Source organism: Psittacula echo (genome assembly GCF_963264785.1).
Source record: "Psittacula echo genome assembly, chromosome: 1".
NCBI lineage: Eukaryota > Metazoa > Chordata > Aves > Psittaciformes > Psittacidae > Psittacula > Psittacula echo.
This window is the reverse complement of record NC_137735.1, coordinates 145944108-146016196: the sequence shown is the minus strand read 5'-3', so window position 1 is coordinate 146016196 and position 72089 is coordinate 145944108. Positions and strand designations below refer to the sequence as shown.

Here is a 72089-nt window from a genome sequence, read left to right as displayed (position 1 = left end):
AATATTCAATTCATGTTCAATTACAATACATTCAAAATCACAAACAGTATGTGTTTCATGGTTAGAAATTAAACATTTATCATCTCTTGCTTTATCTACATCTGTCTCTTTTTCTGCGTTAGGTCTCAGAAGTTGTTGAAAGCTTTCCTGCAGCCTGAAATGATGGAGAGCCTCATATAAAGGACACCCCAATTTTACACCCAAGGAATATTGCTTAATAGGTATTAATCTGAAATAATATATTGTACGGTAAAGCATTTAACAGCCAGCCAGCCTTCTAACACCCAGAGAGCATTTAGTTTTTGTCCGAACAATATCACCTAATGTCACCGCACATGCTACAATGGAAACTTTAAGACAAATACAAAGTTTTGGTATCTGTGTTACCCATATGTATCCCATAGCATCTGGTATGGTGTTTGCCACTCTTCTAGTGTCTTGTTGCTCATCTCTGAATATAAGAGCGCGTCCACTTGTTCATAATTCACCCTTCCTTTCTATCTGGAACGCTCCTACAGAGCTTTGTACTGGAAGGACTGGAGTACAGCTGGACATGAATTTTTTTTCCTTCATTGGAAGCACACTGAAGACATCCACTGGGCAAAACATCACTCTTTTCTATCCAGACAGGCTTGGCTACTATCCTTACAAAAATGAAGTCACAGGAGAGGCGTTAAATGGAGGACTCCCTCAACTCTCACTGCTGGAGAATCATTTAAAGAAAGCCAAAGAAGACATCCAGTTCTATATTCCTTCAGATGAACAGTTTGGATTGGCTGTCATTGACTGGGAAAACTGGAGACCTGTATGGATAAGAAACTGGGGATCAAAAGACATTTATAGACAGGAATCCATAGAACTGGTTCAGCAGAGAGACCTCAGTCTATCAGAAGCCGAAGCCAGGATTATAGCCAAAATGGAATTTGAAGCTGCAGCAAAATCGATTATGTTGGAATCTTTAAAGCTGGGCATAGAAATGAAGCCAAATCGTCTGTGGGGATATTACCTTTATCCAGACTGTTATAACTATGATTACAAACAAAATCCACATAATTACACAGGGACCTGTTTAGATATTGAAATAGAAAGAAACAATGAACTTAATTGGTTGTGGGAGAAAAGCACAGCACTTTATCCATCTATCTATCTAGAGACAGCCTTAAGATCTTCCAGAAATGCCCAGCTTTTTGTTCGTAACAGAGTTCAAGAAGCCATTAGAATTTCTTATGTCTCTAATGCTACTCATCCTCTTCCAGTTTTTGTATATACACGTCCAGTGTTCACAGATGTCTATGAGGAATATCTCTCCCAGGTGAGTGGAGATAGACCTTAAATAAGGGTTAAAAGACAGTGAGAAAATTCTGTCCCTAGTTGTACTCAAGTAGCTTTCTAAATAGTATTTCAGCATCTCATGGGTTAGCCAAGGTTAGGCTCTGATTAAGGTCTAATCATCTTATTGCAGTTATGGCTATACTTTCCTCTTCATATTTTTATACACACCCACCCTATCAGAGATGCCACCGATTTCGGGAATCTCTTCCTGGTCATCCAGATCATGAGGAAAGGGAAGTTAGATGTTGTAGTAATGGTGAATTCGTTGTGTCTGTTGTCATCTCACATTCTACATCCAGCATCACCAGGCATTGTCCCCAGTTCTGTGGATACTTTCAGGGAGCAAGGGGTGTTGTCAGGGTCCCTACTGGGTTCCTAACCAATCACTTAAATTCTGTAATCCTTACATTCTTCCTTTTCATGTGCTGTGTTTTCCCCGTGTTCTTTTTCTACCCATAGTCCTCTCCCAGGCCAGATGAGCTTTAAGATTTTGTTAGAGCTGGGTTAATAGCTGACCCTAAAAGGAGATATGAGCAGAAACAAATTTCCCAGATTAATCTCTGTAAAAGGCCAGAGCCATCCTCTGGAGAAAGTTGATTGCTGTTGATGCAAGCTCTTTCTCTTGCTACTTTTCTGCTGTAGCACTTTCTGGTACCTGAAATGAAGTTTAAAAAAACCACACACACACAAAGAAACAAACCCCAAACCAAACCAACCAACCAACCAAAACAGCTGTGCTGTCCAGCCTTTGCTTCAGGCAGCATTACTGAAACCAGCTACTACCAACTCTGTGCAGTGTCAAGGCAATGCAGCAAAACATAATTTAAAATGGTTGGAGGAGTGTATGTCATATGCCTAACCACCATCTCAGTTTTACAGCCTTGTTTTTCTAACCAGATGACATACATAAATTGGATATAGTTGGCAACATTTTCTGGCGTCACCTGTGCAACCCAATCCCAGAATAAAACAGTGTAATTGAGAGCAGAATGTTCATATAGTGTATAATTACTTGCTGTCCTCAGAATAGTTATTTTGGATATGTAATTTACTATACACATTATACCCTTTGCCCTTGTACAAACAATCATACTGATGTAAGTAAGCTATAACATGTTTCCCCTCAGGATGACCTGGTAAATACCATCGGAGAATCTGCTGCACTGGGTGCTTCTGGAATTGTGATCTGGGGTGATATGAATTTAACACAAAATAAGGTATGCCAGATTAATTATTACATGACATTTTTAAAGAGCTATAAAGTGAAAAGGATATAAAGCATTATGATTACTTACATGAGATCTTCTACATTTATAATAATGACTATATTGCCAGCAGTCTTATCGAGTCAAAAAAGCAAGCACATTTGAGGCTTATGAAGATTGTCAGTGACCACACAGAGTAAGAGTTAAGTTTTTCAAAGTATTGGTGTTGGATCTGAGCAATTGAACAAGCTGCCATGGTAACTGTAGGCAAGTTTGCACTTCTTAATTTAAGGAAAGAATTCCTATATTTTCATTACATTGCAGTCTTGAGGTACAGAAAAAAATTACTTGTGCTTGCCCAAAACAATTTTTAAAAGACTCTTCTACTTTTTAAAGTAGTTCAGTTAGCAATAATATTTAAAGCACTAGGAGTCAGTCTGCGAAATTTCAGCTTTAGCCTGTTGTGTATGTTGGAAGTAGTACTTTGATTAATTTCATAGTAAGAAGGATCTGGGTCAGAAAAGAGAAAAAAATCTAGTTTGTTTTAGGAAGGGAAAATACATAGTTTGAGAAACATTGTTACAAGGATGTTCAAATAAATCTTTTGAACTAGCTCATTCATACCCAGGCAAACTAGATATAATAAACTTCTGCATGGTGAGACTCTTCTGGAGTCTTCTACAAGCAAAGAACTGAAACTCAAAAGCATTGCTGGGCCTCCTATCACAGAAAGCATAGCCAAATAAACTTCCCAGTTGTTAGGGTCAAACTCCCAAAAGCATCCAATCTTGACTTTATTGTATGTGCCTGCCTTTGAGAAAGGATATCAGTTGCACTTGAAGGTTTTTTTTGCCCATTAGTGCAATATCAGACCACAGATAAGCAACAACTTTCATTGCTTGAATTTTGAGATTCATGTGAGGAAACAGAACTTTCCACAGCCCCATCAGACTATGTATTTGTGCACTAACCACACCTTTTTTTTTACAGCTATCACAGTCAGTAGCCTTTCAGCAATGAACTATTACTGTGAGCCTCCCTTCTACAAGAATAGCATCAACCAAAATTTCTAGGCAGGGTTTTTATCTATGCCTAAAAGAAAAACAAAAAACCTATCTATACCTCAGATTCACCAAAGTGATCTCCACAGGTGTAAATATTAGCTGCATCTATATGTGGTATTAGGCAAATGCCCTAAGAAGACAGTGTCAGAAACAAAGAGTTTCCAAAGTCTCTGATGATTAAACTGTGCCAAGCATACACAGAATATATGTCAGCTTTGTGATCAATTCAAATGCTCAATTCTCTTAGCATACATTCAGTTTGACCATCCTCCCAAAATCCTTTCCATCCAAAAATGCTGTGAAAGCTCCCTTCTTCTGCAGCCTAGCTATTCAGGTCAGGGCAAAACTGAAGAGTCTCATAGAGATGATTTGATAGAAAAATTATTTGTTCAGGCTGAAGAAGTGAGATTTTCTTCCAAGACCACTTCAAACCATTCAAGACCATAAAAACCAACTTCGATCCTCCATGTAACTTCTTTAAATGCATCTGATTCAAGAAGCTCCATGAAATATACAGATAAAATGGAAGCCTAAAGTCGTCGGCTTTCTGATATGTTTTTCATCACATCTCCAGCAACTACCCGCATAATTCACTGTGATCCTTGAACTGTGTAACAATTTCTCAGATAAACTTGCTTCCAACAACTAGTTGGAACTGTTATCTATTATCAAAACCTCAGAAGAAACATTCATAGATATCCACTACAGTACAGTGGTTTTAGAATAACAGCATTTTAATGGTTTACGTACTAAACTATGCAGATATGATATTCTTTTCACAGAACACGTGCAGAACTCTGGACAACTACCTCAGGAGGACCTTGACCCCATACCTAATCAATGTCACCATGGCAGCCAGAATCTGTAGCCAGGTGTTATGCCAAGACTCTGGCGCCTGTGCACGGAAAAAATGGAATTCCAGTGACTATCTTCACTTAAACCCAAAGAATATTGTCATTCAAATAGCAAAGGATGGAAAATACACTCTACAAGGGCAGCCAACATTCCAGGATCTGCAAACATTCATAGAAAAATTTGATTGCCACTGTTATGCAGGGCAGCGTTGTGAACCCAGAGCTGATATAAATGACATCCCTTACCTCCATGTTTGCATTTCAGAAGATATTTGCATTCAGATATCCTCAAATGCACTTTCTAATATAGAAGACTCTGAAGAAAAGATCCTGTCTAATAGAACTGTATTTTCGTTACCCTCTCAGAGTAAGGTGACATTATCTACACATCCTGAAACAGAAAATTTCCAATCTACCTTTGGAAATAATATACTCAATATAACAATTCCAAAACCTAGCACTGTCACAGCTGCAACTAGATATGATTTAGAAGCAAATGATACCTGTACTTCCAGTAGTTCTTCATCCTATAAGATAACCATGTTTAATCTGTTGAGTTTAATTCTAATTTTGAGAACATTAATACAAATGTGCTACGAAAGTGAGAACATTCTTTTCTCTGGCTGTGTTTGAAATTCTGAAGGTTTTATTTACGAAGAAAAACCATTCCTGAAAGGGATATGGTCTTATCTGTATCAGGTAACTTTTTCTATTGCATAGGTGACACTTCAGCTTGAATGTATTTCTTCAGTTTAGTTCTATAAACTACTATTTGTGCCAAAGGTATACTGATCTGTAAATATGGATTACACCAAAGAAAGATCCAGAATAAGGAACTTTTTTTACAGTTAACGTTTTTAAAAGTTATCTTGAAAAAAAGAAAATTGTTGATAATGCTGCTTTGTATGCTTCAAGTTAAACAGTTAAATACATCTTAACCTGGATTTCATTGAGTCTCAGGAATCAATAGGTTTGATGCTCTATGCAGGAATTAATTTTATTCCATATGAAAATTAGCTCTGAAAAATATCTGACTTAACTTTAGATCTGTGGGACTTTGCAGCATAAAATTTATCTGATAAATGTAACATTTCTCCACTTTTCACAATACCTACAGGGACACTGTGGTTTTTCTTTTAATTAAATATATTTGTAACTCTTCTAAAGGTTCTGACTTTAATGTAAATATTCACTTCAAATATTACAGCTTCATTATTTAGAATACGAGCTGTAGCAGTTTATCCTTCTTTCTTTCCTCTTCTCCCAAGCCCTCCCCTCCTTATCTCAGATGTCCCATCCTTGTCTTTCACTTGTTTTGTCTGGCCAACACTCACAACTTCATCTGATCTGCCTTTGCATTTCTTATGGGCACTGGTCACTAGCTCTGGTTTCGCCATCCATCCAGTCCTAGCAACAGGATAGAGCTGACTATGTCATTTGGACAAAAGCCTGTGACCATACGACTCTCCTGAGCAGTTTCTTTGGTGGGAACCAGTTTGTCCCTCAGGAAAACCCATCAGTGAGACCACAAGATGAGTGACACTGAGGGTCTGGACTACCTTTCTTCACCTCCAATGCCTGTGATACCTAACCTCAGGGCAAACTTTTTAATGCAGCCTGCTGACAGCTCTAAGGCTATCTGCGTAATGTTATTCCGTTGCCAAAAGCAGTGTGAAAGTAGTAGAGATACCTCAGAACAAAACCACTCCCAGTATCATATCAGGAGTCTATTTATGATGTATGTATAGCATTTAGAAGCAATTAACAGTTTAAGCATTTAAGCATTTAGAAGCAATTAACTGCAGTTTATTTGATAAAATAACCTTTTCAAATTATTGTGGCAGATACTTAATAGGCTGTTGGACTTCTGATGGGTGAAGAGCGGCTGCTAGCATGGATACATTAAAAAGTCTCCCCAGAGTTAGACATGATCCTCATAAATAAATCACGACCTCCCACAGATGCAACCTGCCTCACTAATGGAAATGCCTAGGGTTTCAATATATAGTAGCCCTTTATTTATGAAAAGTTCATGCCTCAATCTAGCAAAAAGCACATATTCATTGTCTTTGAATTTTCAGGTTGTCAGTCATAACTGATATGCAGAAAAATAGATGAAGCCTTTAGATTTAACATGGAGAAATAATGTTACATGGCTTTTGGCAGCAAGTTATCAAGAGGGAGTGATAATTTTGTCATCACAGTTATGGTGTTGAGTCAAAGCTATTTCTGCCATTAATATTCCAAGTAGAAGCATGGATAGAAAATACATATGTAGCAGACTGTCTGATGCAAAAAAAAACAGCTGGTTTTTTATGTAAAAACATATTTCTTTCTCACTGCAACTTTGATATTGGTTATTTGATCTTGGGCAAACAAAAGCCATGGTATCATAATTACTGTACCTGAGGTCCCTCCCCTTTCACACCACAGTTGTAATAACTAGGTTATCAAAGGGTTTCTAAAAATTGGAAACATTAAAAAGAAAAAAAAGCAGGAATGAGAAGTTGAAATCACAGAAGAGTTGAGACAGAGCCAGGACCTTCCAGTGGATGCAGAGGAAGTGAACCCCCGAAGCAAAAGAGTGAAGCAGTGGGGAATGTGGACTAGACCAGTCTCTTCCCATTCAACAGTTTTCATCTACCTGGCATTCAATACGGTCAGCCTTTCCCTGAGGCCCACTGTAAAGGTAAAGGAACACAGTAACTGATATTGTTAGATTACACCTATCCATCTGATCCCATATCTTTTTTCTTGAGAGCAGCCAAGACCAGCAAAGGGATATGAAAGGAAAGCAGACTATTGCAATAAAATGCCTACAGAAATGTGTCTTCATATAAACAGCTGTCTGTCTTATGCTCCAATGCGCAATCTTTTACTAACCACCTTTCAAATGCTCATTTGGGATATTTATGTTACCTACATATATCTTCAATTCATGCTTTAAATCCTACGAACTTCTTGCCATAATGAGAATCAGGCTAGCTATGTGCTGTGTAAAATTACAGTATTTTCCAAATATATTATTTTCTTCTGTATTATATTTGTCTTGTCTATATTCTATGCTAGAGTCACATGGAGTCAGAGAGCCTCCATGGAGTCAGGAAGAAGTAAAGAACAAAAAGGGGTGCTATGCCCTGCATTGCTGGTGACTCTGTTAGGTTCAAAGCCAATCTTGTATTCTCCCGAAGCAGACTCTACCGCCCCCAAATATTCCCCTTCCATTCACCGCACCTCCTGTAATCATTAGTTGTCTCTATAGCCCTGTAGTTTCAGTTTCTTATGTTGTATTTTTCAAAAGATTAAATACTAAAGAAACATTCATTTCACTTTTGATTGCCATTCATTATTTTGTATATCTCCCTTCTAGTAAGCTTTCAGGCTGGCAGTACTTAGGGACTGGGAAATGCTAAATGGGTTTTGATGAAATGGTCTAAAAGAAAGTTGTTTGAATACCTCCAGTGCGTTCCTCCAACATCTAAAAGTTCTGCTAAAATTTTAACTGAAATTCCGGCTCTCTATCTGAAGAATCTGGATCTGGTTTATTGTGTTGCTTACTCTGGGGCATCCGAAGCTATTGCAATTTTTAAGAGAGGTGCCTGTTGGCACAGAATCTGAACAGAAGCGAAATCATAGTTTAGTCCTTGCCTTACAGTTTCTTGTTTCTCTGTATTACAAATAGCAACATGGAGAGATGGACTGAGACGCAGGCCAGTAAGACCACTTTGTAGACAGCCTAGTATGTGACTAGCATCCCAAGGAGCCCAGCTAAATTTGCTTTAATCCCTGCATCACAATATATACATATATATCAGCAACGAATTGTGTGGAAGATTTCCAACCTGTGCAATATGCACTAGACATCTCCCAGACACAGATTAGATTTGTGCATCTATCTACCCATCACTTTTCAATACAAACAAGACAGTGAAGACAGTACATAATTTTAAAATATATTCACTTATGGAGCATTGATGACCTTTTTAAGAAGACAACTAAATTCTGTCCTTGAAGCACACACTTAAAACTTACTTGAAAGGTTTTTCAGTGTGCTTGTGCAAGGCCCTTTGCACTGAAAGATACCTATTCTGTCAAAGCAAAACAGCCTGCAAAATTAGGGGCTGAGATTTCAAGACAGAGTTATGAGTTTCATTCCAAAGAATAACAAAGATAAAAAACAATGTTTATTGCATGGCTTAAAAAAATATTATTGCCTCATTTAGCAATTACTTCATCTTTCTTGAAGAAATCTCTTTTTTGTTTTTCTTTTTTTGGCAGTTTTTTTCCTGTCCTACTGAAAACCATTGTATAGGTGGCTGGAAGCAGATTGGTCTAACTTCAGCCCTTAACACTTCTAAATGTTTTTGGATGTGTGGCTATCCCAGACCTTTCTGTCTGTTTTTCTGGAAACTTCAATTAAATTTAACCAGGCACCATGGTATTTTTCTTTATGATGACAGTCATGTAAGCAAACAGCATTCAAGATCAATCCTCAGTTTTTGTGTATACCAGTCAAGGATCAGGGTCTGCAGAGAATAGTTCTTTGGTGCAGGTGTTCTGAATCTTTTGCAGTGGCTTCTCGCTGCCAGTAGTACTCAGGACTGCAAAATCTTCTTGCATTTGTTGTGCCCTTGTTACATACAAGAAAGTAACGGGCAAGTAGGTAAAGGGCACCAATCAATATTATCATCTTTAAAGGAACAACACTATATTTCATTATATTCACTAATGTGTTACCACCATCTTGGTGTATTGATTATAGTTCTCCTTGGCTAGTAGTAATCAGATGACATTTTCAGTGTATGCTTGTATAACCCTTAGCTTGTAACTGATAAGGTATTTATTAATTAGTAATCAGACACAAACTGACAGTATGAAAATTAATGTGAATCGCTACGTTACATATTCAGCCAACATTTTATTTCTCTGCACATGATTCCAGAGCATTGTGTTCCATGCCATATTTATGTGGACATCAGATAATATGCAGGCACCCCTCTCTGCCTTTGTTTTCATCTCAAAAAATATATTTATTCAACAGCACTTCAAGATCCCTCAGAAGAAATATACCATATGTTGGCAGGGTACTTCTGGCACACGCTGCTCCCTCAGGCTACTAGCAGATTGAGGCAAGATGGTAGGTTGCCAGTGTCAAGCGATGATTTCCTAAGGCAGGGACCTAATAACCACCATTTAAAGGGAGGCTAAGGGCACCCTACAGTCTCATAATGACAATATTGTTAATGTCACAACAAAGTATCTCACCGCTAGGACTGCTAGTAATTAAGGGCACTGGAGTAGACTCAGGCTGTCTCAAAATCCTATGCATTGTTTCAGTACGTGCTGCATATACCAAATTTAGGTATCCAAAACACAGAGTTCTTAAGTTACAATCTTGAATCTTGCCCACTGTACCACTGTAACAATCCTTACAGAAATCCTTTTTCATCTCTTCCCTCACTAGAGCACGACGAAACGAATATAGATACTAAGGAGTCTCTGACGCTCCAGCCAGCAGAGGGCACTGACGACACAGGCAGACACTGGCTGGCGGGTACATTGCATTGCTTTCACTGTAAAGTTCAATACAATCTTTTATTCTCTTTGCAAAGCACCTGCTTGACTCTGGCCTACAAACAGAAAAGACAACTAGTCTCTCACTAATGCAGTGCCTCATTAGCAGAAAAGATGTGTGGCTTATTCTACAGGTTTTTTTCCTCAAACATCTGGTGTATCAGGACCGAAAATACCAGAGAGGGGCATCGCCTCTTTTCATGATCTCCACTCGGGGGATTTCATTCAGCCGAAGGCTTCTTCTTGTTAAGATCTGTCACTGAAATACACACTTAAACTACAGATAATGTGATCTGATCTCTTTCGTACCACTCTGAACTAGAGATGTGGGTCCCAAACATCTTGTTTCTCCCCAAATGTGGAAATATCTGGATATGCAGTGTTGGTTCGGTCAAGTTTTGCTGACCATGTACTGCATCAACACCATCGTCATGCAATGGAGTAAGCTGCTTTACTATCACTTCATCCACAAAGCGCTCAAAAGACTCAATGACCCCAAAACACTGCCGAACTGATCCTAAAGTGTGTAAATCTCTATAGACAAGACAGGAAAGTGAAATATTTGATCAATGGTCAAATGTTTCCCAGAGAGATTAAGTGGCTTGTCTACAGTCACACTGGATAGTGAATTGTGGCCTTCTGTGCTCTAGCTCAGGCTTTTAGCTACAAGAACATACATCCTCTGAGCTGCTAATGGTAGCAAGGTAGCAATACTGTATTTTTACATACAATATTATCAAACTGCCTTCAAAGTAAAGAATTATCCTTCATAATAATTTAGTTTTGCAAAGGATATATCAGATTTTAGATCAATTTAACAGATCTTTTAACTTGGACAAACCCTCCAAGACTTGTTCATATATTATATTTTGACCTCCTAGACATTGTAAAAGACTTCTGTCAGTGTACAGCTGAATTAATGGTTTAGATTTATCAGCCCATCTTCTGCTGGATATGATAGAAATGTATTTTTTCAGAATATGTTACTGTACCTGCAATATATTGTTTCTTAAAGTTCCCACCACTATGAGCCTTAAGCACTATTGAAGAATTAAAAATTCTTCAAAAAAGTCTTGCAAAAACAGAGACTGCTCAATTTCATGCAAGTTTTCCCCCGTTCAGTAATCTGAGCAACTTGATTCCCAGAAACCACTCTCACAAATGGACTGTATTCTGCACATTGCCAGCTGGGTGATATGTGGAGCTGGGAGAAATTCTTTTATTTTTCAGTTTTTTAAGGCACTCAGAAATACTTCATCTATTCACTGAAAACCTGTAATTGCTTTGGCTGAAACAAGTTTTTAAAAATAACAAGATTGACAGCAGAAAAACAACAGTGTTTCGCCTGTGAATTATTTTCTGGTCCTTTTACCCATGCAACCAGAATAATTAATTTCCTCAATGTCAACCTTTTGACCCATGTCTCCAGTGATCCCCCAGTTATATTTACCATAAACAGTAACTGGTGGGTAAACTTGTGACCAGTGCATGAGGATGTATGTATGTACTGAATGGCCATCTGGCTGCTACCAAGAGGCAAGTAAAACAGCAGAGTTCTGTTACACTCTCTCTCAATGCAGGATCTGATCAGGTTCTTTTTTCATCATGCCACCCATTTTCAAGAATCTTTGGGAGCTGTACCACGCTTTGAAACTGCTGAAGACACCCATCACTGCCTCAGTTTTAACAAAGGCATCCAAAATTCTGACTCTAACCAAATTACCAATGCTAGGGTATAGCATTAGGACAAAAGGACTACCTGTGTCAAGAGCAGAATCTTATGAAACCAAGGGAAAAAACCCAACCACCCAATTCCTTTTGTTTGTTTGGGCCTGACCACTTAAATACGTCTGCTTTCCTCCAAACTTTGTATTAGGAGAAGCAATGAAAAATAACTCCCTTACATTATCCTTGGGTAGCAGGGCCAGCTCCAGTGTCCAATTTCCTTCTGGAAATGTTCAATTAAATTTACAAGAGTAAATAAATGAGTATCTATATAAAAAAATAAAAATCTTAGCATTACACTATGAGTCATTTTTACTCTATCTACAACCAGAGCATGAAAAAGCATAAAGTTGTTCACCTTTGCAGCTAGCTCAGAACCAATTGCTTTTGACAGTAAAGTCACAAGAGCTTCCAGTTTTTGTGGCCTGACTGACGTAACCAATGAGGTTTAACACAAATTGCATTTTCCAAAATGCTGAATTATGCCTCTAAAACGGGCATGAAAAACTAATTCAAAATGGTTTGATGAATTTGCTCTGTTTCAATAGTACAAGTATCCATGCTAAATTTTTTAAGTGCCTTGTTTATACCTCTATGAAAGTCCTTCATCAAGCAATACCACCAGCATCGTAATCTTCAAGGGCATTATGTATAATTTCAGTGATGGATCCAGGTTAAGTGCTAGCTCTGCAGTTACAGGGAAACACAGCCTTTCTCTTAATGATGTGTGGCAAGACTGTATGCTAAATGTTCTTTATCCAATATGGGTAGAAGATTCCTGGTGAAGTGGCATGTCCTGTCATTGCTCACTATACAAAACCACTGTCACAACCATCTCTTGTTGAGGCAAGGAAGCATGCTAATACAGATTCACCAAAAATTGTTGAAAAAGAACCCAAATAAAACTGCAGTAAACCTTGGATGGAACATTTCTCCTATGAGGAAAGGCTGAGACAGTTGGGGTTGTTCAGCCTGGAGAAGACTACAGGGAGATCCTATTGTGACTTTTCACTTCTTAAAAGTGGCCTATTAGAAAGATGGGGAAAGACTTCTTAGCAGGGTCTGTTGCAATAGCATGAGGGGCATGATTTTAAACTAGAAGAGAGGAGATTCAGGCTGGAAGTGAGAAGAAATTTTTTACAGTGAAGGTGATAAAACACTGGAGCAGGTTGCCCAAAGAGAGGATGGATGCACCATCCCTGGAGACATTCAAGGCCAGGCTGGATGTGGTTCTGGACAACCTGGTCTAGTGCAAGACGTCCCTGCGCATTGCAGGTGGTTGGACTAGATGAGCTTTGAACTCCCTTCTAACCCAAACGACTCTGTGATTCTATGATGACCTGTCCCTACACGATAAAACAATTCAAGAGTATCATAAGAAGAGTGGAGGTCCACGAGTGTGAGAACTGCCACCACTACAGGTGAAGGACCTACAGCATCGATGCTGTTAAGAAGATAAGTCCACCAACTCTCATAAGCCAGTGGTGTACATGTGGTCCTGGCCCACCCCTTGCGTGCAGGGTGCTGGACGGACAGCCCACAGCTGCAGACCTATGCCGGGCCACCGCGTCTTGCCACACTCCCGCCAGGGACCAGCTATTCACCTCACACCGCGCTGCCCTCAGTCGCGCTGCCGGAAGCCACCCTGCTGCTGCTTCCCGAGGACTGCGGTGCCTCCATGGTACCACCTCAGGCCCGTAGGACGCCTCACCGCCCGCAATTCCATGCCGGAGCTGCCCCGCCCGTGTGCCCCCCCTTCCCTCACTGCGGACACCGCCCCGCCGCACCCGACCCCGGCCACCTCACGGCCCTGCCTCACGCTCCCCGCCCCCGGCCGGGCCAAACCCCTCCCCCGTCTGCAGCAAGTGGCAGCGGGAAGGGCGGTGGCGCCATCACGTGAGGGCTCTGCCTGCTGACGGTCCTCGCGCAGCCTCGCAGCCGTCGACCCCGGCCCGGTCCCCAGCTCCGCCGCGCCGCGCCTCGCCTCGCCCCGCGCTCCCATGCCCAGCAGTGAGGCGGTGCCGCTGGGGCTGGGCGCCTGCCGCAGGTCGGGGGCCCTGGGCGGGATGCTGGCGCTAGTGGCGCGGGTGCTGGAGTGGCTGCGGTCGCTGTTCTGGAAGGAGGAGATGGAGCTCACCCTGGTGGGGCTGCAGTACTCGGGCAAGACCACGCTGCTCACCGTGCTGGCGGTACGCGGCCCCCGGGCGCAGGGGCACGACGGGGGGCGCGCAGGGCGGCGGCCCGCGACAGGGAAGCGGTGGCCGCGGGCGGTGAGGCGGCGGCCCGGCGGTGTGGCCTGGCTGGAGGGGGCCGCCCGCCCCGCCTCGCTTCGCCTCCGACAGCAACAAGTGCGGGTTTGCCTCCGCCGCGATGCTGCCGCCTGTCGTGAGGCCCCGCGGTGCGCTGCGGGGAGGGGGGCGGCGGGCGTGAGGCAGCTCCCGCGTCGCTGGCAGCCTCGGGAATTTCACAGCAGGATCAGGTGCATGTGAAATGGGAGAGGGAGGGAGAAAGAAAATGTCTCCTCTGCTGACCACAGAGTGTGCCCCGTTCTGGGCATGGACTCTTGCCTGTGACTGAATTGGCTTTTCACGGCCAATGTATCCCAGAGTAACTCAGAATGTATCGTGCATCCTCCAAGGCCACAACTCCGTTGTCAACTGAATTCTCCGCTCCCATCAGTTGCATCAATATTAATGCCTCACACAATTCCTTGATAGCTCTTTCTGAGCATTCCATGTCTGATTTTGGCATTCCCTTCCCACAGTGGTGATGGCCTTGCAGCCTTGTTCCCCTGTAATGCTGATGCCATGGCGTTTTCCACTTAGTTGCCATCTTTGTTTCTCATCTTTGGTTACTGTGCTCTCTGACCTTCCTTTAGCTCTATCCTGAAGATTTACTTTCCATCGGAAAGTGGAAACAGCTATATATGTTAAGTATGGCTCCTACTGGTCAGGAAGCTTCGCACCTACTCTAGCTGCACATCTTGTCCGGTGAGATGTATTGCAGCTTCACCTGCCATGAGATAAAGGTTTCCAGATGTTCTTTAGCCCTTATCCTGAAAAGTTGCTAGATCACGGATCAGACCAAACTGGGATGTGTATGACCTAAAGCCAAAGAGATTGAGCCAATGATGACATGAGTATATGGCATTTGTTGTTTGCTTTTGCATACGATTCTGAGTTAAGGGAAAAACCAAAGGTTGGAACTCAGTGCGAATGAAAAGGTAGAGACAGAGTAGGAGATAAAGAAGTGGAGTAGGGAAAGTGTACAGTGAAAGTATGTTTTTGGGAGCTTCAGCAGTCAATAAGCAGAAAACACTTGGATCTCATATGTTAGTGTGTTAGGCACTCGGCACAGGCCTTAGCACTCTTTTTGCCCATTGGAAGTGTTCATCTCTGAAGGGCGGGCTTTGCTGAGGAAGGGGGAAAAGGCGTGATAAGTTACATTGCTTCTTGGATTGATTTCATAAACGGAGCAAAGAAGAACACAGCACTTCAGAGACCTTGGTTACAGTTGTGTGTGGTGTTAGATTTTGTGCCCGTAACTGCTTGTCCACTCGCTTCTGCCAGACCATCAGTGGGATGGCATCGTATGTTTGTGTTTCTCTCATGCTAATACCTTGAATAGCAGAGCACTGCTGTCACTACAGGTCTGATTTTGCCAGTATATATATTAAGAGTATTCTGCAAGACATCCATGCTCTGTAACGTCTGGAGTGTCACAGACTGCAGGTTTTGTAGCTTTTGTATTTTTCGGTCTGAAGATGACACACCATGATAATCAACAAAGAAAGGTGGTTAAAGAATTTGTGAGTAAACAGTTTAAGATAAAGCAATGGCTAATAGATTACACTTGAATACAGTTTTATGGGGATGGCAAATAGATTGGGAATTCTGTGTTTGTGTCTATGTGGCTAGAATGTGACAAGATGAAACTAACAGTTAACAAAACTGGATATGTAAAATGCAAACTGCAATGGATCATATAAACAAGTGGTAAGAAAATACTGTATTTTTCCACTTTGCAAGTGTATTCAGAGATCTTATCAGACTAACATTGAATAAATACCCTTTGAGACAGCCTCCTCCCTTAAGAATTTGAAGCATATGTAGTAGTCCTTTGTTACCAGTGGAAACCTTGGATAATGTCACTGTATGGTACTATGGGTCTGCACTAACATAATTGAGTAGAATCTGGCCCATGACTGTGGATGTGGTAGGGGGTAATGACAGTATTCATTGTCAGATCAATATTCAGCAACATTGTAAGAGGACAGCATGTTGTAGCATCAGTTGCTTTCATTTGTGTCAAGATGTAATCTCTTTTTTACTGAGATACAACCCTAAACTTGTTTGCACATCTTGAATATTCTCAAAATAGGTAATTTGTCATGTAAAACTTCCTTAGCAAGCAAAATGGAACAGATTTCTTACTTTATGATGCTTACAGCACTTGAAACAAAACACAGTAATGAGAGCTTTTGTACTAATGTGGGCAAAAGATTTGACATATTACTTTGTTTCCTTCATTGTGTGGGAAAATAAAGAACTGTAAACGTAATACTTTCTTTGTAGTTGTTTTCATTCAACCAGATGGAAAATTTGTAGAAGAAAAGACTAAAGACCAGTAAAGTAGACACTAAATCTTTGCATTCTATCCCTGATACCAGAGCAGTTTGGGGTTTTTTTGGGTTTGGGGTTTTTTTTTTTGATTTCTGCCTTCCAGTTTAGCATGTTACATATAGTATATAATTTGCTGACAAAGTGGAATCCTGACTTTCTATGAGTTTGTTTAAACAATAGCCTCCTGGGTTGGCTGGCTGGTTTTCAAGGCATTCTTGTACTTGAGTAACGATGCTACATTCTCAGGGTTTATGTATTTCTATTTGTTTATATATCTGGCCTCCACAAATAAATGTGCTTTATATTTGAACAAATTAGACTGGTACATGCTACAGAAGATAGTTACTGATTGTCTTACTCCATCCAATTAAGAAGTTATGTCACTGTTGGCTGCTCATATCTGTATGAGGCTGCAGGTGCATTTGTCTTCACTTTTTTTTTATATTGCTGTTGACAAGTCACTGAAGCAAGGAAAGAGGAAGGGGAAAAAAAAAAAAAAGACTTTCAGAAACAAAAGATGGGGAGTATTGTACAGAATAGCAAGAAGGTTCCCATAGGTGGGGTTGAACAAGTAACTGATGGAAGAATCTAATTCCAAGTTCCAAAATCTTTGGATTTTGGAAAGGTTGTACAGCTTTTAAAATCCCAGATTAAAAATAATTAATCTTAGTTTGTGAACACAAGCTAGAGGCATCGTGTGTTTTCACTCTGCCATGAACAGGGAAAACTTGCAGAAAGCATATAAAGACCAGCAATAGCACCAGGGCAAACTGGTGGCAATGTGTGCTCTGTGAGGCACGTAGCTGCTGCAGTGCACTGTGAAGCTACGATCACCCACTTCTCAGATGGGAAAGACGTATTGGGGCATGCCCATATTTTCTTCCAAAAAAAATGCAAAGCCATGGCATATGGGATGATGAGGTGGCTGAATGGAATATGGCCAGATATAGATGGAAGAGCAATGACAAGTCTAGAATGCACCATGCCTGGGAGACACAATACCTTTTTAACAATACTTTTTGAAAAGAATGAATTATCCACTAAGGTCTGAGTTTCACCTTTCTTCTCAAAAGCTGTCTTCTGTAGTGGGTACATGTGTGTAAGGTTCCCATTGTCATGACGACAAGCATCTGTCTTGTAAAAACATTTCTTGAACCTGGGGGAGGAGGTAGCAATTTGATTTTATCTTTTGGGTTTATGCTGTGCTGAGTTAGTACCTTGTATTTTTCCATCTTTATGGCATTCTCTTAGCTTCCACAGCAGGATTCCTCTGCTGGCACCTACTCAGAAAGAAAGGGTCTGCACATAATACTTTCTACAAGAGTACTCCTTTGTCGTTTATTAGATTTGGAGTTAAAGCATTGGTAACAGTAGTGAGAAACTATAAGGAAAAATCCTGCTCTAGTCAGTTTTATCATATTTTATCATATTGGGGGTTGGACTAGATGACCTTTAAAGTTCCTTTTCAAGCCAAACCGTTCTATGGTTCTGTGATTCTCTATTTTGACCATGCTGCTTTCTGGCTTGCTGAAGGAGCAGATGAATTATCCAAGGTCTCATGGTTTCTGGGCTGATCTTTGTCACTGAGGAGAATAAAAGATCATTTGAAGGGCTGAAATGAACAGTCTTTCTTGGCGTGACAATGCATTAACGTCAGTGCTGGCCAGTGCTCTTGAAGAAAATTAATATGAATATTTTACAGTGTTGTAAGATAAGAATTTTAGATTGCAAATGAGAAACTTACCTGCTGTGTGTCAACTGTTTTATAATACTTTTTTCTTTCTTTCTTTTTTTTTTTTTTTTTTGTATTCCAGTCCGGGCAGTTCACAGAAGATATGATTCCTACAGTAGGCTTCAATATGAGAAAAATAACAAAAGGAAATGTTACCATAAAGGTAGGTGTGCATGTTTGAATTAATACAGAGTGAATAACTAATAAAGTGATTTCAATTTGGAATGTGAAGGATAGGAAATTTCTTTTAAGATGGTAGGATTATTTGTCTGTTTTTCTAGCTCAGAACTTTTAAAAGGCATATAGTTGTATATTTCTGTGTTACATGAATCTAGAAATAATGAAATTTGATTTCATTATATCCATGCCAGGCAGAAACTTTGTTGCACTTTTTTGGGGGGTTAGAAAGGTCAGAGCATTCTGGGATATTAAGGGGTAGGAATTGACTCCTGCAGGTGCCTTTCTTCTCTCTCTCCCCCTCACAACTCTTAAGTGAAATCTGAACCAGCTTCACTCCTAACTTACGCACCCCAATGGAGAGCGCAGTTCAGCTCACAAAATGTTGGCTGTGTGGGAATGGAACATCTAATGTAATTCAGTTGTGAGGGAACCATCTCTTAAGTGTCTAGAGAAATACAGATGATGCCAGTTTGATTGTGATTCATGCTATAGGCATCAAAATAGAGATAAATAACTCCTGTAGTGTTAAGGCTCTGTGTTGTTTGGTTGCGAAGGGAGCCTGGTTGGTTAGTCCCTATCTTCATAACTTCTGTTGAAAATGATGTGAAGGGTATATAGGTTTTTGCCTCTACCTTGAGTAGAGACAAAAGTAGTTTTCTTGAGAAAAGTAATTTTCTCTCCTTTCTCTCTCAGTTCTAAAGATAGATTTTTTTCTTCTGGTTTGGTGTGACTCCTAAACCTAGGGAGGACTTTCTGAAATGACCTGTAATGTGAACATAAGCAGTTGTTAACTCTTTACTCATTATCTCCAAAAAGTTAGCAGGTAAAGGGTGATAAAAGAGATGATTTACTTCTGTTGGTTGGGAGATGTTAAAGCTTAACTAGAAAACCGTAAACCTAAAGTTACCATAGTGGTGTAAGTGCTGTGAGTGCCTGTTATTTCTGGTTTTAGTATCCCGCTATACTTTTTCAAACTCCCACATGACCATAGGGCCTTCCGCTGTACATTTCAATTGTGTATCTACTTCCTGTTACAAACTTGCAGAGTAATCAATGGCTTCCTCTACAACTGTTTGTATGTTATGGTGCCAAGTAGAATCTTCCTTGTAAAGGGAAATAAAACCAGCCCCTCTTACAAAAAAGTCACAAAATAAACTTTTAATACACCTGCTTTTCTGCCTGTAGTAGCACTTCTAAACTTCTGTATAATGTTCCTCATGTAAGGCTCATACTAGATTTACCTTCTGGGAAACCTAGGAGAGAATCAGGCAAGTCTAGTGCGGGTGGTAGAGATTAAAGGTCAGCTTTTACAATTGGCTGAAGTATATCATAGTGTGAGGTTTTACATTCTGCTTTAAACACCCTGCACCACTTTTCCATCTGCACCAGTGATCACATGGCAAAGCGGTAGATCAGCCAAATTATTTAGATGAAAACAACACCTAAAAAAACCCACCACCAACCAAACCAAACCTGCCCCCACGCTAGTTTCTCCCCAGTCAGTGCCCAAGTATTGTGCTCCTCAAACCGCTGTGTGATTACCGGTGCCACCACTGTGTGGGAAAGTGGGATACAGACATGGGCAGAATGATGCATTTTGGGGGCAGCCTGGATAGATTGACTTAGATAGCTGCAAACCACCATATTTAGAGTGCAAAATCTGGACAGGGAGAAAGCAGTCCCTCCATTTGGTAGGAAAAACTAAATCTTCTTTCATCCTTCCACTCTGGTAGCTGCAAACTTTTAAGCAGAACTAACACTGCCTGTTGCTAGAGGGCTGCCAGTATTACGTGGTCAGTACACACACACAGACTGCTTGTGGCTTCAGATGGATTAGTGACAGTATTTAAAAAAGATAAATATTTAGTGCTATATTGTTAGGGTTTACAAACTTTGGATGGTGTTATGTGTTCTTGTCCTTATGGTTAATTAATGATTCATATTAGTTATGAAAGAGAATTTATGAAGAAGTCAGTGGGCATTGATATCAAAAGAACATTCTGATTGATGTGGTAATTGTATAGATCTTCACCCCCAAGATTCTGTTTATTACAACAAATTAACATGTACACTAGCTATGATAGCAAATCAAATAGTGTATTTATAACAAGAATGTCAGGTACTGCCTCTGATACTGTAGCACTCTACAAATGCAGATGCACCCTAAGGCCATCCCGTGCTTTCTTGACCTCTTACACATCAGTAGCAGATGTGTAGAACAGAAGCAGTGATGAAATTGTGGTAGGACACCTCAAATGTAGACTTACAAGCAGAAGCTGTTTGTTTCACATTAAGAAGTCAAACTGTCTTAAGTTTCCACTTCTTCAAAGATTTATTTATTTTCCTGCTGTTCTTTCAGACATGCAGGTGTTCTTTGTTCTCTTACCTGAGCCTTCCTGTCTCTTTCAGGGGAGTACATTTGTACTGAAGCAGTACCTTATACTTGAGCTTTAGTAATGCTTCCTAATTCATCAGGAGAGGATTCTATTTTAATCATTTCTAAATGTCAGTTTCATAAACTTTTCATCTCATCTGCCTTAGATCAAAGAAGATCTACCACTGATCTAAGAAGTCCATATATGCAACAGTCAATAAAAAAGTTACTGCATTCAACCGTAGTTCATAAATAATACACAGGAATAGGAATTTCCTTTCAGTTCCCTTGTTTCCTGTCTTGCATAGGAACAATAAGGCCATATAGAGAAAGCATAAAGCTAATTGATTGCTGTACTGATGCTGTGACAGAATTGTCAGATGTGGAAGAAAATTAAAAAGTTATTAATGGTTCATTCGACTAGAGAAGCAAATCATTTACAAGTAGACAGTATGCAAAATAAAGTGTTTTTTGAGCCAGGATAGTTCAGGTAAGTGAAGGAAATGATTAATAAGATTGTACTCAAGTTGTCTGCGCAAATCATGCTTCTAGATCACATTCATATGGGGAGAAGGTATGTTAGTTTCTGTGGAACTGTGCCTTATTTTTACCCTTTGATCTCAAAAGTCACAGTATCACAGTATCACAGTATGTTAGAGATTGGAAGGGACCTCAAAAGATCATCTAGTCCAATCCCCCTGCCAGAGCAGGAACACCTAGATAAGGTTACACAGGAATGTGTCGAGGCGGGTTTTGAATGTCTCCAGAGAAGGAGACTCCACAGCCCCCCTGGGCAGCCTGTTCCAGTGTTCTGTCACCCTCACTGAGAAGAAGTTTCTTCTCAAGTTTAAGTGGAACCTCTTGTGTTCCAGTTTGTGCCCATTACCCCTTGTCCTATCATTGTTTGCCATTGAGAAGAGCCTGGCTCCATCCTCATGACACTCCCCCTTTATATATTTATATACACTAATAAGGTCCCCCCGCAGTCTCCTCTTCTCCAAACTATAGAGACCCAGCTCCCTCAGCCTTTCCTCATAAGGGAGATGCTCCACTCCCTTAATCATCTTAGTTGCCCTGCGCTGGACTCTCTCCAGCAGGTCCCTGTCCTTCTTGAACTGAGGGGCCCAGAACTGGACACAATATTCCAGATGCGGTCTCACCAGGGCAGAGTAGAGGGGCAGGAGAACCTCTCTCGACATACTAACCACCCCCCTTCTAATACACCCCAGGATGCCATTGGCCTTCTTGGCCACAAGGGCACAGTGTTGGCTCATGGTCATCCTGCCATCCACTAGGACCCCCAGGTCCCTCTCCCCTACACTACTCTCTAACAGGTCGTTCCCCAACCTATATTGGAACCTGGGGTTGTTCCTGCCCAGATGCAGGACTCTACACTTTCCCTTGTTATATTTCATCAAGTTACTCTCTGCCCAACTCTCCAGCCTGTCCAGGTCCCGCTGGATGGCAGCACAGCCTTCTGGCGTGTCAGCCACTCCTCCCAGCTTAGTGTCATCAGCAAACTTGCTGACAGTACACTCAATTCCCTCATCTAAATCATTGATGAATATATTAAATAATACTGGTCCCAATACTGACCCTTGAGGCACTCCACTAGATACAGGCCTCCAACTGGACTCCGCCCCATAGACTACAACTCTCTGGCTTCTGTCCTTCAGCCAGTTCGCAGTCCATCTCACTACCTGATCATCCAGGCCACACTTCCTCAATTTAGCTATGAGGATGCTGTGGGAGACTGTGTCAAATGCTTTGCTGAAGTCAAGGTAGACCACGTCCACCGCTCTGCCATCATCCATCCATCGTGTTATTTCCTCATAAAAGGCTATGAGGTTGGTCAAGCATGACTTCCCCTTGGTAAAGCCATGTTGACTGCCCCTCATAACCCTCTTATCCTTGACATGCCTTAAGATGGCATCAAGGATAAGGTGTTCCATCACTTTCCCAGGGATGGAGGTGAGGCTGACCGGTCTAGTTACCCGGGTCCTCCTTCTTGCCCTTTTTGAAGACTGGAGTGACATTTGCTTTCCTCCAGTCCTCAGGCACCTCTCCCATTTCCCAAGACTTGGTAAAGATGATGGAGAGTGGTCTAGCAATGACTTCTGCCAGTTCCCTCAGCACCCGCGGGTGCATCCCATCTGGACCCATGGATTTGTGGATGTCCAGATTGCTCAACTGGTCCCTAACCCATTCCTCGTCGACTAAGGCAAACTGCTCCAGTGACCTGACTTCATCTGAGTCATGTTACATATAGCTGTTATAATAAGGTTGTAAGAATAAGAAGATAATGCTAACGTTATTTATTTGTTTACTAGTTTCAAAAATGATACTTGGTTTGGAAGCCAGTCTGCACAGGAAACCAATTCTTGTGATCTCTCTCCTATGACAGCAAACAATGAAAGTCAGAGGTATAGGGAAGTATGGCTCTTATGTATACTTATTTCCTTAAAAGCCTGTCAAGATGAAGTACTTACGCATCACTATTCCTGTATCTAGGTAAGCTGTTAAAATCTTACAGCCAATTGCTAGATATGGTTTCCAAAATTATTTTACTGTGAGAATAATGACATCAGTTGTTGATAAGTTGATGGCTGAAGAATGGTGAGGGGGACACCTCATACTAGAATCATTTGGTGAGCTATTTGCAGCCTATTCAACAAGGATTCAGAGTGGAATTTTCTTTAACCTATTCATCCCAGCAAGGCAGGTTACCTTTCTCATAAAAATACTATGATATCCAACTGTCAGCTATTATTAAAATTCCTGGATAAAGTATTATATTACTAACTCTATGAAGTCTTTCAAACATGGTAGGAATGATCTTCATAGTAAGCAGATAGGCCTTCTGTCTGACCTTTTTCGAAGGTCTCAGGTGACACTGCAAAACAGAAACAATGAAACTTACCGTAACAGTGTGGCTGAGAAACCATCTGGTCAAAAAGTCATCAAGTGAAAAAAAGGCATTCTGGAAATGTAAGATTGATCACCTTAGGCAAAGTAAGTTGCAACACTAACAAGTAAGTGATATTAATTCTTTAGCTGCTTGGTTGGGTTTTTTTCTGTATTTCGGGGCAGGCCACTAGGAAGGAAGCACTGTGCTAGTGCAGTGTCACTACCTGGTTTCTTCACTACAGCTCTCTCTGTAGGTTCCATATAGTTTCAGCAGGCAACCAGAACTAAGGAGCCCCTGCTCTTTATTTTCTTCTGATTTTGGCAGGCATTTCTGGAAGCCAGTAGATTTGTTCTCATACTTAGTCTAATCCTAGTGTGTGAAAATATGGTCACCAGCATTCCTGTGTGTATGAGTATTTATCTGAACCACAGTGAAAGGAAAATGTTGATTTATGCAAGCAGAAGCATTTTTTACGCAGATGCCAATTTCATGTGCATTTCAGTCCAAGCTGAGGACTATCAGAAATGTAAAGCTGTCAGCTTTAACCATGAATTGTCAAATTTTGGCTTGTCAGTGTGTTTAATAAAACCTGTCACCTGTTATTTCCAACAAAAGAAGAGGCAAAGAAGAAGGGTTGTACTGGGCAGTATTTGAAATCTAAACAGGAAGTTTTATGGATTTTGAGGTTGTGGTTGAGGTATTAAATTACAGGATGGTATCTAGCATCAAAATACCTAATGTACTACAGCTTAGAGATTTGTTAAAACTATTTTGATGAAGTTCATAACAAGCCTAATTACTTACCACTTTTTTCTGACAAAAAAAAATTTATTACTGAATCAATTTGGGGTTTTAATTCCAAACAAGTTTTGCTTGCTGAGTGATTTGATTTTGATGGACTCTGTTTTTGAGTCAGCTCAGTTTCACTAGTCTTTTTGCTTCGGTGGGATTTACTGTTCAATAAGCTAGACAGTAGCTAAAAACTTTATTTGGACAAACTCAGATTTTGAGAGCCTCAGAAGACATGCATCACAAACTTGTTTTAAATGACTATGAAGCTCCAGCTAACCAATCTTTCATTCCTGCAGTGATAGAATAGACAAAGGTATAAAAAAGGAAGGGAGCAACACAAGCCATGCATACGCACAGGCAATGCAGCAGCTTCATTTACGTTGCTCTTGCCAATTGGTTTTCTTGACATAGGACCGCCAGCCAGTCTCTGCACTCCATGGACATGGAAGCCGGGGGTGGCCGCCCTGAGCAGTGCTCGGGGGCCGGAGCTGCGGAGGTTGGCTGGACTGCGGCCCTCCAGCTGTCACCACTAGAGGCCAGCGTCCTTCCACGCGAGCTGCAGCCCTGTCTGCTGGAGGGCGAGGCCAAGCTTGCTGGTTGCTGTGTGCTCTGATGTCAGAGAGGGAGGAGGATCTTTGCTCTATGCGTTCTTATTTCAGCTTCCTTAGTTGCAGCACTCCTACCTTCCCTGGAGAGTTGCCAAGTGTCCAAACATCCTCACAGAAACAGAATACTTACGCTTTTCAGCAGCAATTAAAAACCACCTTACCTGTCATCATCATCTCATGTGTCATGCAGTAGTACCAGCCTCAGTGTGTACTGCCTGTATAACTAGCAGTGTTTCAGCATGTACAGGCTATTCTGCATGGCTTGAGTCACTTTGAAAAAGCTGTGCTGTATCTGGGCTGATTTCAAATCAAAATGGTCATTTCTATAAAAAAGAATTTTTGTGAGATGTCGCAGTGATTTGTGATAGTTGTGTGTAAGGAAAAAATATACTGCTGGCCTCAAAAGGGCTGTGATCCACAGCAGGAAGCCCAGTTACTAGTGGTACACCCCAGGGATTGTTTAGCCTATTCATTAATGACCTGGATGATGAGGCAGGTGCTGATGATATAAAACTGGGAGGAGTGGCTGGATAACAGCAGAAAGTTATGCTGCCATCCAGAGGGATCTTGGCAGATGCGGGCTGACAGGACCTGTACGAAGTTAAAGATGTGAAAGTACAAATTCCACTGCAGGCTGACTGGCTGAAAAGCAGCTTTGCAGAAAGGAACATGGAACAGGTTGCCCAAGGAAGTTGTGAATGCTTCATCCCTGGCAGTGTTCAAGGCCAGGTCAGGCCCTTGAGTAATCTGGTCCAGTGGGAAGTGTCCCCCCCCGCCCCCCCCAGCAGGGGGGTTGGAACTAGATGATCTTAAGATCCTTTCCAACCTAAACCATGCTATGACTCTGTGACCTGGGGGTCCTGGTGGATTCCAAGTTGGCCATTGGCAAGTGGTGTACGTTTGCAACAGAGACCAGCAAGCATCCTGGGCTACATTAGGAGAAGCTCTGACAGCTGGTCAAGGGAGATAATTAATCCCTCCCTTTTACTCGGCACTGATAAGGCCATACCTGAAGTACAAGAGGGATGTGGAGCTACTGGAGAGCCCAGCAAAGAGCTATGAGGATAATTAAGGAACTGGATCATCTCTCATGTGGGGAGATACTGAGATACCTGAAACTGTTTAGCCTAGAGTAAGAGAAGGTTCAGGGAGATCTCATCAGTGTAGCCAGAAAATGTAGTCAGACTTCTTAGTGGTGCCCAGTGACAGGGCAGGTGGCAATGGGCACAAACTGAAATATGAAATATGAAAAATTCCATTTAAACCATAAGGAAAAGTGTTTTTACTATGAGGGCGATTAAACACTGAAACAGGTTGACCAGGCAAGTTCTGGAATCTCCATCCTTGGAGCAGTCTGTTGTAGGTGATGCTGCTTTGACCGGAGTGAGTTGGACTATACGTTCTCCAAAGGCCCCTGCTAGCCACAGTGGTGTTGTGACTCTGAAAAGGAGTTAAATAAGGGTTAGAAAGTGTCTCAGAGAATAAGTATGGAGCATACTCAGAATTACTCAGTGGTCAACTAAGAAGGAAAAGTATGAAAGCACTGTCCCATCTCATAGTTTGGGAAGAGAAGCCTTGGAGACTGTATCTGTGCTGTGAGTTGTGTGCTGCAGTGTGAGTCAGCATCATGACTTTGATAGGAACCTCTGCAGGAACCTCTGCAGTGGTTGGGACAAACACATGGAGCCAGAAGGCAGTGTCCTGAGTCAGAACAGGCAGTGCTGAATGTCTCACCAGTCATTCAGAGTAACTGTTAGGACTTCTGAAAATGAGGACCAAAAGTTGATCTCAGGGAATCATCTAAACCAAACTTGTGTTTTGAGGTGAATCAAATATTTACCCAAATATCTTGGGTAACTGTTTCTCAAAATCTGTTCTTCCATGAAGAAAGTTCTACAATATCTGTTGTTTTGTACAGTGTTCTTTCACTCAAAGTGTTCTAATATCTGACATGAGTTGCTGTCATCACAAGTTGAGCTGTTTTTTTTCTTCTATATCTGGCAGCCATTTTCTGGGAAGCATTATGGGTTTGCTCCCCCATCCCCTCTTTATAGGTCGTATTTTCAAAATCTCTTCTTACCCTTTCTTATCTGGACTTTTGTGTCTGCTGTGTAGACTGATGCTCTGAGACACTGAGGACAGGGCAGTATATACTTCTAAAATCATACATAACATGCTTCTGCTCTAGTGCAGGCTGATTTAATGTTTGCAACACTGTTGAAAAATTTAGTTTGTGAACTGCTTAAGCTTTTTGTCCTTCACTTCTACTTGGCTGTTTCCGCTTCGTGCTGTTGCAGTTGGTTCCCTCTATCCAAATGGGCTATTCTGAACTTGCGTATGTTGAATTTCAGCCATCTTATTTCAGACCACTTCTCTAGTTGCTCCAGATACTTTAGGATTCTGATCTTTTTATCCACTCCCAGCATGAAGTTACCTGTAGTTCATATTAACATATGTTCTATTCAACATCCTATTAGGACACCTAGGAACCATAAATGCTGCCCCTGGTTAGCACTGTTCTCAGCAACTTTGTCTGATTAATGCTGGGAATCTGTTGGGATTCCTCAGACTTGAGAGACAAAGAGAACCCGTGAGGAGAATGCCAGGAAGTTGCTCTGTGGGGTTAAATCTGTCATGAGAGAATGTCCTTTTATAATCTCCCAGTATCAGATTACTTTTTCACAGCATATACACTGTTGCACATCTTCCTGACTTTTCTCTGCTATAGAGCAAATAGTAATTTTTGCTTTCATGGCTATATGTTCTTCAAGGACAAGCAAAATTAACAACTACATTAGTATTGATCATCTCTTTTGAGCTGTCAGAGTCCTTGCCTCTGGTCTCCTTGCCATCAGACTTCCAAGTGCAAGTTCTGCCTATAACTTACATGCCTACTTTCACCAGAATATCTTGGATTTTGATGTCTGTAGGCTATGTGAAAAGAGGGTACAAAAGACTGCACATGGTCATACGGAATTAGGGCTTTCTGCTTTAGGGACAACGCTTGATTGAGAGGATTACAGTCTTCCCTCTAAAGCTGCGTTCCCTGGAACTCTCTCCTGCCTTAGAACACAACATGGAGATAAGCAGCATGAGGTTCAAAAAGGAGTTTCTGAGAACAGATTTTACTTTTGTGTCTTGTTTAAAGTCCATGTGTTGATCCTTCCAACATTGTATCTTGTTTCTCTGATAAAATGTCAAATACACCCTGGTTATTGAGAAATATCCCTTCCCATTAAAAACGCCTCTGTGCTTGTTCTCAGGAGTTGAAGATAGTCAACCATTTTATGTTGCAAGTCTAAGTCCATTTCCAGTTCTTCAGTGAAAGTGCTATGATTAAATTAACGAATTATAAACTGTGAAGCGTGCATATAGCGGTTTGGTTTTTGTGGGTTTTTTTCTGTCTGATGCTACTAAAATAAAATACCCAGTTGAAAAATTGCTTAAAACTTGGACTTTATTGCAAGTTGAGGAGTAACAACAGGGTTATTAAAGGACCAAAACTGATTTCAAAGAGCACAGTATTCTGGGAACAATTGCCCACACAAAAATGTAGCCATGTGGCTTTTTTTTTTTTTTTTTCCTCCAGCTTTAACAGCAACTGTAAAGACATTTCTGAAATACAGGGCAGTAGATGGACAGTAAGTATTCTAAGGTAGTAAGGTATTCTAGCTTCCATAGTAGGTTACATGGCTGGTACTCCTAGTAAGGCTGTAGAGTTATGTGTCCACAAGGCAATTTATTAAAAATTTTAAGGTTATTTGTTTAGCTTTTTATTTTTTCCCTTTATTAGATGGGGGAGCTGAACATTACTGATTGAAGACTCTAGTCTAGTGTAAATGACTGTTTCAGATTTGTCTCCCTGGAGCTTAGCCAGATGAAAGAGGAGAAAGCCAGGCTGAGCCAGATTGTCTGAACTCAGTGGAGAGCAGTGGGTGCTTTACAGGAATGCTTCATCTAAGTAGGCAAGGTAAGACAGATGCAATCATTAGAATTTCCTCACCTCTTTGTTCAGGTTAGGTTTTACAGCTGATATTTTCTGAATACTTTCAAGCAGAAAGTTCCAAGTATTTGTAGTGTTGGATTCATCTTGTAAATTAAAATGTCTGAATGTAAACAGCTATACATCTGCAGTGAGGGTTAAGCTCCTTTGACAGTAGTCAGAGGAGCTCTAGTCAGTACTGTCAAGCCTAGAGCGTAACTTTGTCATCCTGATGAAGCTGTTACATCTGGTCAGCTGAATGGCTGTCTAGGCTTCACTGATTGCCATGAGATCCTAGGTACTGAACCCATGCATAGACATTGAGATACAGACGTGTCATTGTACACATCTCTGTCCACAAGAAATACCTACCCAGCATGTCTGAAAAAAGCCATGTAAACTGACATCTAGAAAATAATTTTTCCTGCAACTTTCTGATTAACCAACAAGTTTTCCCACAATATAAGCTGATTAGCAGAAACACAAATAGATTGTTAATGAGCTTTGCTGTAACTGAAAGCCTTCAAAAACCTTTGAACCTCTTCTGCAACTGTATTTTTTCTCAACTGTCATGATACACCTGTCGTGGTTTAAGCCCCGGCTGTAAATTAGAACCACGCAGTCTACTTTCCCCCCACTCCCCAGAGGGATGGGGAGGAGAATCGAAAGAATGCAGCTCCCACGGGTTGAGATAAGAACAGTTTAATAACTAAGGTATAACACAAATCACTACTGCTACCACCAATAATAATAATGATAAAGGAAATAACAAGGAAGAGAATACAACCGCTCACCAACCGGTACCTCACCCCCACCCCGCCATGATCCAGCCCTTCCGGGAACTCTCCGTTCTACATCCTGGGCATGACATGCTGTGGTATGGAATACCTCTTTGGCTAGTTTGGGTCAGGTGTCCTGTCCCCGCTTCCTCCCGTCTTCTCCTCCTCCCTGGCAGAGCATGAGACTCAGAAAGTCCTTGGTCAGTCTAAACATCTGTGTTATCAGCCCTGTTCCCAGGCCGAAAGTCAAAAACACAGTGCTGCAACAGCTACTAAGAAGGAGAAAAAATGACTGCTGCTGCTGAACCCAGGACAACACCTCTGTGCAAAGGAAAAGGATTTGCTCCTCAATATACTTGGTAGGTGTGGTCTTAAGAAAGAGCCTTGTAGCCACAGAAAGAAATTGAAGAAGAGTCTTATCCAGAGATGAAGAAGAGTCTTATCCAGAGAGATTACTGTTTTAGAAGAATTTGATTTAACAAGTATGTATAAGCACTAAGATAAATGATGATTCCAAAGTATGGTGATTAATCTAGTTTAAAAGTTAAAACATCGGGTTATTTTCTGATAGTGTAGACTTGCAAGCACAATTAGAACTACTACTTTATAGGAATAGACAGGAACAATAATGGTTTACAAAATGCAGTAGAAACGAGATGTGTGCCTTTGAGATTGAGCCTAAACAACTTGAGATCTTAATCTCCTGTGAGGCAATGGGGCTGGGTATTAAGGAAACTTTTTGTCTCTTTAATTTGGTCATTCTGTAGGTATTTTCTGATTCTTAAAATCATCTGGTCTTCTAGGGATAAAATTGCCTCTTAAACATTATAAAAATCTTGTTGCTGATGGACCAATGAAAGCCATGGGAAAAATTTGAAGTCATGTTTCTTTTAAAAAACACACAGACAAAATTCTTTTTATAGCTGTTTATTCTACTGTTAAGGTGTAGTTGCCTGCATCTCCCAGTTCACAGCCAGAATATACTTTTTACCTGTGTATTAAATACTGAGATACAAAAATAGATGATTTACAAAACATGAAAGGCTCACACATTAAGGACTCTCCCTCTTCCTGCCTGGGTGCCACTTGTATTCTCACAGTTCTGTCTGTTCAGTGATGTACAGTGGAAATGATTTTGGGCAGAGATTTGTGTTTTGAATAAATTAGTCAACTCTGTCACTGGTTATGCAATATAATAAAGAGGATTAGAAAGTTACTACTATCACCATCTAAATTTCATAGGCAAAGAGGTGAAAATTGTTTAAAATTTATTTCATGCATTTATTTTTTTCCCTATTTCAGATTATTATAATTTAATACATTAAGTTAAACTGGGTTCCCAAGCACTGTTAAAAACACCTAGTCTATGTGGTGTCCTCCATGTTGTACTTTAATAAATAGCTGTAAGCCCTTTTAGGGAAACTGATTGGAAATGACTTACATTTCCATTGTTTTGAGGTGACTTTTTTTGCTAATGGTAATCATACTTGTTCTGCAGTGCAATTTAATATAGTATAAATATATCATCAAACAAGGAGAAAAACAGTATTTCTCTGTCTTATTTTATTTTTATTGTGATTGGTCCTGGCTACATCATCTTGTAGACTTTTGTGGCTACCAGGAATAATTGCTGTCAGTCTCCATGGATCTAATCTTACTACTGGCCTTCCCTGTCCTCTTTCCCCTTCTTTCTTCTCTAATCTACCAAGAAAATAATGTAGTTTCTTTTTCCAGACACACAGATGTGCAGCAGATGGTTACTGATAGTTTCAAGGTCCTGATGAGTTTTTAGTATAGTGTTGGTGTGAGGTTTGTCATCTAACTATAATACTGGACTGTGTACTCAAGTTTTTAAAATAAAAGGTTTATTTTATTAATACTTAAAAAATAGCACTTTAAATGCAGATAGTATTTGATACCCAGTTCATGGACAGAAGTTCACTCAAACCTCTTTCATATGTAAAATTCTTGATCTTATAAAGGGGATCAGAGGCAGTCTGCATTTAGGTGACATACAAATTTTATGCTAGAAGGAACAGTAAGATCAGTCAGGAAATAATTGTAATGGTGTACTGGGAAATACTTCTTTCTAAAATGTGAACATAAGGTGTTGAAAATGATAGCAAAATTAATACCTAAATATGATTTATGAATTGTGGAATTAAAAATACAGTCCACAATTTTAGTTGAAAACAGCCTTATACCAAGAGTCTGTTAAGTCTCACTCTTTTGTGCGAGTCTTTGTTGTCACAGCTGGTTTAATATGTCTGGATTTATAAAGTAGAAATATGGAAACAACTCTTAAGAAAATTTTGCTTCTGTGTTTGTTACTTCCAAATTTAGTTTGTACTGTAGTGGATATGCCTCCTAGATCTGGTATATGGTGCATAATGTTTTCATAGCTAAATCTGATTAAAATAGAAAATGATTACTTATCTTTATCCTTAATATATGAACAATTCAATTCCTTCTATTTTTCAGTGTTCATCACTATTTTGATAGGTGTGCCACTAGTAACACAACTGTCTACATCATCACGTAGCCCTTGCCTGCATAGTTTGAATCCTTTCCCTAGTATTTTGATCTTGGAAACAGTTTTGAAACAAGATTACAGTCACCCACCCAAAATACTGATTTTCTGCAGGCAAAGCAGAATAAATAAGTCCTGTACAGATAAATAATGTGGTAGCCTTTAGGATTGCTGGATACTAATAGCGTGTGTAAGTATTGCAGGATTGGAGCTTTATAAAATCCCAAGCAGAATTTGAGTTTTCTTAAGATTCACTGATTAATTGTTTCAGACCTACCCTATACTATTGTTTCCTTTCTGGTTCTGATCAGTTAATCCGTGTGTCTTTTAAAGCACATTTGATGAACAAATGTGAGATCTGTGGAGGTATCGGAGCACCCTAGAGTATATCATCCTTTTCGTGGATTTAATCTGCTCTCTGACCAACTCTTTATTTATTTAATATCTTTATTTACTTAATATTTTATAGGTCTCCCTAGACCTGTAAAAAATGCAACTTCATAACTGTTTTCATACAATGGTACTATTCTTTCTGGGTTTTAAACTGTGTATTTGCAATAATTCACTTTGGTATCTGAGGAGGACTTTTCTTGGAGTGGGAAGGGCAGTATTCTCTAAATGGACATTTGGAGCTGCTGTTGTCACAGGGCTGACTTGCCCTGTGAATATGCCTGTCCCATTCCATTGTCTGGAAGTAGTTGAGAGGACCAGTCTCTTGAGGAAGGTCACTTGGAAAACTGCCTTCATCTAGGCATTGTCAATGCAATCTGCATGCTGCATGTACGAGTTCTGGTGTTACTACTGTGTAGTTCAAAAACGTTGTGGGGTTGAAGTGTTCTTACCTTTTCCAGGTATGGGACATTGGAGGGCAGCCAAGGTTTCGAAGTATGTGGGAGCGTTACTGCAGAGGAGTCAATGCAGTTGTGTAAGTTTTCTTCTGTATGCCTATACAAAATGTATTTTAAAATATATATTATTTATATAGGTATGCTTTTCTTTTTGTCCACCTCTATCACATAGGAAGACCCAACATGATAAAAGTAGTGTGTTTTACACATCCAGCAACCCAGATACATAAGTAATAGCATGTTCCAGGCCGTTTTTTCCCCATGGTGTGTATTTGATTCTGTATCTTTGTCTTTTAATAAATCCAGGCCTCATACAACTCAGGACTGTTCTAATGCTATTGTCAATGCAACCGTACTTGTCAAATTTCAGATGTTTTAATGCAACTTTCTGCAAGGAATGGTTAATACCATAAATAACTATATTCCCATTGCAGTTACATGGTGGATGCAGCAGACTTAGAAAAAGTAGAAGCTTCAAAGAATGAGCTACACAGTTTGATAGATAAACCGCAATTGCATGGAATTCCAGTAAGTGTTTTGATTATTATTCTTACCTGAATGTAGACAGTGTAGCCTAAATCCTCATGAATGGGTTCCTCTAGACTCTTAAAAATACTAGTGTAAGTATGATGCAGCCTTGATGTATTGAGTGCTGTTACAAAAATGATTGTAATATTTTTTCAGTCATCTGAGCCATCTTATCAGTGCTGCAGTGTGCTTGTAGGTTTTCTTGTCTAAAGGTCAGAATAGATTTGGAAAAAAATCATTTTCATGTGTGGCATTATCGGACAGTAATTACTTCCAGTCAGTCCCCTTGTTGGCTGGGTTTGGACCAGTGACCCAGATATATTTCAGGCAGTATCTTAAGGCATATGAGATTTGTCTTGCTCAAGGTTGGCACGTGCATTAGATAATGTCATCTGCTTCCAGAGTCTGTGGAGGAGTTTGACTTTTTACGTGTCTCGACTTTTTTCTTTTTCTTGACTGTTTAGTTTTTCAAACCATGTGGAAAAAAATGCAAATATACATCTGTTCTCCAAAAAGAAGTGTCAAAAGAATAGTATATTCTGCTGAACTTCTAGTGAGGAACTATGAAGTTGGAAACTAGCTGGTTAATTAGATATAATCTGCCAGTTTAGACTAGAAGGCATCCATCAGGTTAGCACTGATCTTTGCTGATATCACCAAGCAAGCTTTTGTACCTTTGATTATAAGAAGGAAAACAATGGTATGTACAAATCAGGAAGAAGGTACAACTTGATGGCTGCTGCTTGGCCCCTTTTTTGTAAGCAAATATTGGGACATTTGGCCAGTGCATGTGATCAAAGTCAACTGAGAATGAGTAGACAGACAGTCAACATGAAATCATTGTGAGAAAAAGGTTCTTGCACATCCATCCTTGAAAAAGAATTTTTCAAGTGACTCTCCATAATTTTTATAAGGCTTGCTACTACTGTTGTGTTTCTGTATGCTAAGTCTATATTGAATACATCCTGCAGAAGTCTATAGTCATGCTATTCATGGCGGGTGACATGGTCTGTCCTTTGTGCTGTCTTCACATCTTGTTTTACTTCTCACTTTTCCTTCCTGAAATGATAGGTCTTTCATATCTTCAGAAGTATTTAATTAAGTTCCTTTCCTTTTCCTTCCAATTGCCCAGCCTGACCAGCACAGTAATTTCCAAGATGCAGTAATGTGTTTTTTTACTTACTTCTATTTCATAGGTAGTAACTAGTATTGAACTTCCTTCAATTTATTGTATGCAGGCTTTAGCATTATAGATTTTGAAGTAGCTTTATTAATCTGAGTCTGCAAGTAATGAGTTTTAATGTGTTCCAGATTCATGGAAAATAGTGAGACAGTCTTGACTCAAGAATTGTAACGCATCTGGAAAACAATAATGCAATCATAATTAGAAAAGCCTTCCATTGCTTACTTTATCTTACAGCGTGCTCAACCCATTTATCTGACCTTAATTTATACTTGAAGCCTTAAGCATTTTGTAGCAACTCTTAAGTTCCAACATCTATTCAGTAATTTTTTTTGCATTTCTCAGACTTAATTCCAAATGGCTGCCTTTCTGATTTCTGTCATGGATGCTCAAAGTGGAGGGCGAGTAGTCAGCCATATTGCTGGTGCTCTGATGATACAGGGTTTGGTTGCCTGTGTGTCAGTGTTAAGATTCTCTAGAGAGAATCCTGTCTGGGTCTCGAGGACTCAGCCTCTGTTGCTGGAGTCCTACTTTTGATTAACATTAGTCTGGTCCTGTGAATTGAATGTATATTGATGGCTTGAGGGCATGCTCTCCGCAAGGTTTAGTTGCATTCAATCTGACACCATCCCATAATGCCATTCAGAAAGGAGATTCACTTCCAGAGGAGACTTCTGGTACTGATACAGCCAGAAATAATTGGATCCAGAGGGTGTGCATACAGTATCTGACCTGGATGAGAAGCAAGATTTCCATGATGCTTCCACAGTCATTAGTCATTTTGAATACGTGTGCTGTTGCAGAACTACTTAGATGCAAGATCCAAAATAATGCAAAAAAATGGTTAAAAACAAAAATAAACTTTTGTTGCTCTTGACTTTAACATGCATATGAATGATTTCTTTCAGGTATTAGTCCTTGGAAATAAAAGAGACCTCCCAGGTGCACTGGATGAAAAGCAGTTAATTGAGAAATTGTAAGTAGCTATAAAAAGCTGCAGCACTGTGAAATTTGATATGTAAGAGAAAATCACTGGTAGTGTATGGCAATAACCAGCTATAACAGATTCCGTTTTACATTCTCAGATACTCCAAGCTCTGCTGGCAACTGAAATAGCAATCTAGGCTGATAACTGACTGCGGTAGATTTGAACCTATCGTGATTATTATTTCACTTGTATAAAGTTGCTTCAGATAATGTTTTCCCATCACTGAAGACACAACTGCTATACCTAGCAATAGACTTACTTACACTTTTCAGAGTACATTGCTCAGTAATGCTCATATGGCATTATAACAGAGCCATTTCAAAATACTGTCTGTAAATTTGAGCAATTCAGATACTTTTGGCACATATCCAAAGCATATACTTATGGATTACTGAAACTAACTTAAATTGATGCATTGCAAGGGTAATTGTAAAGGAAATACACAATTTTGTAAAAATGGCCAATATAGCACTAATTTTGCAGATAGGGTTCTGCATCTCAAATCACAGGATTTTAATCAGTAGGCAGTGAAGTGAAGTTTCAGTATAGAAGGCTGGAGAGGCCTGTCAGAAATCTGGAGAGGGACTTTTTACAAGGGCATGTAGTGATAGGACAGGGGGTGATGTCTTTAAACTGAAAGAGGGGAGATTTAAATTGGATAAGTTCATTGCTTCAAGGGTGGTGAGACTCTGGCACAGGTCGCCCAGAGAAGCTGTGGCTTCCCTATGCCTGGCAGTGTTCAAGGCCAGATTGGATGGGGCTTTGAGTAACCTGGTCTAGTGGAAGATGTCTCTGCTCATAGTTGGAACAAGATGATCTTTAAGGTCCCTTCCAACCTAAACCATTCTGTAATTCTGTGGTCCAAAGGCTAAGCAACTAAACTGGGACTTAGGAAACATAATGGCTAAGGTTAGAAGGAACCTCCTTGCCCACCCACCTGCTCAAGCAGAGCCATCTAGAGCTGATTGCGCTGGATTGTGTCCGGACAGCTTTGGAGTATCTTAAAGCGTGGAGACTTTACAACCTCTGTGGGCAACCTGTGATAGTGCTCAGTCACCCTCAGAGGTAAAAAGTATTTCTTTATGTTCAGAGGGGGCCTCTTGTGTTTCCATTTGCGAGCATTGCCTCTTACCCTGTCACTGGGCTCTGTCTTCTTTACAGCCTTCTTTCAGATATTTGTACACATTAATAAGATCCCCCCTCAGCCTTTTCTTCTCTAGGCTGGAGTCCCAGTTCTCTCAGCCTTCCCTGATACATGAGATGCTCCACTGCCATAATGGTTTTAGTGGCCTTTCGCAGGACTCTCTCCAGTAGCTTCACACCCATCTTGTACTTGGTAGCTCACAACTGGATGCAGCACTCAATTATAACCTTATCAGAGCTCAGTAGAAGGGAAGGATCACCTCCCTTGACTTGCTGGCAACACTCCTAATGCAACCCAGGATACCATTAGCCTTTTTTGCCACTTTGCTGGGTAATGTTCAACTTGGTGTCCACCCAGGTTGCTTTCTGCAAAGCTGCTTTCCCAGACACTGCTTGCCCCTCATCTATCAAGCTGTAGATCTCATTGTAGAAGGTTATCAAATTGGCTAAGCATGATATCCCCTTTGTGGATCCATGCTGACTACTCCTGATCACCACCTTATCTGTCACATGCCTGGTAAGAGTTTCCAGGATTGGTTGCTCCATCGCCTTCCCAGAGATCAAGGTGAGATGGACTGTCATGTAGTTCCTTGGGTCCTCCCTTCCTGCACTTTCTGAAGACAAGAGTGCAGTTTGCTTTTCTCTACTCTTCAGGTATCTCTCCCAGTCATCGTGATCATTCAGAGGTTATCAGGAGTGGCCTCAAAATGACATCAGCCAGCTCCCTCATTCCTCCTAGATGTATCCCACCAGGACCTATGTAATTCTCTATGTCCAGTTTGCTGTGTATTTCCTGACCTGATTTTCTGTCAAGGGTACAACTTCCTTGCTCCAGACTTTCCCCTGGTCTCTGGAGCATCTGATTCCTGAAGGCTAACCTTGCTAGCAAAAGCAGCATTCAGCACTTCTGCCTCTTCTGTGTCCTGTGTAACCAGGTTGCCTGTCTCTTTGAGCAGTGGGCCTATATTTTCTCTTTTCTTCTATTTGTTGCTTATGTACTTACAGAAATCATTCTTGTTGCCTTTGACATCCCTTCAATTTCAGTTGGGCTTTGGTTGTCCTGTGTCTCTGCATGGTTCGACAATATTTGTGCTCTTCCTAGGTTGCCTGTCCCTGCTGCCACCTTCTGTATGTGTCCTTTTTGCAACAGGGTTTTGCCAGGAGCAAATTGTTCATCCACTTATGCCTCCTGGCTGTTTTTTTCTGGACTTGCTAGGATGGGCTTCTGAATTTGGAGATGATCCTTGAATATTAATCAGCTTTCTTGAGCCCTTCTTTGCTACAGGGCCTTATCCCATGGGACTCTTCCAAGCAGATTGCTGAAGAGGACAAGTCTGCTCTCCTGAAGTTCAGAGAGGTCACTAGCTGTTTGAGTCTCTTGTGTGATCTCAAAACTCTTTCCTTTTTGATGCCTCCACTCTCCATCTCATTTGAGTACTGTTGCTTGATTAAATGTTACTAGAGATAAAAAATGCTGTATTCAAAACGAAAAGAGTAGAAGATGAACGCTAAGTTAAAGAGATGTGGGGGGGTTTGTGTGCAGTAGCATATTTTAAAAATTTAATATCTGAGGATAGATTTGAACCTACTGAGTAAAAAGCAGGAAGCATGTAATTTACTGGAAATTCCTGTTGTCAGTTTTTGTGGAGTTGCAATACCGCTTATTTTATCATTTCTGTTTCTGTAGAAATCTTTCAGCGATTCAAGACAGAGAAATCTGCTGCTATTCTATTTCCTGTAAAGAGAAGGATAACATTGGTAAGCATCAGGTTTTTTTACAGCATCATTAGTGTATGTTTTGTACTTTGGTTCAGATGTTAAAAATGCTAATGAGATTTGAATATCTAACTCCAACATATAACTGAAGATCTCTCTTTGTAAGATTTTGTTGCAAATACTGCATGCAGTTGTATCTGTTTTGATATAGAATTATGCGTAATTTTAAAGTCACTTGTAGAAATATTTAGTTCCATAAGTTAAGAAGTTGACAGGAGCCTTGGAAAAGTACATCTAAACCCCAAAGTATTTGAATCCCTCACAAAATAGTAACTGGATATGAAGGCCTTCCAATTCTTAGCTGATACCTAAAAAATTTTGTTAATTGTTTTGCTCCATGTGTGGTTTTACTTTGTAAGTGGGTCTTACATACATGTGGCTGTGTGGCAGTGTTCCTCAAACTGAGGGACTAGTGCTTTTGTCCTATTGGAGACTCAAAGAGTGTATCCTGAAGTCAGGATAAGTGAAAGGCAGTGAAGGTGATTGAGATTTAGAAATGCAGTGCTTGATCCTTATCGAATTGGCAAGGCTGCAGTGGAGGATCTCAAGAGTTCTATTGCAACTAGAAGTTGGTAAAAACAGCTTAATTTCTGAAAGGATCCTGGAGACAATAGGTTTTGATCCTGGTTCATTTATATGGAGGCCTGGAGGAGAAAAGATGCAAAAAAGGCATACTAAAATTTGCAAATGGGAAAATAGTGAAAAGAATGATTGCTAATGCAGAGGGATGTTGATCACTTACTTGTGGAAGTCCTGGGACTGGCGATGAAAACGACTCAAATCCTAATGGAGAATCACTCAAGTTTCTTTCAGTGTAACATTGTGCCTAGAAAGGCTAACCTGGTTCCTGACTATTTGCCCAAAGAACTAACAGATGGGATCAGACTGTATATATCACATGGAACTGTGTGGGCATTACTGGAGCTCTTGTGTGCTGTCTTTTGAGAAAGACCTTGAGAAACTGAAAAGAGGTTGGGCAAAAACCTAGGAAGATCAAAGGACTGAAAAATATCACTTATAGTGAAAAACTAGAATGAAAATATATTTAGCTTATTAGTGATGAAACTACTAGGCTGTTAAAAAGGCTGGCAGCTGTCTTCTGCTGCATTTTTGATTGATGTTGTTGCAGTTGAACGGGATGATAGTGCAAATTGCAGCCTAATGGATCTAATCAGGAAATGTAGGTGTAAGGCTGCCAGTTTTTGTGTCCTGAGGAACACAAACTGTATGAAGATGAGTATGTAGTTACTAGCTTTGGTTTAGATTCTGTGGGATGCTTCTCTCTGCAGACTTGGTGCCTAAGCTGGTCTGCCAGAATATTCATGGAATGCTGTCTGGAATTTAGGACAGATGTGGCAACAAATTTAAATTTGGGGGCTAGAGCTGTTCCTTCCCCCTGACATTCTTCCTACCTCCCTGACAGATGTTACTGCCTTGAGGCAAAAACATCTAAGCTGCTCATGAATCAGTTTGTGAACTGCTGCTGTTTTCAGCCCAATGCATTAGATTGTATCAGGAAGGTTACCAATTTCAGCTATCAAATTTGAGTCCAGTGTTGCATGTCTTTCAGAGACCTTGGACTCCTACAACCTGCCTAAATGGCTTCTTAATGCCTTGCCAGATGTTTGTCCTTCACTTCTGCTTGTGTATTTCTGCCTTTGTTCCCACACCGCATTTCATTGTAGTCTGGATTTTACTGTTCATTTTATGGTAATTTTAAATCTTTGCTTTTCCAACAGTTCTTCACCTGTAGGTTAGAGAACTTGATGTCAGTCATAGTATTTCAAGAATAAAAAATGCACATAATTTAAAAACAAACAAGAAGATTAAAAAACCGTTACCTGGAGTTTTCAATACTGAATTTTTAATGAGGTGTAAATGAGAACCTGTGGTTTCTGGGGTTTTGTTTGTTTGTATTAACCTGCTGGTGTTCTGTTGTCCTTTTACATTCTGCAAACAGGCTGTTGAGTTTTTCATTTTGTTTTATCTCTCCTGGCAGACATAACACTACAATGGCTTATTCAGCACTCCAAATCAAGACACTGTTGAAGAAACCTTTTCCTGAGAATAACTCCCAATCACTTTGACTCCTATCAGCTACACACAACTGAAAAGATAAAGAATACAACTGTGTATTACCAGGACTCACCATGGTCGTATTTGTTAACAGAAGTAAAACTGAGTTATAGCTTGTCTCTCTATTTTGGTTCTTTTTATTGTTTTTTTTTTTTTTTTTTTTTAATCCAAATATTTGTCTGTCTAGGTGAAACTCCTGAATGCCTTAATACAAGATTGAAAGAAATCCATACTTTTCGGGGCTGAAATGTTTAAGTTTATGCATGTGAATTGTCAAATACTTAGTAATTTTTTCTAATTTGAAACTGAATAAACTGCACAGTGGAAACAGATATGACTGGTTTTTTTGAACACATCATATAATTATTCATACACGTTTTCCCTGCAAACATCTGTAGTTAAATATCAATAATCAATTAAAGCCGCTATTAAAAATATCTTATTCATATAAAATGCTGTTAATCAGAACACTTTCAAATACTCTCATTGGTAAGTTCTTTCCAAAGTTGGATATCTGTAATTATATAATTTTTCTAGTTAATAATGTGAATTATTCATATGAATATTTTTGGGGGAACTGACACATAAAACAAACTCTAGACTATTCTGTTCTCCTCTGTTGGCAGAGAAAAGAGTCTAGAATTTCAGTGGATATTTTTCTCTCCTAAACCCAGAATGAAACACAGAGAGAGGAGATCATAGAATCATAGAATGGATAGGAGGAAAGGACCTTAAGATCATCTAGTTCCAACCCCCTGCCATGGGCAGGAATACCTCACACTAGACCATGTCACCCAAGGCTCTGTCCATTCTGACCTTGAACACTGCCAGGGATGGAGCTTTTACCACTTCTTGGGCAACCTGTTCAAGTGTCTTACCACCCTGACAGTGAAGAACTTCTTCCTTATGTCTAACCTAATGATGAGGTCATATGCATCTTTTCCAAAATTATTACCCAAAAAAAATTAATGGATTTCCTAAGCATTTTTATTGTGAATGAAATAATTTTCACAGTGCTTCTGGACTACTCTTTCCATTCCTCAACTATGCAGAATTTTGGAGCATACACTGTAGCATAGCTGGGCTCTGAAGTAGGATAATTTATTTTGAAATAGATTAAAGGAGTAATTCACTTTTTAAATCTTGATGCTTTGCTAATGTCTTACAGATACCTGCTTCGAAGTGCTTCACTTAGGGGCACTGTGATAGGAATTCTGCAAGCTTGGAAATTCTATTAAATATGGAAACTTCATGTCAAGAAGTAATAGAGAAAACTGGCACAGGATAGATGCTCAGTAGCCAAGTGTTTCAAGGACACTTGCAGATCTAGGAGGGAGAAGTTCTGGGATGCGGGTCTAAAGATGTGGTAAATCAAGTGATTGCTACAGTATTAAAAAGGGTATAAATCATTTATGCAATTCTTGCACTTAAGTACGTGAACTGTAAAAACAGCAACATTTTTTGTTGTGTCTAAGGATGCTTTTAGGCTAGTGGCTCTGATAGGCTGCTTAGAACATGTACTGCACAAATATGATAAAGTCTTTCTCAAGTGTCACAGGAATACAGGACTACAAGCATGGTAGTCAGGTAGCACTTGTTAGAAATGTTGGCAGTGTTGCCTACAGAAGTCTGCCCCAAATTTTCTAAGGTTACATGAAAATAATTTGACTATATGCTGAGTGCTCCATAAATAACTAAATGGTGGATGTTCCTGAAATGGGATGTTGGAAATGACCCTTCAAAATCTTGTACGCTGAGACTCCAGCATTAGTTGGCTAAGGTTGAACACTCTTGTTGCTCGTGGGATTCTGAAGTAGTAAAGCTGTTGCAAAATGCAGTGGAATTGCAAGCATTATGCATACAACAGAAGAGCCATTTCTATACCAGTGGTCTCAATACCCTTCCTGTGGTTGTGCTTTTTGACGGTAGTGCCTCATCCTTCCAACTTACTGTCCTGGCATGCAAGGCCATGCTTCTGGCATCAGAGCTCCATAGCAAATCTTAACTGCATCAGTGTTTGATCTGGACCATTCTTGCCCCTTTTGCTGCAGAAGGTTTGTGGGAGTGGGCATGACTTCTTTGTGGATTGATTCGAACCAGACAGTTTTCAAAGACTGCTTTGATAAGAAAAGCAGTGCTGGCTCCTATCCTTCCCTTGGTTTGCTCACTGTAATGTTTCCTTGGGGGATGACCAAAGAAGTTAACTTCCTGTATGTAGTACACACATCACCAAGTACCAAAGCAAGCTAAAGACAACCTGTGAAGGGAGGACGTTAGGTTCCAGGTTGGCTGAATGAACCTCTCTGAATAAGACGTGAGAATGAGCAATTTTGTTATTAAAATGTTCTAGTTATACAGCATATGCTGACTTTTTTTCTCATTTCTCCTACTGTGTGACCTTGTGTCTGAACCTCAGGTGAATCAGCATAGGTGCTGGCCTCGCTGCTCCCGTTTGAAACAGCCTGGCTGTGCTTCAGCATCTTGCCCTCAAGTAATTTTTCAAAATGGGCTTAGCTGAAGATGAGTGTTTACTGTCACACTCTGTAGCATTGTGGGAAAGATTAATTGTAGCTGACTGACAGCTCTGACATCCTATTTCTGAGACGCTGTATGGCCATGAACTGTTCGAGAGATCTAGACCACTGAAGACAGTATTGCAGCAACGTTGTTTGGAGAGGTCACAGGCTTTCTCTGTGAAGGAGCCTCTATCTCTCCTTGCTCAGACAGCAGCACATAATGCAGCACCTTGCATGGATCAGCATCAGGTGTGTTTCAGAAGCAGGGAGGACCTGGAGATAGGTGGAGTGGCCACACCGATTGCTTTCTGCTTCGCAGCACTCCTGAGAAGTTGACTGCAAGGCAGAGCAGTAGAGGCTGCTCTGGCTTTGCCTGGGAGGTGGTCAGTGCCATCCTGTGCTCAGAGGTCCTGATTCCTAGGCATGCATGCATCATGGTGGTCATCTGGCCTACATGCACAGCATCCTCCAGGCTATGGGAAAGAGCAGTGTTAGGTAATGTGGGCAGCTGAGGAACTAGGGCTAACCTTCAGTTCAGGCACTGCTCGTAACCCCAGACACCATCGCGTCAAGATCCCTGAAACAGCACAAGTGCAACAGTGATACAGACTTGTTTCCCCCCTTTTTATCTTCTCCAAGTATAAGAACAGCTTAGCTGCCACCCAGGGCCGTACAAAACCACCAAGTGCTGACCATCTGTTTTACTTGCAGCACATTTTATTAATTTTTTGCTGCCAGCCATGTATTTTTCCCCATATTTTTTTCTCCATTTGCATTGTGTATTGTAGAAAGAAATCACAAACATAAATTTTTAGTTAAATGGTATAAAAATCCCAAATCAAAGTTCAATTTTTTATCAAATGTGCTATAAAACTTTCTACATTTATTGCAGAGATCACTGACATTTACGCAGTTTGCTCCTGAGTGAGCTCTTGTGTAAAGGCAGGTACTCCAGTCACCTGAGCAGCATACAAAATGGAATGTCTGCTCTGTGCTTTAGGACAGGGTGTATGTATTGGCTGTCAGGAGACTTTTGAGCAAATTACGTATAGAGACCCCAAAATTTTAAAGGTTGTGAAGCAGAACAGGCCGTACCCTTGGCTGGCATCTCCAGCAAGGCCCTTCTGCCTCTTGCTATGACACAGTCTGGTCTGTGCGCGCACGCTATGATCCTGCAAGGGCCTGCGTAGTGAACTGCCTAGTTCAGGCCACATCATCATAGCTTAAAAGGGACCTCAGGGTCCTGGTGGACAACAAGATTAGTATGAATGAACAGTGTGCTGCTGCAGCAAAGAAAGCCAACAGGATGCTGTGTGACATCAAGGGCATTGCCATCAGAAATAAAGATGTCATTATCCCACTCTACTCAGTGCTTGTCAGGCCACACCTGGAATACTGTGCCCAGTTTTGGTTCCCACTGTACAAAAAAGATATGAACAGGCTGAAGAGGGTCCAGAGAACGGCCACAGAGATGACTCAAGGACTGGGAAGCCTCCAGTATGAGTAAAGGCTGAGAGAATAGGATTGGTTCATATTAGAGAAAAGAAGACTCAGGAGAGACCTTATCGCCATGTTCTAGCATGTAAAGGGTGGCTACAGAGAAGGTGGGAGATTCCCTTTTTAGAAGGAGTCACATGGAAAAGACAAGGAGTGATGGGTACGAGTTACTCCTGGGGAGATTCTGGTTGGAGATAAGAGGAAAACTTTACACAATGAGACCAATTAGCCACTGGAATAATCTCTGCATGGAAGTGGTGGTTCCCTAACACTGGGCACTTTTAAGATTCAGCTAGACGGGGTACTGGGCCATCTTGTATAGATCATGCTTTTGCCAGGAAAAGTTGGATCAGATGATCCTTGAGGTCCCTTCCAACCTCTTATTCTATGCTTATGTAAGGGCAGTGGGATATGGGTGAAGGGTTGATTTTTAGCTATTACTTTTGTGCACCATGGTTTCCAGAGCAGTCCATGCCTTGGAGTCAGTATGCGGCAGTCCATAGAGCATGTCTATGCAGCACTTCTTCCTATGGGTTTGTCTTACTCAAATGACTTCAAAGAGCAGGACACATTTATACTTTTGCCTTCAAAGATCCTGGGGTACAGAGACAGGAGCCATGGCATCTCAGCATTATATTTTTGTGCTTGGAAGAAACTAGCACACTCTCTTATGGGGAGTGCCTACAAACTTGTCTGAGAGCCAGAGGTCATCAGCATGGAGTGATGCAGGACAATGTACTGAAAGCGAAGAAGTGCGAGGAGAGCTGTCCTTGCATCCTCCTCAATTATGGGGGAGGATGGTTTTAAGATCTGTGGGGCAATGAATGAGAACAATATCATGTGTCACCTTCTCTTGCAACTCAGGCAAGCAGCCTCACACTTGCCCATTCTGGCCTCACACTTCAGCCCTTGATGGGAGCTGTTTGCAGTGCTGGCAAGATCCAGTGGATTTCACATGGCTTGTCTTGTGGTATACCAGCAGAGACATTACTTTTACCAGCCCCCAGTTCTGCTAGAACTATTGATCTGCCTCATGGCATGGCCTGCAGCATTTTTGCCCTCTCCCAGAACGTGACTGTTGCGCTGGAAAGGTCATTACATGAGCATCTTGCAGATATACCTTCCATGGAATAACGTGAAGACTGGGCCGGCAACAAATGCTGTTTTAATAGCACTGTTCTGTCACAACAATCCTAGGATGGATGAACAGGAGCAATGCAGCTGACCCATGACATAAACTGATGATTATGGATGTTCTCAGCCTGAACATAGTGCACTTCTTCATCTGTTTTGCTTTGGTCAGCATGGTCAGTTGAGTTAGAAAGTACAATTCAAGAGCTATCCATGCAATATCAGCATTTGAAAGCTGAGTGTCCAAAGGTTCCTTAGAAAGTAGAAAGTAGACTTTCCATGGAGAAAGGGTCTTATAAATCAGCCTGAGGGTGTGGATAAGCGAGGTGTGAGGTAGGTGCAAGGCAGTAGGCAGAATGTTTGAGGTGAAGCAGTGTCTTGTGCTGATTCCCATCTCCCGAGTTACTCTAAAAAGGGACATAAAGCCATTCCTGATGACCCAAACTGTTCTGCCCTCTTTTTCTGATATGGTCTGAAGTAGCACTTCTGTGGGGGTTGTTCATGGTCATGATCCTTGGAGCCAGTGCCCAGCATGTCAGCAGCTTTGGCTTGAAGGAGAACAGTGGCTCTGGCAAATGCTGCCTCTCTTGCCTTTCCAGGTGTGGATGCCAAACTCGTCTCTGCTGGTTGGAGAGGAAGGGAAGAAAGCTCATGCCACCACTGCCATATGGCAGGTAAGAGAACAGGGGCCAGCTGGCCCTCCAGGGCTTTATGCTTTGCCAAGCCTGAATGATTTTCAAGATATCAATACTTTTTCAAGCCTTGATGGCTTAAAAAGGCAAAAGGAGAGGAGATGCACAGCTCACAGCAGCCATCTCTGCTCTTCACTTGGGAGGGGGGGAGCAGGACAAGGAAGTCCCCATGTATATTTCCCTTTGCCCCCATGGAAAGCCAGGTGCCAGGCTCTTTGTGGCATGATCTGGTTGTTGTCCTTTCAGGCACCTGTTGCTTCATGGGAGAGCACTTGGGGTGATGAAGGAAGGGGCTGGGATCACTGCTCATGCCCAAGAGATTTTGAAGAGGCACAGCTTTTAAGAGAGGGGCCAACCAGTTCTGGCCATCCAGTGGTACAGGCTCTGCCCTGCTGCTGCTGGGTGTGACTGGTGGCCTTGGCCCCTTTGGAGGGGGCTGTGTTTGCTTCAGCATTTGAATTCCCTTTGAGAAAATCATTGAGAAGGGTTGGCCCCCTCTGTATAGATTTTCTCAGTATGGGGCCTCAGAGCAATTCAAGTATTTCTGGGCACCTAAGCCCTTGATTGAGGACTGCTGCTTTGGATGATTCTGCTTTTCACAGGCTTTTCACTCATTGTCCAGCACATCCTGTGAAGGAATCAAAGCTCTGCACTCAGGAGTTGTAGAAAGAGGGAGGCGATTTCTCTGTCATCTCTGCAAACCTAATCCTTGCTGGTGACAGCTCATCCCTGGGGCCCACAGATAGGCATTTACAAAATGCTTTTGTTTTATGACTGAGTGGACCAGATTGCACCTAGTGCATATAATTTTGCAAAATGGTCCCTAAGGAGAGTAGCTCATCTGCCTTCCAGTTTCACAAATTGAAGCACTATAATACATCTATGTAGGCAGCACCCCTTTTTTCAGGAACAAGGTATTTACAGATAAGTGCACTTAAAGTAAGTGGGTTTGTTAAGCAGCGTTGCCTGACTCTTTGCTCATTGTTGTCTATAGATTGCATGGCAACTGTTCTCACTGAAGTAGAAAAGAGTCAATACATTTCCCTAATTCATCCTCCAGTGTAAAAGCAGGCGCATGCACTGCTGGTGTTTAAAGTTATTTACTGATTAAAGGACAAGGAATGCAAGTTTGCAGCATGACACTTGATTTGGAGACTGACGTATTGGACCAAGAACCTCGTTACAGAGATTCAAGAATAGAATTCCCTGTTTTGAATCAGACTGTCCCCCCAACGCTGATAGCATTGCAAGTAATTCCTAAACAAGGCTGTCCCCCTCATATGCTATAGACAGGTTATCCTCCAGTCTGAAATAGAAAACAGAGTGCAAGCCAAGGCAGTCAGGACCATTTCTGCAGCAGCTTGTACCTTCCTTCATCTATCATCTTCTCCCCCAAGTTTCTGGCAGTAGAACTTGAATAGAGCCTTTGAAAACACTCATATAGCTGCATTTCGGTTTTAGCAGATGTGGTGAAACCTGGTGGAGAGATACTGTGTGTCAGCTTTTCTTCCCCATTTTACTTGCATATGGATACAGAAATCCTAAGGATTAGTAGATTTCACATAGAGTGAAGAGCTGCTTCTGTATCTAGAAATACAACTTTCTGGCTAATAAAGAGGTGAACTGATGCCTCTACAGTTCAGAAGACAGCATAGACAGGTGTATATTAGAGCATGAAATGGCAGAATGTGTATCAGTTATAGATGAAAATGATTTCTTGACAGCTGCTGGACAGTATGTAAGTGTGTTCTTTAAGGAAGAGCTAAAATGAGACCTTTAGGAAAGCAGTCATTCATTTTCAGTCCCTAGAGAGCGGTAAACTGGGTTTTTTAGAGTTACGCTTTACCTTTTTTTAAAAGCCTTTAAACCAAACACACACACACACACCAGGTTTTGATTCATGCACAACCCCAAACACACATGCAGCTACTTTGATTTGATGTACAAGTGTACATCCGTGTACTTTACATTCAGTTGTACATGCAGATGGCTAGTTGGCTACCTTCTTATTTGAATAAAATAACAATTAATGACATTTTTAGAAGGATATGTCGTCAGTCACAGAAATGAAAGAGCTCAACGTGACCTCTCTTCTGTAGAGATTAGTGAGGATTAAGTGTAAGTATTTTTGCTGTACTCACGCTGTGTGGATGTGTGTAAGTGCTCCACAAAGAACCTACCAAGATGGTCCAAGTAAATGTCAATATTTATTATACAGTGTGCCACAAAATTCAGCTTCCAGATCAGATTAAGAGCCTGTGATACTATGTCACAGCCTTCAGTATGTGCCATCTTGGACAGAAGTTCCATTCCTCAGCACTCCAAAGCTCGGCCTCCAAACCATCACTCTGTCCATTTCCATAGTGCTTGGTATGCAGCAGATGGAAGATGCCTTGAGGACCCTGGCCTGAATGTTAATCTGAAGACTGCCACGTTATGGCACATTTCATGCTGCTGCAACCTAAGCTTCCATACTGAGTGAAAGAAAAGTTTTATGATGCATCTGTTTATCAGGCAGTTTGTTCCCTTGTGCTATACAGAAAACTCCACTGCTTTGCTGCAGGACCTCCTGAGGTGTGGAGAAATGACTTGATCAAAAAGTAAGTTTTACTTGGCGTACAAAACTGTATCATTTTTGAGAAAGGTGAATTACTGGCACTGTAAAGCAAGTCTGTCATGAAATGAAATGGAAGAAAATATGTTTTCTTTATAAACTACTCAGGAGGGCTGTCTTCTATTTCTAGGACCTGAGAGCTTGATTTTGTTAGTTTTACTTGCAAGGAAGTCAGATATTCCAGGCAGCAAAACTTTTAACCTTTTTATTACCTCAGGGCCAAACTCTTTGACTCCACATAGTCGTCCCTGCACTCCAAAATTATCTATGTTTATGCCCCAACCTTGTACTATATTTCTGCAACCTTATGAATTGTGAGTTTCAGACTTAGGTTTTAGCAGCTGCCTCTTTTGTATATGCACTAAATGAAAAAGAAATGGAAAGAACATAAAATAGGGATACTTTTTTAGCTAATATTGTGATTCCTTAATATGTGCCTAACACCCAGAAGTGTTTTGTGTTTTGCCTGAAACCATCAGCAAATGCACATGACCCTCACTGTAATGTCCCTTGTCCCTGCCCTGCCTTTAATCCTGATCCATAAGCTCTTGGTTGGCTCCTCAACCATCCCCAGGCAGAGCTCTCTGCACTCCAGCTGTTGACTGACATAAAGGGTGACACCTCTCCTCATCTCTCTGCCTTGTCCTTCCTAAAGAGCCTGTATCCTTCTATTGCAACACCACATTTGAGAAACGAGACTCAGAAGTCACATGTAAGAAGTCTGAGAATCAGGCATTCTCAGTTTACTGAAGCTGTAAACTAATAAATCAATGTCTTTAAAACAAGAGATGAAAGATGAGGGAACAGCAAGAGAGATTTTCACACTGTATAGAACAGAATGTATTGGTAATTGTGGTGAATAGTTTTAATTATTTTTAATTCTTGTACTTTAAGTCTTTAACAGAAGATTTTTAATGGGCACTGTAAAATCTTTGCTGTTAGTTTTCAATTCAATAAAATTCTATGTCTGATGCCGAGCTGTCATAAATCAGTGAAATGCCACAGAGATCAGCAGTCATAGATACACTGTTTGAACCTCAAGTCCCTTATTTTGCATCAAGTGCAGCCAATCTGCTCTCTTGCACAGTGTAAACAGCGGAACATGATGTGTAAAACCTGAAATGTTGGAATGTCACCTTTTGGGAAGGAGAATTGGAGGTCGTCATTGATGGCTGAGGTTTGCTGGTCCAGGGGCTAATGAAAACTGACAGATTACTCCTCGGGAAAAAATATCTCCTCACAAAAATAACAACCATGTAAATTAATGTGATACACAAAGGGGGTGAAGATTTATGTGACTGTTTCCCTTATCCCTTTCATCCGGCTTCCTTTTTTTTTGGTGCTGTTCCCTAATGATGCTTATTTGTCTGCTCCACTTACCACTGCCTGAGTTTTCCTCCCATGCCAGTCCTGTATGCAGGGCTCCATAAGTGTCGGGATGCACAGGGCTGCACCTTCTTGGCCCCTCATTCTTGATCCCCACTTTCATCTTCCTTCTTACTGTCCTTCTCTATCATCTGTGCTCTGCTGCATTTCAAAACAAGATTCAGGCTTCTTAGAATATATACTCTGGCTTTCCATTTAGAGTGCAAGATGTTAGGTTTTTTTAATGTTGGGGTATGATAAATATGCCATGGAAAATGTCTTTTCTGCACTTAACTGGAGAGTAATTAATCCTAGAGCTTTGTCCTTCTTCCTGGGAATGGTAGTATCAGCTGCTTCCTGAGGATGAGAGGCAATTGGCAACAGGAAGTCTACTTGATGAAATGAGATGGATGGTGTATTTCTCTGAAGCTATTGATATTGGTCAGGGTCTGTTTGAGAAAAGAATGAAGCAGAAAGGGGGGAAAGGCAGGAGAAATGAGGAAAACCAGGCCCTTGCCCCCTTGTCTCTCCATGACAGGGTTCAGAGGCAGCTCACCCCTGATGTTCCAAAATTGAGTGGTCTCAATCTAAAGCAGGACAACGTACATAAAAAATACACATGTAGGTACGCACATACACACGCACACATATATATCATATGATGCTGATGCATTTTTTATTTAAATATATGATATAATGTGTTAATGAGCTTCAGCCTGAAGTTTGAGCTTTTACAGCACAGCATGAAGGGCTGCTGTGGTGAAAAACATCAGCATTAAATAACTTGCTCAATTCTTTACTCAACCATGGGATAAATATTGCAAATAAGTGCTCATTCCATTAATTTCTGCACATTGGTAGCTTTGTGTTTTGAAAACGGTGTTTTCTGCTTTGTGTTTATCAAATAAATACTTTTATTTGCTTTTGCCTTAACCTGCCATGAAATAAGACTATTTTCAAGGTCACTTTCAGATGACATCCATGGCATATGTTACCACCTTTTGAAGTAAGAGATTGGGAAACCTAATAACCTCATGACTCCCCAGAGCATTGCTCCAGGTTGGGGAATGTTTAAGAGTGATGGGCATGTTTTCATATTAGCTGTACAGGTTGATTTGAAAATTATTGATATGGGATTCTGAAAGGCAGATGTGTCTTCCTGTGACTGGTAGAGTGTGGGGAAGCTTGCTGACCTATAGTAGGGCATGAGATACGCATGTAAAGTGCAAAAGTTTTCAAGGTGTTATGGTAATCACACTATTAAATGTTTGAGGAGGGTGGTGAGGTCTGCTGTTGTATAAACCCGAAGAGCTTGACCATGTTGACTAAAACTTTGGGCATGTGAAAAATATTTTTAGCAAATGTCACCACAGCCTCCAGTAAAGACCTCCAAATTCTGCCATGGACTTTTGTACACTCTCTTTCCAAAGACTTCAGTTAAATACGGAGTAGGTGAGGAAAGAAAACAACATACCAGTCCACAGAAAAAAGATCTTACTCAATTTCACCAAATTCATAGGTTTTTATCATAGAAGTGGAAACGTTAAACATCTATATGTATGGAATAACATTCGCCTGTGTCCTTGGCAGGTCTACTTCAAGGAAAAAGACTTCAGAATCTGCAGATACAAACTCAAAATGTACATAAATTGCACATGCTTTTTACAGTTGAACAACAATTTGGTTTTGGAAGTTTCAGCAACTCAGCATAAACTGTTATTCATACCTTTGGGGTTGATATCCCACGGTCCCTTGAATATTATCTACTTGATTCAGTCTCTTTTTGAAAAAGTGATGATCCTCTTAACATACATATAACATGGAGCTGATATAGCCAAGAACTCTTTGCTGTCTGTTGGAGAAACTTCTTTTCATTGGCATCTAGAGACATTTGTGCCCTGCTGTGTTTATTAAACTGCTGGCCTAGATATTGCAGAAATAGATAGCTTTGGGCTAACGAGGGCCTGTGTACGTACCAGAGATATTTTTTACCACTCATTTGCTCTAGCTGAGGTTACATGTAGAGACAGCAGATCAAAGAAAACTCAGCAGATATTATATTGCAGTCATAGAGAAATGAAACTTGCTTTGTAAGTCAATAGACTGCTAGCTCTGTTGTGTGTTTTTATTTTCTGCTATTACAAGCTGAATATTTAAAAAATCTACCACAAAACTTAATCTGAAGAAATTCTGATAAATGCACTATACCATACCAAAAGCAATAAACGATGCAATGTGTGCCCTGTTCTTTCAGGAGGAAAAAAATTAACTAAGGTATTTTTGTATATATACACACACACATATATATGTATGTGTCAAAATATAGTAATTACGCAAAGCAGACTTCATCCTGCTCTTGATGGTGCAGTCGGCATTGGGTATGGATACTACAGCTATATATTTACAGCTAGGAGGGTTGAGTGGCAGAAAGATAAATTGGTTATCCAGAATCATTCACTTGTTCGTTTGCCACCAGCTGATGTGCCTTCATCATTCTCCCCTGAAACTAATAGTGAGATTTGCCATTGCCTTTGTGCTTGTGAAAGACCCTGAGCTGAATTTCATGTATTGCAACAAGATAAATCTATTCAAAACAACATAAATCTCTAGTAAGGCTTGGGGCTACATTTTTCCTGTAGGCTTTCCTGGGCTCTGCTTGGCAGCTCCTTAGTGTGTACACTATGACCATTATTGGGCTGAGTACATTGCAGTAAGTATGCTAAAATGCTGCTTCTTCAGTGAAAAGAATAGGAACCGTCACTCCGTAGTTCTGTATATAAAATTTGGGAGAAACAGAGAAAAAGTTGAACTTTCTGTACACTGTAGAATGTCTATTCCTATCTTTATTGAATCAGATAAAAATGGTGAAACAGGGACTTTGTTGATTCTTCACAATTCCTTGAAAATATTAGATTATTTTTTTATACATAGAGTGGTGACTTTAGCAAATACTTTTATAAAATGCAAGTGAACTAGGATCATGCAATACTCAAAGAAGGGGAAAAAGAATAGCTTTCAATAGAGGTGACTTTGCAGTGTGACAGTGACACATAAGTTTGGTGTAGGATGTAATTGCTTGTGAGGCAGACTTTATAGAGCAGGTTTCAGGCAGATCCTACTGGCGCTTTAGGCAAAATGGGATGAAAGAGCCCACAGGTTTGGGATGGATCAATACTGTCTCTGCTCATGCCATTTCAGAGAAAGCAGTTAATAATTTATTTACAATACCTCCAGCACCTTTTGGATAAACACAAATAAAAACTGTTTTGCATCTTTATCATCATTTTGCTGTCTATAATCACCGATGTATTCAAGATAATAACCTTCCCTCCACCTGTTGTATCATGATAAAATTGATAACCTTTAGTCAGAAAGAAGCTGGACAAAGATAAATTTTTCTTTTAAATTCTATTGTTTTTATTTATTTTTTTAATTTCAGCTTCCCGCCCCGGAGTCCCATTTATTTATTTTTTTTTTTTTTGGATACTCACAGAGAGCTGTAAATTCTCTGAAGAGCTGTCAGGACTGTAGTCAGGATTTTGGAGGCCATGGGCTCAATACTTCTGGAGAGGTCTCCATCGTCCCAAACAGGTACCCTCTATGTGCACAGGGTGGCTGTATGACATGCACAGTAAAATCCAGTCAGAATCTTCAAGCAAATGGCATAGCAACAACTGTCTGCCTGCACAGATGAAGTGAATGGGGTGATTTATCTCTTCACATGCAGTAGCAGCTTCTGAGGTGCACCATAGCCAGTATGGCCATGGAACTACATGTAAGATGCTAGCTGGGATGAGCAGCCATTCCAGTATTGATTAATGTGTCCTAGTGACCATCCTGAGCAGGCATTCAGCCTTATACCAAAAGATAACATTGATGGCTTAGCTTCGCAAACAAAGATTTGGGAGGGGCATTACCACACTCACTACAAGCACGATGACTAAGGGCAAGTGGAACAGACAAAACTGACTGGAGAAAAGCTGCATAGGCAATCAGGAAGATTCTGAACAAGACTGTCATCTCCTGGATCCATCTCGAGTGACTGAAGGCCTGAACCACCCGCAGGCAAGGCTGAACCTACAGCTTCCAGTGCACCTTGTTACCTGCCGTTTCGACCCTCGCCTGTCGCTACAGGGCTTTGAGAGTGTGAGCAAACCCTTCCAGCCTGCGCAATGGATTTTTTAAGTGAGGCGCAGCATGCGCAGAACTGGCCCCACCCTTTACACCTGAGGTTTATCTGCCACAGCCTAGATAGCTTGGACGGTGACAGCAAAGTCCTCAGGTTGTAGGTTTCGTTAGAGTGTCCTTCTCTTAGATGGAAGGCCTTACAAGGCTAGACGATCTCCATCAGCTGCGGTTTGAAGATAGGAGTTTTCCGTCTCCTGTGAAGATGGCATGTCTTCGTTGATGAAGATTTGGAAAGGGTTTTACCCTTGCATTCTGAACAAGACTGCCATCTCCTGGGTCAATCTCAAGTGACCAATGGTGCAATAGCACAACATCAAGCGTCTAAGCGGGATTCTGACTTAGAGGCGTTCAGTCATAAGCCAATGAGCAGGATTACTATTACAGCAACACATCATCAGTAGGGTAAAACTAACCTGTCTAACTAATCCCAGCTCACGTTCCCTATTAGTGGGTGAACAATCCAAAGCTTGGTGAATTCTGCTTCACAATGATAGGAAGAGCTGACATTGAAGGATCAAAAAGCGACGTCGCTATGAACACTTGGCTGCCACAAGCCAGTTATCCCTGTGGCAACTTTTCTGACACCTCCTGCTTAAAACCCAAAAAGCCAGAAGGATCGTGAGGCCCCGCTTTCACGGTCTGTATTCATTCTGAAAATCAAGATCAAGAGAGCTTTTGCCGTTCTGCTCCGTGGGAGGTTTCTGTCCTCCCTGAGCTCGCCTTAGGACAGCTGCGTTCCGCTTTGACAGGTGTACCACCCCAGTCAAACTCCCCACCTGCCGCTGTCCCTGAGCGGGTCGCGCCCGGTGCACGCTGGGCACTTGGCACCAGAAGTGAGAGCCCCCCTTGGGGCTCGCCCGCCCGCCTCACCGGGTAAGTGAAAAAACGATCAGAGTAGTGGTATTTCACTGACGGCCGCGATGCCGGTGGGGGGGTCGCCCCACGCCGCTGAGCATGCGCCCGGCCTCCCACTTATTCTACACCTCTCATGTCTCTTCACAGCGCCAGACTAGAGTCAAGCTCAACAGGGTCTTCTTTCCCTGCTGATTCCGCCAAGCCCGTTCCCAAAAAATAACATTAGCACTCTGTAATCTGCATATATGACGTCTAGCATAATAGGGACCCTGAACCAGGTTCACAAGTGTTAATATGATAGAGGGAAATACTAACTTATATTCAGACAGTCTTGAAAGCTACCTGGTCATGGGAGCCTGGCCTCAGTGTCTCTTTCTACAAGTCTTCTGAGGATCATTGTCATATTAAGAGACTGAGGAAGAGAGGGAACTCAGCTATCTTTCTTTTGTTGCTTTAGTCAACCATTTTCCATTTACTTGGTGATCTGTCCTGCAAGCCAAGAGCTTTTGCATCTCTTTAATTTTTTATCAGAATAGAAATTAAAATATATTATTAGGAATAATAATGACAACCATGTTATTTTCATGTTTCAGGATACCAGTACATATTTCAAATCTATGTGTTTTCAATGTGTTGCTTCAAGAAACCAATGAAGGATATTAAATCTCTAAGGTGTAAAGACAATAAGGATGTAGGTAAATAATTGTTGCAGATTTAAATTCTGATAATTTTTCCAGTTACAGTCCTTCCAGTTGCACAGATTTTCAAGAAGATGCAAGAAACACAGCATTATGCTGTGATCAGATAATCAATATTCTTTGTAACCTACAACTTGAAAGCTTAGATTCTTCCAAGTCTTTCTTATTTAACTAAAAAAAATATGGATGTTCATAACATCTTTACAGCTATTTGGTAATTTCCTAAAGTTCAGCAAAGTCTTGTAAGGTTAAGGTCCACAAACTAATCGTGTGTTGTGGGAGGGCACTTAAAAACCTGTACATCTCTCGCCTGTCATGAGGAGCTTTGTCTCAAAAGCTACTACATGGTTCAAAGACGTGAACTATTGAGTAGGGGAGCAGATTTGTCTCTGATGGAAGAAATGAACTACTTTAGTTTTGCTATAAAGCTCCAGGCATTACAGTCAGCCAGGTAATATCCTGAATCTGCTTAAATCACTGGCAAAATGCCTGCTGAATTCAATAAGGCCAGGATTTCATCCACAACATCTTTAATAATCTGTGTCAAAATGAGATCAATTCTTTGCTGTGGGTGGGAAGATGTGAAATTGTTCTGAAATGGAAAATGGACAAGTTGCCAATAACTAAGAGACATCAGAGAATTTGAGAAGCTTCCATCTGGGACACATCTTCAGTTAGTCTTTCATATATATTAAAAATATGTTTCCTGTTTTCTACAGCTAATTAACTGGGAAAAAAATATTCTCCTGGTGGGTATATCCAGGGATGAGCCTGTGAGATAAAATCAGCAAGTCTATCAGTGCCAGAAACGCTGCTGAAATGTTGACTTGCATTGAAGTACCATGATGCCTCCTTTTTCATTAATCTGCACATCAGTCTGTGTGCATTGAAGTGAAACCTAATCTGCTGTTTAGAATTGATTCATATAATGTAATATTACAGCAAGAAACTTTATAGAGCAATTAAGGATAGCAGTTAGGACTTGAGTCTTCCTAGGTTTCCAATACCGTGAGCTCCAATCCAGAAAATACAGTATTTACCAGTCTTAATTTTGGCCCAGATAAACTGTCGGTGAAGTACAGACAAGACAGAGCGTGATATTTTAAAGTCCTGTAAGTGAGGAATAAATTTTTCTGCCTTCTATGAGAACTCAGTGATGCTAAGTTAATGTTGCGAGAGGGAAGAAGTCTCACTTCAAAAACATATTCGCCAAAGTTCACAGTTCTGCCATTAATTATGTAAACTAATATCATTATGTAAACTAATATCATCAAAGAACTACAAGGAAAAATGAAGATCTCCAGTCTTACTGTATGAATCAAATTATTATTATTTCATCAATTTATTTTTAATTTGTCAGGCTCTGGTAGGTTTTTGCCATTCTGTGGACTTCTAAATACACACATATATATGTATATATGTATGAGGCCCTTAATGACATGGTTTAGCGGTGGACTTTGCAGTCCTGGGGTAGCAGGTGGACTTGATGATCTTAAAGGTCTTTTCCAACCTAGTTGATTCTATGATTCTATAGTTAACCCCAAAGTTAAAAATATGATGACTTTGTTGTGAAAACCAACCAGATTCCCTTTCAACTCATGTTCAAGATTTGGCCAGGAAGTTTTATTTTACATCTTTACTTCTTAAGCAATAGCTGGTTATCCTTCTGTGCGCCTTTGCAATAATCACAGCTGGCTTTTTTCTCTGTTTAATGGAAATGACTATAAGAAAGCAACTGTTTGCTTTATCAAAGTGGCTTTCTTTTCAATTCCCTCTTCAGTAGAGCTTTTAAAAAGCCAAGTCAAACATCTTCTTGCATGAAAGAAATATTTCCAGAGAGCCCTTATAGCTAAAGTTTAAACAGAGAGCATCCTCTGCTAAAACTGGAGCTCTTCTGAAGCAATACAGTGTGTAAAAGAAGAAAAAAACCCCAATAAATATAGCCTCTGAAAGAGATTAATTGCTCTCTGATGTGTAGTAAAGGGAAGAAAACAATGCTACTGTAGTCTAAGAGAAAGGAATGAAGTGTTGGTTTCCTTTATATGCCCATTTATTGGGGTAATCCCCTCAGCAGGAGAACCACAACGTTCAAAAGAGAAGAAACAGCATCTGCACCCACTAGTTTTATAATAGCTGCTCATATAGTCAAATTTAACGCAATACAAATGTCTCATTTAAACATACAGGCCCAGATACTGTAAATATACAACCAATGGAGTAATGTTATATGTCAAGAAGTCATATTATCCAATGATTAGGAAGAAGCAATTGAACATGCTTGTAGGTCAGTCATACCTACCTGCAAGAGTGTTTATGCATCTGATATCTGTAGGCAAAGAGCAGAAATAACCCAAAGAGTATAAGACATCACATGACTTTGCCATCTTTCCATAAGAACATAATCCTCTAAGTAAAAATCAGATTCTCTCAAGTTGCCATTCTCTCAGCACAAGTTGTATTCTGCACCTTTACAGTGGTCTTGACTGAGCAGAGAATGGAGGAGAATTTCCACCATGAATGCATCACTTTGCTACACATGGATATCCTCCCTGGACCAGGGACATCTGCCAGAAAATCTTGCAGACTGCAGGCTCACCTTTGCTCAGCAAAGGTCCCCAGAGAGCAAGCTGCCATGCAGGAATGCAGGCAGCGGCACTGCTGCATTTCGTATGGTAGGAGAAGAGCTGAGGGCCTGTACTTAGTTCCTGCTATTGATTGACTCTAGCTGGCTGCCTGCTCAGCTGTGCGGGGACAAGTGGCACTAAGAGTCTTTATGTACACTGAGAAGTTGAGAAGCAAACTCCTTATTTAAGCTCTCTAAATTGTTCTCTGGAGGTGTTCAGAGCTGTCTTGTCCTGTCTGTTGTGCATTTAAAGCAGTTGGGCATGTTTTCTGCACAGCTTGCATTAACGTTTAAAAGGACAGTTGCCTGATTTTAAAATGAACTTAGTTTGGACATAAGCTTGGGGTGGGTGCAATCCAATTAAGACTCGCTGTGCTTATGTTCTCTACCTGTGAAATGGAAATGACAACGCTCTGCATGGAAGTTCTCTAGTTTTGTATACATTAAGCAACCGACGTACCTCTAAATATGCTGATTTCTACAGCTGAGAGATTGAACCACTCCATGCTCACAGCTCGCCTGGGCTCTATCCTTCTGTTAATTTTAATGCCTGAAGTAGTTTTGTTCAACTACATTTTTTCTATGCCTTTAATGAAGTGTTACAGGGATGCAATTGCAAATCTATGGCTACTAGTGAAATGTAAAATTTGTGGAAATAAGCCGCTCTATTCAGGCTGTATTCACTGCAATTTTTTCCCAGAGAAACATCACAGATGCCACTTAGCAATTGTTAATAGGAACCAGAAGCCTAATTGGCAGCTCACCAGATGAGTAAAGAATATAAAAAGATACCAGTTGCCCAAAGATATGCCTAGATATCTAGGAATAATAAAACACATTCTGCAGCTCAGTTTTCATAAATACCGAATTTGTAGCTGAATTCAGCAGTTTCTGTGGTCAGCAGCTCTTCAATGCAGCGCCCAAGCAGTAACATATATCAAAGTCACAGCACATAATCTTGCAATTTACTTTAGCACTAAGTTGCACTGTGCCACACTGCACACAACATAATGATGGACACAACATAACCAAACTTAACTTCATTCATGTAATAATGCTCAGGGTTCACGATTTTGCTTCTTCATACTTCTCAGTATTGTCTGAGACACAGACAGATCAACTGGAAGTATTTCAGACTCAAGGTAATGTTACAGGCAATTAGCACTTCAGATGGATAATAAAAGACTAATAAAGGGTTAAGGGTCATACATTATAACTGTTAAGAAATGCTCATCATTAAAATACCTCACAGTCTCTGGGATTGTCTTTTATCATTCTCCTGTCACTGATGACAGAATGAGCTCTCCCATCCCTCTTGTATGTATTTGGCTTTGGCTTTTATTAGTCTGTGTGTGCTTTCAAACACATATGGCAATCTTTTCAAGTCTGTATGGTGTATTTCAGTTAAAAAAATCCTAGGTTTTGTGGTCATTGTTTTGTAAGGAAAAATGTTTCAAGAAGCTGTGCAGTTGAGTAAAGTCCAAAAAGGGTTTGGGAGGGAGTGACTATTTTTAAGAAGAGGTGAAAGCACCGATGTTAAGAAACTCCCTGTTTTAGGAAAAGAGGAACTGCTGAAATGGTAATCAGACAGGGCCTTGCTTCATTAAGGGTCAGTTCATTAAGGGTGTTAATGAATAGAGGAATGCAATGCTGTGTCTAGACAGCTTCCGCTCAGATTTAGTATAACATGAAACAGTTGGTGTGCTGACTAAATAGCTCTGTCCTGGAAAACGTATATCTCCTGCCTGTGTCCCTTTGTGCTAATTAAATACACCCACAAAAAGCTGCAGGTTTTTTTATTACTAAAGTATCTTCAGAACCCTTGTGTCACTAGTCGTTCCTTACTATCTTACACAAAATATTGCCAGATAGCTGCTGGCCCAGATTTGTGCTTTTCTTCCCTTCTGCCGTACCCATGTAGACATGGTGAGTGCTATTATTGTGGGACAGTAGAGCTCAGAGGCCTCAGTTTGCAAGCCCTGCTGTGACAATGTGCACAGTAGGTCATACCAGGTACCAAGGTGAACCCCTACAGCCTGGTAATATGTAAACTGACTTTGTCTCAGATATGTAAACTGAAGGAAAATCTCAATGAAGTACTTGTGCTTCAGAGTGAATGACCTGCAGTGGTTGGCATTTCATTTTGGGGATGATTTCAAACAGTCAGACAAAAGATATTGTTACATGAAAAAAAAAAAAAAGGTAAAAAAAAAGGTAATATTGAAAATAGGTGGCTTTTGGCATGGCTTAAAACAACCCCATCATACATGGCAGGTGGCTGTGTGTGCGTAGTGCGGCAGTCAGTGATGGTTCTGGCATGCAGCCGGTCTGTCTTATCTGCCACCCCTTCGTTTGTTCAGATATATTATCCAAAATGACCCTATTCTTTAACAGGTGCCCATGATGTTAAAATGCAAGTAAACCTACAACAGATGTCCACATTGTTTTATGGTTGCTCTTTATCTACATTTTCCTTTATTTGCCCTGAAGACATTTGTCGTGAATGATGAAAGGAAAACAGGCTTCCTACCTCAGCCAATGGATGCTGATAGATGGGCAGTCTCTTGGAGTACCTTTTAACATGAGGAACCAGAAATATGTTACTGGAATCCAGTCAGCCTGGCTGTAATATCATAGATTCATTCCTTCATTGTAACTTGGGTATATATGGGCCTGTGTGGATCCTCTTCAGTCAGCAGAGGTAGCATTCCTTTCATGTTCAAAGGGGAATGGGTTCTGGCTTGCTATATCTGCTTTAGCTGACAGAGCACCATCTCTTCCAGATGCTGTTTGCTGACAGATTGTATTTGCAACACGATATGTCATCTCAGTATTCTATTTATGAATATATTTAATTAAAATCCATTCATGCAGATGTAAAAGCATTTACCATTTAAGGAGGCTACGACAAGGACATAGAGAGGACTTCTATTCCTGTAACTTCTTTGCCCTTTACTTAGGGCTTTTCAGTTCCTATCTGAATTTTCCAGGATATTCTTAGATTACCTGTTTGACTAAAGTGGCTTTCAAATATAGATGCTACAAATGGAAACGTTCATATAGAAACAATACAATAATCAAAGTCTTTCATTTCCCATCTCTCAGCTCACTTCTGTTTTTGAAATGCAGCCTCATGAGTCTGAAAACGGCTCCACGCTTAATTGCCAACATTGCAACTGATGCACTTGCTGCAAAAACTAAACTATCACTCCACTAAGGATTTAAAGATATTTAAATAAGCACAGCATCTCACAAAAAAAAAGCCTCCTCAAGGGTTGTACTCAAATTAGATCTAATAATACAAGACAAAATAAAATAGTGTTAAGCTACAAAATTAAGCACTTCAAACTAGCTAGTGTCAAGGGTACACTGCCAGTTGTTCAGGGATGTCATGGCTCAGTCTTTGCTTACAGGAGCACATACTATTTTTAGAGGACCTTTATGTATGTTGCCCTGGGAATGGCCTATGATGCCTGGATCTGCTAATCTTTCTTATGCCAGTCAGAGATATCCCCATGGTATTAATGGTGCAGAAAGCCAGGAGGATGGAAATGGATATCTGCAGACAGCCAGCAGATTTGTGATGTATAGGAAGTCTTCCCAAATGTGCACAAATTTTCAGCAAGTTAGAAAGAAGTCTAGAACTGCAAAACCTTCCTCATGCCAGCTATCTTCACTGTTTGGTACAGGGTGGCTTCAGTGGGCATCTGTGAAGATAACACTTTTTAAATGTATAATACAGCTTGAGAGTGAGTTTTGATCTGGTAATAAACAGAGATATAAAAAAAACCCCAAACCCCAAACCAGCCCACCTTCTATCAGTCTGACTCACTGGAAAATGCCCAAATGACCAGAGCAAGTCATTATTTAGTGAAAATTAAGAATACCTGTCTCTGAATGCCTGCACAGTGAGCATGTATAGGCAGGCACAGAAGAAAAGGCTGTAGTTCTTTAAACTGAAAAGAAGAGATGGCATCTGGCTTTTCTGCTGCCACAGTTGCAAACACACAGAAAAAAGTAAAAGAAGGTCAGAGAAGTCCTTGGAACCAAGATGAAAAACATTTGGGATTCTGGTAGCAAAACAGATAATAGCATTAAAGAAATGTAAAACTGTCGAGAATAATAGCAATTTACTGTTGCTGCTGTTGAGTAAACACAGCAGATTCTTCTGCCTGTGACAGTTCTGCCATTAGCACAAGAGAATCATTCATACCACAGCATTGAAGAAAACAAACAGGATCTGTACTTAATTTACAATGAAACCCTGAGCCAGCAGCCTCAAGAAGATGAGGACAAGGGATGCTGACAATACCCTCCACAAGCTGCACCTATAATATGAGTGAAAAGAACGTGTGTGCGATGAGAAAATCAATGAAACAGCATCTGGATCTGCAATAAACTGTCAAACAGAAGCAGAGCAAATAGAGCATGTGTGCACTGTGTGGGCTCACAGCACATTCAGGATAAAGGAGGTAAAGCTCTCATAGAACTGAGGAAAAGTTGCAATAGACAGGGTATGCTACAATGGATGTAGGTATAATTATCCGAAGAATTATTGGAGAAAATAAAATTGAAGAGTATCTGAAGAGGCCACTAAATCCACCCTCCAGCCCATGGCACAGTCAAGCTTTCCTCCCATCATCTTCCAGAATAAGTAAAGAAGTCTCCATTGTAGATGGGTGCAGGAACGCTGAAATCCACAAGAGATCCGAGCTCCTTCATTGAACCAAGTGTGATCATTTTGCAGTACTGTAGAGGCTAGTTGGTATTTTAAAATGTCAAACAATTACTGCAGTCCTTCGCTTTATTAAGACCTTTCACTTTGTGAATTATCAATTCAACTCCAGCCCCAAGGTCAGACAAAGTAACTACTCATCAGACAGATGTCCATTCCTAACACAGGCAAGCCCATGTGCACAGCCTCACCATGACTGACATGAACTGATGCCTTCTGTCAGAGGGCCTTGCAAGCGATCAGGACAAGCTGCTCATCTTGGGTGAGCTCTCCATCGATCCATGAAGCAGGTTGAAAGGGCAAAGCAAGGAAAAAAGCTGTGCCACATCTTCTTCTGCTCAAATAAGACTTTACTCACCAAAGCTCCAAAGCTGGCACTTTTGACAACCACTTGAATTCATCTGTGAAAATGTATAACATCAGTGAGACAACTGATGTCAGTACTGCTGGGGCTTGTCGCTGGAGCTTGTCTTTTCTCATGGACTAGCTAGTTGCTAATGAGCAGCAGATATTTTGCATCTTGTCTGGAATTAATTGCTGCATCTACAGTTGCCCTGGCATATAAGGGCTGTCTAATGGAAATAGCTTCAAAGTGCTGGGGGAAGCTGAGCTTTGAGATGAAAGATGATGAAAATTCAGTCAGTGACTCTCCACCTTTCAAAAAATGTCCTTTTTCTACTGGAAGTGGATAATGGTGATGATTTTACTTGAGTAGTACTAGTGGAGATTCATTTTATTTAAAAAAAGAAGTCTGTTTCTAATCACTTTGACACCAACTAGGGGTGCATAATAGAAGGCAATGACTTAACCTTTTCACTCTAAACAAAATCTAAGAGTTACAATGAAAATTCAATTGCAAGAAAAGCCCTTTGACAGTAAATAAAAATTTATAGCAGATGTAAATAACAGTTCAAGTGACTCAATTTAGCAATGATAAAAGCTGTTTTCAATGCAGAGTAATTGTTCAAATTGCCCCCTTTCACAAAAAAAAAAACCCAGTTAAAATGAGCCAATTTATGTAGCATTGACAAGAATTGTTTTCAATTGTAGGCATTCTGTTAAAGCTGTTTAAAATTAAGTAGATGGTTGCCAAATTGATGCAATTACTTAGACATCATGAAAAGGGTTTTAAAACTACAAATGCATCTGCTAAATGTATTAAATTGAAGTAATTAGCCAACATGAGTTTTAACCTTCATCTAGCCACTGAGAATCTATTTGGACATAAGAAGTACTTTCATATATGTCTTACTGTACTTGTATTGGTAATTAAGGAGGGTATTTACCTGGAGATACAAGCTTCCAGAGAAGTGTCTATCTGCAGCCTACATTAAACCATGTTTTGTGGATGTTGTTTCACGTCAATTGGTACTGCATGAACTGTACTGATATTATTCACCATTATGTTTCATCTATGTACATTTTGCTATTTAGTCAATAAATCTTATACTGGAAAGCATTTGGAAGCAAAAACAAAGGCCATTAGCCGAGAGCAATTGTATGAAGGGAGGCCTCTGAAATTCTTCCAGTTGCCAGTCTCTGGAGGAAAGTCTGGTGCCGTACAGACCAGGACTCTGGCTGGCTGTAAGAAGCCCCTTGCAGTTATACTGCTGACTCGGGAAGTGCTGTGTCTGTGACAGCTCTTGTTCCCAGAAATTGCTGTCTGGTGTTAACTGACGGTGGGCTGTTGCTGGTCTTACAAAGCTCATTTCAATCCTTTCTAGGTTGTGCTGTGTGGCATTGGGCTAATCACATACACACAGAAAGTCCAAGTTACATCAGTGCCACTGACACTAATACAAGGTTCTTTAATCCTCAATATTAATTGAAGAGTGTGACCCAAAAAACATTTAGGTAAACCCTCAGAAGTGCAGATTTCAGTTACTAAGTTTCCCAAGCCCCTGCAGTCCTGCTCTGTCTGACGCATACCACAAACCACTGGGGTCCCTTGGTTGAGGAGGGCATCAAATCAATGTCTTCTTGTTCTTATCTGCAAGAGGAGATCATCTCTTGAAAGACACCTCTAAGATGCTGTTCTGACATAGATACTTTAATTTGCAGAAACTTGGAGTCCTTGCCCTGAGCCTGGAGAAAGAAAGTTGGACAGAGATGGAGTTTAGATAAACCTTTCTTTTTAGCGTTTCCTAATGGGGAGCTCCTAAGATACATTATTCAGTACAGTGGGTCTTGTCAACCCTATTTGGAAATCCTTGACTTTGCCTCCATGCTACTCAAGTGCTTCTGAACAGCAAATTCCTGTTCAGGCTCTGGATATCTTCTAAGAGCCTTGCAGCTTTCAGCATTGCTATACCTAAGCCCATTTCCAGATAGTTATCTCAGTTCCCATCTGTTAGTGAGAACAACAGTATTGTCTTATCTTAGAGGAGTAGTGTCAGATGGGTAAAAAAGGATATATGGATGTCAGATGTTGCAGTGAAGGAAGCCATAGGAAGGAAAAGAAGGAACAGCTGGGTAGGGCTTGTAATTGGATTAGCCTGATCCTGATCAGTTTTGTTCAGCCATACTCTCTCCTAGGGTTAAAAAAAAAAAAACCTCACAGAAGAATAATGCATGCTGAGAAAAAAGAAACAGTCATCACAATTGCATTTTCCTGTGGGCCTTTTCTGTGCATTTTGATAAAGATTTTGATGTTCAAACTTCTGAAGCTCTGAATGGGATGTTAGATTGGAGAGTACAGGGGTATCTAGCAGCACTTAACTTTAGGACTTATGGAAAGAACTGCCTTCTGGGGCTGAGTGCTCTCTACTGGTACTAAATGGTTTTCAGCAAGCCTTTTTGTGCCCACCATTTTAGTATCCTTCCATTTTTTTATTGTCCACCCATTCTGTTTCCTCCAGTTCGTCAAACCACAACAAGCATAGATTCCCTTATGATTTAGAGAGCCAGATATGGGCTGTGGCTATGCAGAGAACACTGTCTCAAAAAAGTGAAGTTCCTATTGCATACTCTTATTGCAGCCTTCTAAATGACCTGTGAGAATTGCACCCTGTGGAGCAGGAGATGATAGGTTTGATATAGAGGATAGTAACAGGCAGCCACTGCTCTCAGCAGAGCTGCACCCACCAAAGAAAGGGTAGTTAATCAAAAAAGCCTGGTTATCACACATACAATGTGCAAATGCATAAAAAATAAGGTAGTTTAATGGCATTTCAGATATTGTATTTCAAAATGCTATTTATTAACTCTAATGCAAAGAAGACATCTTAAAGATGTAAAATGAGAATTAGAGAACATTCTATATAGCAACTCGTTCCTTATTAAAACTTTCTTCCTATATCTCTAAAATTGGGGGTATTTCAGAGCAAGAGAAACATGGAAAAGGTAGATCAGATTTCAGAGGAAATCATCAGAAAAATCAGGAAATAAAACTTGTGAGCACTGAACGGAGGATGTTGGTTTGTTTAATATGGAGAAACTATGGACTAACTCTTGAGACATAGCTACAATCTGAAAATATTCAAAGGTTTTTGCAAAGTGGAAGCAAATGGACTGTTCTCATACACACTGGAGATAGGGCAAGGTCTGAGAAACTTAATCACAGAATCACAGAATCACAGAATCCCGAGGGTTGGAAGGGACCTCAAAAGATCATCTAGTCCAACCCCCCTGCAAGAGCAGGGTAACCTAGAATACATCACACAGGAACTTGTCCAGCCGGGCCTTGAATATCTCCAACGTAGGAGACTCCACAACCCCTCTGGGCAACCTGTTCCAGTGCTCTGTCACTCTCACAGTAAAGAAGTTCTTCCTGATGTTCACATGGAACCTCTTATGCTCCAGTTTACACCCCTTACCCCTTGTCCTATCACTGGACATCACTGAGAAAAGCCTAGCTCCATCATCCTGACACTCACCCTTTACATATTTGTAAACACTGATGAGGTCACCCCTCAGGCTCCTCTTCTCCAAGCCAAAGAGACCCAGCTCCCTCAGCCTTTCCTCATAAGGGAGATGCTCCACTCCCTTAATCATCTTTGTGGCTCTGCCCTGGACTGTCTCCAGCAGGTCCCTGTCCTTCTTGAACTGAGGGGCCCAGAACTGGACACAATATTCCAGATGCGGCCTCACCAAGGCAGAGTAGAGGGGGAGGAGAACCTCTCTTGATCTACTAACCACACCCTTTCTAATGCACCCTAGGATGCCATTGGCCTTCTTGGCCACAAGGGCACATTGCTGGCTCATGGTCATCCTCCTATCCACCAGGACCCCCAGGTCCCTTTCCCCTTCACTACTTTCCAGCAGCTCAACCCCCAACCTGTATTGGTACATGGGGTTGTTCCTCCCCAGATGCAAGACTCTACACTTGCCCTTGTTGAATTTCATCAAGTTTCTCCCCGCCCAACTCTCCAGCCTGTCCAGGTCTCGCTGAACGGCAACACAGCCTTCTGGTGTGTCAGCCACTCCTCCCAGTTTAGTGTCATCAGGGAACTTGCTGAGGGTACATTCAGTTCCCTCATCCAGGTCGTTGATGAAAATATTAAACAGCACTGGTCCCAGCACCGACCCCTGAGGGACTCCACTAGTCACAGACCTCCAGCTAGATTCTGCCCCATTGACCACAACTCTCTGCCTTCTTCCTTTCAACCAGTTCTTGATCCACCTCACTACCTGATCATCAAGCCCACACTTCCTTAGCTTATCTATGAGGATGCTGTGGGAGACAGTATCAAATGCCTTACTGAAATCAAGAAAAAACACATCTACCGCTCTACCATCATCCATCCACCTAGTTGCTTCCTCATAGAAGGCTATAAGGTTGGTCAAACATGACTTCCCCTTGGTAAAACCATGTTGGCTACTCTTAATGACCCCCTCATCCTTGATATGTCTAGAGATGGTGTCAAGAATAAGTTGTTCCATCACCTTTCCAGGGATGGAGGTAAGTCTGACTGGTCTATAATTACCTGGGTCCTCCTTCTTGCCCTTCTTATAGACTGGGTTGACATTTGCCATCCTCCAATCCTCAGGCACCTCTCCTGTTTCCCACGACTTACAAAAGATGATGGAGAGTGGCCTAGCAATGACCTCCGCCAGCTCCCTCAGCACCCGTGGGTGTATTCCATCCGGACCCATCGATTTATAGATGTCCAGATTGCTTAACTGATCTCTAACCCAATCCTCATCTACCAAAGCAACCTCCTCCTTTATCCTGACTCCGTCTGGGGCTATAGGAATCTGGGTCCCCCGGGGAGAGTCTGCAGGAGTAAAGACAGAGGCAAAGAAGGCATTCAGTACCTCTGCCTACTTTATATCCTCTGTCTCCAGGGCACCCACCTTGTTCAGCAGTGGGTCTATATTGCCTCTTGTGTTAGTTTTATCCGCTATGTATTTGAAGAAGCCCTTTTTATTGTCCTTTACCTGACTTGCAAGATTAAGTTCCAAGGAGGCCTTAGCTGTCTTAATTGCCTCCCTATATCCTCTAACAACTGTCCTATATTCCTCCCAAGTGGCCAGCCCCTCCTTCCATAATCCATAGGTTCTCTTTTTCCACATGAGTTTGCCCAGCAGTTCCTTGTTTAACCATGCTGGTCTCCTGGCTCCCTTACTTGATTTCCTACCCTTTGGGACGCTCTGATCCTGAGCTTGGAAGAAGTGGTCCTTGAATGCTGACCAACTATTTTGAGCCGCTTTACCACCTAGTACCCTTTCCCATGAGACTTCTCTTAGCAATTGATTGAAGAGGCCAAATTAGGATATATACTGAGCAAAATCTTCCAGCAGAAAGAATTAAGAACTCAACACACTGTGTAAGGAGGCTGTGAAATCACTGTTGAGGGTTTTAAAGACCAGATTAAACCAATCTCTCTGAGAAATGAGATAGTGGGGACCCTTGGTACCCTATCATTGGGCATGACAAAGGGAAAATTAAGTGACTGCCCAAGGTCCCTTCCAGTATTTTCTATAATTCTTCACTCAAGAGCACCCTTAGTAAAAACTTCAGGCAAGAAGTCTTTTATCCTCAGATGGGACTGCTCAAATGCTAGACTGTCCAGACTCTGCTCGTATTGACCACCTTCTTCCATTTTCAAAAGAAACTTGACTTTGCTAACAACTTAATTACTTTATTTGCTGCATTTCTGCTATTGATCAGTTATTGCTGGCTGATTCAGCATAAGACATACACAATTCTGCAGCAAAAATACATTTGGAGTTCACAGACTTTCCATTTACCAGAATATGTTTTCATCAATAGAGTGCAAGAAAACCTCTTTTCTCTTAGTCTTTGCTTTTTAATCTTTTCCCACTTTCACCTCTTGTGGTATCACAGTTCAATGCATTTTTTATGAAGGTTTATTCTGCCTTTGTGTCTCCAGAGCCTGTTCTTGTATTCCTCAGGCAGGCAAGCTGAGCCACTAGGATTTCACAACTTAATGTTTTGCTTATTTCTTCTCTTCTGGAAAGAAACAGCTTGCTGCCTTTCTTCCTTCTTTGCTATCTGTGCATTCATTTTGTTGTTGTACTCTCTCAGTTTGGGGAGGTCATTATATGAGGCAAAGCTATGTTAGCCAGTGTTTATTTCACAAAGGAGTTTCTCATGTCTTGACAGTACAGATGATTATCAGTGTTAATTTAAAAAATCATCTTCAACAAAAATGTTTTCTAGACATTTTTTCACACTGCCTGCTTATCACTGGATGCTCTTTAAGTGGTCTGTGGCTGTCTTGTGCCCAGGAATGGTGCAACCCATTCTGAACGACAGAGTGCTCCAGATGAGACCGTAGTTGATGTACCTTTCTTTTTTAAGAAAGGACCACATTATGTGCTACAGTTTGTTCCAATTTCTTTTTTCCTCCCGCCCCCAAAAGGTAAAGTTTGAGGCATTCAAGTTTTAAGGTTCTTAATGGGGGAATTTCTGATTATTGATTTCTTTTTTTCTAAAGTAGGAAATAAAAATCAAAACTATTGCTGTTCAATAGACCACAGAAGTACTCAAAAGTTGGTGTCTCCATGACTTTATGCTGCCTGAGCTCCTAAGAGTCTTTGTTATTTCATTTTGCCAGGCCTGATTGTATCATACTTTAGTGAGGGTTTTTTTACAGTTACATTCCTCTTTATATTGTAATCTCTACAGTGGAACAATTGTGTTCTGTATCTGTGCTATGCCTAGCACAGTAGGATTACGCCCTGTTTCAAGCCTTGAGAACTTACTGTACTATAGATAATGGATTGTGCTTGTATGACCCAGATGCAATGTAAAAAATAACCATGGAAATGACAACAGCTCTTTCTTGTGATCTTCATTTTCCTCTACTGTGCAAGAAAAACTCTTATTAATGAGAGATTTAAAGGAAGAAGAATGGTGTTCTACTACTGATATTTTCATTCACAGTATTCACTGATCTGAAGAGTTTCAAAAGGTAGGTGAGGTACTGAAGCAGAGTAACACTCCCTAGAAAGGCCAAGAAACATGTTTTCCCTGAGAAGTAGCTGGGACTGCAGTTTTCGCTATCATAGTATTATCCTGGTGCCGCCTTAAGTTTGTGGCTTTTTGTGGGATCATGTGCCCCCCTGTGCATAATTTCCTGTGACCAGAGTCTATTGTATGCAAAGGTCTGTGAATCCTTCAAACATTTCAGTGTTATTTTTCTGTTAGTGATTGCAATCTTGGACTTATGCCTGTCATTCATTATTCATTATTCAACGTGAAAAAAGTTTGGTCACAGGCAAGAAAACAAGAGCAACAGGATTGGGTAGCATAATGTATAATTAAAATGAATAATTTCAGTCAACAAATTCAAAATCTAGTCCCTTAGCAATGCTTCTAAATAAGCAGTTGGTGCTGAGAAGAGATAGCATTGCAAATTTTTACCAAATAGGAAATCAAAAGTGAAATAAAACTCAAGATTTTTAATAAGTTATTTAACTGTTTGGTTGCTCAATGACCCCAGCTTTTATGCATTTGTAATACTGAAGGTATTGCAGGCTTTAGGAACAGGTTCAACAACTGGAAACATTGTATTTGTTTTACCAAAACTCATATAAGTCATCATGAATGAATATTAACTAATTCATTAATTGCACACAATTGCACTTCTGACTGTTTTTTGCAAACGTGGTTAAACTTGTCATTTTCAACACGTTGATGCAGAGATAGCACTATTCAGTAAAATGAAAGGTGCAAGAACTTCCCTTAAGAGGGAAGAAGGAATAAGACAATTCAGTGATTCCACTAAATATCAACCCTTAGGAAAGATATTACCTAGAACTGAATTTTCCATTGACAGATACAAATGAGGAGAACTTACTACTTCTGAATGCTGAAGGATCATATAATAATTTCATATCTTTACTTGAAAATTCAATATTAGAATTCGAAACACAAGTAGCCTCGGATGCTCTATTGCTTTAAG

At 40.8% G+C, this 72089-nt stretch overlaps 2 protein-coding genes across 2 annotated transcripts; both read left to right on the top strand.

The window, feature by feature from the left end:
• Positions 1-343: 343 nt before the first annotated feature.
• Positions 344-5088, top strand: LOC308217324 (hyaluronidase PH-20-like; the record flags this gene model as incomplete). Its single annotated transcript, XM_080610334.1, has 3 exons — positions 344-1312; positions 2460-2549; positions 4384-5088. The coding sequence occupies 3 exons, from the start codon at positions 344-346 to the stop codon at positions 5086-5088; spliced, it is 1764 nt and encodes a 587-aa protein (XP_080466460.1).
• Positions 5089-13754: 8666 nt separating this feature from the next.
• LOC308222682 (ADP-ribosylation factor-like protein 8B) lies at positions 13755-41547 on the top strand (the record flags this gene model as incomplete). Its single annotated transcript, XM_080621009.1, has 7 exons — positions 13755-13943; positions 18191-18271; positions 33113-33186; positions 33544-33637; positions 35729-35796; positions 38639-38709; positions 40727-41547. 7 exons carry the CDS (start codon positions 13755-13757, stop codon positions 40774-40776), a joined length of 627 nt encoding a protein of 208 aa, XP_080477135.1. The 3' UTR covers positions 40777-41547.
• Positions 41548-72089: the final 30542 nt, after the last annotated feature.